Source organism: Pinus tabuliformis, chromosome 5_2 (genome assembly GCF_031772625.1).
Source record: "Pinus tabuliformis cultivar Carrire ecotype Pingquan chromosome 5_2, CPIR1, whole genome shotgun sequence".
In the NCBI taxonomy this organism is placed as follows: domain Eukaryota; kingdom Viridiplantae; phylum Streptophyta; class Pinopsida; order Pinales; family Pinaceae; genus Pinus; species Pinus tabuliformis.
Genome location: NC_142306.1, coordinates 751272511 through 751344599, shown reverse-complemented (window position 1 = coordinate 751344599; position 72089 = coordinate 751272511).

The following is a 72089-nucleotide window of genomic DNA, read 5'->3' as shown; positions in this document are numbered from 1 at the left end:
AACAACATCCTAAGAAATAGAAACTAATTCCTATCCTGAGGTTACGTGAACCAACTCTACCTATTCTAGGATATTCTCCATTATCTTCAACACTCCCCCTTAATGGAGAATGGGTTCACAAATATGCCTAACATCTCCCTAAACATTTGAAACTTAACTTTTCCAAGAGGCTTAGTGAAAATGTCTGCAACATTATCACATGTATTACAATATTCCAAATGGATTTCTTTAGATTGCACTTTCTCCCTGACAAAGTGGAATTGTGTATCAATATGTTTAGTGTTTTTGTGAAACACTGGATTATTGGTAAGTTTGATTGAACTCTGATTGTCACCTCTGATTGTTGTTGCGTCTAATAGTTCTTCCCGGACATCTTGGAGAAGTCTCCGCAACCAAACTGCCTCACACGTTGTTACACACATGGCTTGATACTCTGCTTCCGCTGAGGACAAGGACACTGTGTTATGCTTCTTGTTGCTCCATGTGATCACCCCGGATCCAATGCTGAATGCATACCCTCTTATAGATCTGCGGTCATCTACATTTCTAGCCCAATCTAAATCTGAAAATCCTGTCAATCTAACATTAGAAGAGTCAGTGTAAATAATACCGTAATCTACAGTACCTTGTAGATACCTCATAACAATTTTCGCTGCATTCCAATGGCTTTCAAGTGGCTTGGACATATATTGACTTAGCACACTGATTGCATAAGCCAAATCTGGTCTAGTGGTGGTTAGGTAGATTAGACTCCCAACCAGATGTCTGTAGAGTGTTGCATCTGCCTCCTTTGAGCCATCTTCACTCTACAATTTGATGTTTTGTTGCAATGGTACCGCTGCAGGCTTACACTCATCCATCCTAAACTTTTCTAACATGCCTTTGACATACTTTGCTTGGGACAGAAATGTTTGACCTGAATCTCTCCAGATCTCAAGACCTAAACAATATCTGAGTTCACCGAGGTGTTTCATTTCAAGCACCTGTGACATCTGTTGCTTGATTTCATCGATTAGATATGTAACATCACCTGTAATGATCAAATCATCTACATACAACGAAATCAACACTACGCGCCATTGTTCATCTTTCTTGGTGTAAAGATTAGGGTCATTTTTACTTCTATTATAGCTAGCTTGCAGAAAATATGAATCAATCTTTTCATACCAAGACCTGGGAGCTTGTTTTAGTCCAGAAAGTGCTTTCTTCAATCTACAGACTAAATGTTCTTTTCCTTTTTGGACAAACCTTTCCGGTTGCTCTAGATAAACCTCTTCTTTTAGTTCTCCATTAAAAAATGCAGACTTTACATCTAATTGGTGTATCATCCAATGTCTATTGGTAGCTAAAGCAATTAACATTCCGATAGTATTCAATTTAGCTACAGGGGCGAAGGTTTCTTCATAGTCTATTCCTTCTTTTTGTGAGTACCCCTTTGCTACCAACCTAGGTTTTAGTTTTTCTATGGTTCCATCTGCATTAATCTTCGGTTTATATAACCATTTACAACCTATGGTTTGTTTTCCTCTAGGAAGTTCAACCAATTCCCAAGTTTTATTTCTGATTATTGAATCATATTCCTGTTCCATGGTTGTTTTCCATTCACTACATTCATTTGCTTTTTTATAACTAGACAGTTCAACCACATTCATCATACTAGTTATAAAATCATTTTCCCTATATCTTGTAGGCATTTGAGCTTTCCTACCTGATATCCTGAGTGGTGGGGTGGCTTCAAATCTTATATGATCATCATTTTCTTTTTCTTCCTACTGTTGTTGCTGGTGTTGCTATTGTTGTTGTTTTTATTGTTGTTGTTGTTGTTATTGTTGTTGCTGTTGCTGTTCATCATCTGTCTTTGTCTGCTGCTGAACCTGATTGTTCTCTGCTTCTTATTCCACCAAGTATGGAATGTCCCATTCTTCATTGTGCTCATTAGATTCTTCATGATCCTGCTCATGGAATTTGACATCTCTACTAACAAAAATCTTGTGAGTAGAGGGATTAAATAATATGTAAGCTTTATACTGTGAACAATACCCTATAAAGGTACATCTAATGGCTTTTGAATATAATTTTCTTCTATCTTCCTTTGGAATGTGGGCAAATGCTTTAGATCCAAATATTCTTAAGTGTTTTACTGCAGGCTTAAATCCATATAATTCTTCATAAGGAGTTTTAGACTCAAGACTCTTTGCAAGACTCCCATTCTTCAAATAAGCTGCAGTATTCACTGCTTCAACCCAAAAAGCATTCGAAAGATTCTTACCTTTCAGCATACTTCTAGCACATTCCACCAGTGTTCTGTTCTTTCTTTCTGTTACTCCATTCTGCTGTGGAGTATGGGGTACTGTGAACTGCTGCAAAATTCCAAACCTGATACCTGATAAGCTCATCTTTCCTGTATTCTCCCCCTTGATCGGAACATAGAATTTTTATCTCTTTCCCTATTTGTCTTTCAATCATATTTTTGAACTACTTAAAGTATTCAAATGTATGACTCTTCTTACTTAAGAAATACACCGAAGAAAACTTTGTAGAATCATCAATAAATAGTAGAAAATACAGTGCACCTCCTAATTATTTTGTCTCCATGGGTCCACAAAGGTCTGTGTGCACTAATTCAAGTATATCCCTCTATTTCTTTTCTACTCGAACACAAAATTCTTCTCTAAGAATTTTTCCTAATGTACATGAATCACAATCATTATGTACTTGCTTTAGCATAGGAAGATCTCTTACCATTTCCTTCTTTTGTAGCAACAACAAATCATTGTAGTTGATGTGGCCAAATATCTGATGCCATAGCTCCTCTATAGTCAGCCTCACTGCTGTCAATGTTCTAACTGGTGCAGGCCTTACATCCAACTTGTACAGTCCTCCTGTTCGGATTCCTGTAGCAATTGTCTTCATGCCATCTAACAGATCTTTAATATAATAGTTAGATTTAAAGAATTCAACTTTCAGATCTTGATCTGTAATCATGGATACAGAAATCAGGTTCTTTATTACACCAGGCACATATATAACATTATGAATTTGTTTGATATTACCATTAGGTAGAACGACAGAAACTTTCCCACACCCTTTAATTTGATGACTTATATTATCACCTAGGTAAATCTGTGCTCCTTCATTGATTTCTTTAAAATCTTTGAACCAATGCTTGTTCCATGTCATATGTGTTGATGCTCTTGAATCTACACACTAGATGTCTGCATCAACATTCTCATCATGATCTTCCATGAACAATCTAAAATTCTACACATGATTGTCATTCGCGAGATGACCTGCATGTCTTTTCTTCTTTTGCTATTCTTCGTGATATTTCTTCTTCCTACACTCCCTGGAAATATGACCCAGCTTTCCGCAATAAAAACATTGAGTTTCAGAGTACTTTCTATTCGGATGCATACCTTGGCTCTAATTCGGTTTTTTGTGTGAGTTTTCTCCATTTTGCTGTTGTGGACTTCCTTTCCCTTTGAAGAAGTTTTTCTTCACCATTAATGCAAGATCGGCACTCTAGGGCTTCAGAGTCGATCTTCTTTCTTCTTCTTGCATAAGTATTCCTGTCAGTTCTTCAAATTTCGGGATCTTATTTCTGGCATTTATCCCAATGATGAACATTTGGTAATCATCAGTGACACCATTCATGGTAATTGTTACAAGATTTGTATCATCAACTGTATGACCAATGTCTGCTAGTTTTTTCTTCAGATCTTTGATCCTTGCTACGAATGAAGCAATTGTTTCATTCTCCTCCATCTTCAGGGATAGGATCTTACTCTTGAGGACAGAAGACGATTTTTATTCTTGATCTCATACAGATCCTTCAGAATTCCCCAGATCTCGTTAGTTGTCTTACACTCTCTGATGTGTGGTATGATGCAGTGTTTCACTGACATCTTCAACAGCGTCTTTGCTCTACCTTCTTGCTTTTCCCAATCTGGGATCGATGCTGATCTAGCCGCTGGCTTCGGCTCATCCCCATTTACAATCATCCAAGCACTCTGCACTTCTAATAGAGTCTGCATCTTGAATTTCCAATTTTCATAATTGGAACCATCGAGCTTGTTATGCTCATTCAAGCATGCTTCAAACATATTATTATTCATCTTGGCGATTTAGACAAAAAATTTCGACAGGTAAAAGAAGATGTTAGATTTACCCTAGATCTGTGACAAAGACAGATCACTGATCTTCAATGTTGTTTGATCTCGCAGCACACCCGCAGATCACCGTGGCTTCCTTCACAGCTTCCAGACAACCTTCTGTTGTCAGCTTCTGCAGCCTTCTCCAAGATGCAGCCTTCTCTCGGAGCCTTTTTGTTGTTTACACGATCGTCGCAGATGTACATCAATTTTGTGAGACTGTTGCAGATGTACACCTAATATCCGAGATGTTGTCGCAGATGTACGCCTAATATCCGAGACTGTCGCAGATATACACCTAATATCTGAGACTGTTGCAGATGTACACTTAAAACCTGCGACGGTCGAAAAATAAAAACCGCGAAGTGTAATAGTGCTATTGTCGTGCCTATCCACTCAAAACCTACGACGGTTTCAGTTTAGTCGCACCCACCAGACAGCGTACAGGTTCCTCAGCCTTGAAGCTCTAGTACCATGATAAAAATGACAATGTTTGTATTAAAGAATTAAAACTCACTGGTCAGCTCTATGAAAGAGTGTCTGAACCAGGAGAGCCTGGATCTACAGAATGCTCTACATTGTTCATGCACATTACACATTACATAGAAAACATGGTTTTAGGGAAGTTAGAACAACATCCTAAGAAATAGAAACTAATTCCTATCCTGAGGTTACGTGAACCAACTCTACCTATTCTAGGATATTCTCCATTATCTTCAACAGGAACATCCTATTTCTACTGTGATTCTGACCTTATATTTCTCGAAACAATCACTTGTGTGTGATAAAAAGTTATTGTACGGGTCTTTAACTCTACTATTTACACTATCATTAAAATGCATTGAAACGTTCCTCTCCAAATCCTATTTTTGTTGTGATTCTGATCTTATATTCCTCCAAACAATCACTTACGTGTGGTAGACAACAGTTTTTAATTCTTATTATAAGATTTTTTAACTCTATTATTTATGCCTTCATTAAAATGGGTTGGATCTTTTCAATACAATGGAAAATTAATCTTTTCAATACAAAGGAAATTTCTCGTGACCATCTAATGAGGTGAAGCCATGGAGAACCATCGATGGAGCACCCTTACCCATAAAGTAAAGCATAACAAAATATCAAGGCGTTCACTCCCGCCATCCCTTGGGATTGGGGATCCAAAGTCATAAAAGTTAAGATTATGAATATCATAACTCAAATCATATGCGATTGTACACCATAATGACATTAATCAAAAAGTAAATGATAACATGTAAAAAGTATGAAGTGGGTATATAAACCACCATGTAGTGCCACTACGTTATTACTTAATAATTAAAAAAAAATTGTAATCCTTATTTGTGTTATGGTAATTTTTGTTTCAATGAAGAGATATGACAAGTGGTATCAGAGCACTCAGGTTACCAAGCTGAGACCTTTGGAAATAGATGATTAACAATGTTTGTGATTTGCACAGAGAGAGAAAGAAAGAAAAGCAGCTAGCATGAGGAGGATTGGATTACAGCCCATAGATTCATGACAGGAGAAGGATCGACATCTTTTCAAGAAGCCAATACTGAGTTATGGTTATAGTTGGGGGAAGAACCACGTAATATAAACATTGAAATCATGGAAACTGTGCAAGAACTAAAGAACGAGATAGCCCAGTTGCAGGCAGACAATGAAAGGCTGATGCAGTAGTAGGAAAAGATTATGAAGAGTCTGTCTGATAGACAGAATCAACAACAGCCAATTCCTAGCCCATAGCATGGGAACATGACTAGTGAACAACAATTTCAAACAGAGTATTTTGGAACAGAGGGCGGTGAAGAAAATCAAGAAGAGAAATTTGATAATGCATCAGAACACAAAACATAGAAAAGACAAAGTATAAAACTGCAAGGGGAATTTCAGAAAATAAAGTCGCCCCTCTTTGATGGTGAACAAGAAGAGGAAGTTGAAGCCTGGATCATTAATATCAATAAGTACTTTTACCTATATGAGTACGACCATAACTTAAAATCTCGCTTGGCCATCTTCCAGCTACAAGGAAAAGCTGCCCTATGGTGGGAGGAATTAAAAACTTTGTGTGGAGTGAATGAGCAGAGTATAACTTGGGAAAAATTTCAAAGATATTTTAAGGAAAAATACTTAATTGAAAGATTTTATGACAAAAAGGAAAAAGAGTTTCACGATCTTTGATTGGGTCAGTTGTCTATGGATGAGTTCATAGCAAAATTTACCTCCTTGCTTTGATATGTTCCTTACATACGGGAGGAAAAGACGAAGGTGTAACGATTTATCAGTAGTCTGTCGTTGTTCATGAAAGAGCGTCTCGACTTCAATAACCTAAAGACCATGGACGAAGCTATACAGAATGCTCGGATATTCTATCAACATAATAGGCAAAAGGGTGATGTGGAAAAAAGATGGGTTGATAAAAAAGGAATTAAGTTTCCTTCAAAAAGAAAGGGAAATAAAGCTATAATCAACAAGGGACCCCATAAAGGGCAAGTGAGCAGAAGTATGAATAGAAATCAATCCATATTTATACTTCCAAATGAGTACAAAACTAATGAGCAGTCATGCAGAATTGAAGTAGAAATAGCAGCAAGACCCCCAATATAGTGTTGGGGATGTGGAGGACCACATTACATCAAAAATTGTCTCAGTCGAAAGGGAACTGATCAGATTGCAGAGATACAGGAAGAATCAATTGTAAGGGAAGTGGCCAGAAGCATTCCAAAAATCAATGCTTCCTTTGAAGACCACCATGAGAAATCCCAACCAACAATGGTGGAATTTGAAGGTAAAATCTTCGACCAAACTATACCTATTTTAATTGACCCAGAAGTTACTTTGAGTTATATTAGCCCTAAGATAGTAGAACAATGTTGTTTACAATATGTTAAGTTTAAGAGTCGTTGTTTAGTACAACTAGCCATGGGGACAAAGAGAAGGGTGTTGGCCAAGGTCAGCAGTTGCCCTTTAAAAATAACAGGTGAGTCTTTTGTGGCAGACATGAATGTATTGCCTCTAGAATCATATGATATCCTAATAGGCATGGATTGGTTGGAAAAAAATTGGTCCCTCATTAACTGTAAAACCAAAGTTATTAGTTATATGGATGAAGAGGGAAAGAGGCAGGAAATTCAAGGCATATTAAGACCTCTAAAATTAAGACTGGTAATAACCTCTCAGTTAGCAAAGTGTATCAGAAAAGGATGTCAAATTTATGTGATACAGGTAGGATATGCTAATTCAAAGGAAAAATCTCTTTCTTTAGAAAACATACTTCTAATAATAGTATTAACAAACAAGCTAATTCATTGACCTTTGTAATCAATGAGCACCAAGAACAATAGGGAAAATTGAACGAACTTCGCACGGCCTGTGTCCTAGATGAAGGTATCCTCCGGCGAAAAGATGGAGCTAGGGTTTTCACTGCGCAAGAATGCATCTCTGGGTATGGCCGCCTTGCTCTTACCCTTAGACGGCTTGAAGGGCAGTCATGGCGGCCAGGATACATGGCGGCAATGGAGGAGTCTTCACCATACGTCTTTATCGTCCATGCTTGGCCACTCTGGTTTATATTTATCTCATGGGCTCTCGGTGGTATGGCTTCACAGGCCAACTGAACGGCTATGGACGCCTTGTGGCTTGTTGAATCAGACGGATTCGGGGGACCGACGGAGGCAGCGGGCTCCCCTCCACAGTCTGTTTTGCGCACAGGAAGCGGGTCAAGCAGGGTATGCGCCCAGTGGAGACTCAGGGTCTGAGAAGGGGCTTTTGTCTGCCCAACGTATGCAGCAGGGGGTAGCGATGGGATTTCCCGGCGGTTTATCGGGTCCAGGGGTGGACACGAGGCGGACACTCTTCCTGATCTGGTCACCTGTCGTCTCGGGCAGCGACTATTTCTTCCTGCTGGTAGTTTTGGACCTCGGAAATACTGAGGAGGTGATGCTCTGCCTCTTCTTGGAACTGTTTTTATACAGGGTTACCATGAAACAACAGACCTGCTCCTTGATATTGGCAATGGTGGCGTGGTCTCAAAATCTCTTGTATGACATCAACTACTCAGGGCGGCCCTCGGTGGCATTTGCTCTTTCCATGGACACGCGCCCTGGGGGTTACATGCGAGAGGCAGGCACCAGGCTCCAAGCTGCTCATAGCACCGAAATAGAGCGGAGCTCTGCATTGACATTCTGGCTATCAATTGGACAGAGAAAATCCAGTAAAATAGTAAGGGGGCAGACCACAGAGGCTTCCTTAGAGCGAGGAGCCAAGACAGGGAATGCCACAAATGAGTTGAATAAAAATAGGGGAACATTGGATATTACACAGAACATATCCAATCCACAGAAGCTCCCCCACCAAGCGGCTGATCCACACTCCCAGGATGAAAACAGGATTCAAATCTTTATAAAATCAACTGGGGGCGGCCACCGTTGCATGAGACTCCGTATGGGATCAAACATACAAGAGCTTAAAAAAGAAATACAACATCAACTTGGAATACCATCAAAAAACCAGAACCTGATTTGTGCAGGTCGTAGTTTACAGGACCACCTTACGCTACAGGAATATGGGATCTGTCAAGATACAACCATATTTCTTAACCTAAGGCTGCGTGGTGGATGCAAAGGATCCGGTTCAAAGACGCCAGCTTCATTCCGTGACGCAGTCAAGGGCAAAGAAAAAATGCAGAACAAACCAGTGATACTAACAGAGCTACCAGGTCCATATATAGTAGATCAAAAGCTGGAATCCCCAATACTCCAAGTCACAATGCCAGAGGTAACAGATCTTCACTCTGTTCTCACCAAAACTGCTTTAATATGTAGATTCAATGGTTACTGGCCTAAATCCGATGCTTTACATCAGTGGATATACTCCAATTGGACTTCAGACTGCGATATACACCTATGTTCAAAAGGCTTCTTCATAGTTAGCTTCCATACAGAAGAAGAAAGGGATAGTATCATTACTGAGGGGCCTTGGTTTTGGGGTAATGCTGGTCTTTTTGTTACCCCTTGGTTTGCTGATTTTGATGCAAACACTATGAAAATCACAACAATGCCTGTTTGGGTGAGGCTTCATAATCTCCATTACATTTCTGGCATCATTTAGTTTTAGCGGCCATTGGGAATACCTTAGGGAAATTCATAAAAATGGATGAGGACAGAGTTTGCAGAGGAATCTTCTCCTTTGCCAGAATTTGCATTGAAGTGGACATGAGTCAGGGGTTGCCTGAACATATCTCACTAAATTTCAACAACACACAGTGGCTTCAGTCCCTTGACTATGAAAACACCGCTTTTAGATGTCGCAGCTGCAGGCAAATAGGACACCTCCAATACTCTTGCCCCCTGGTCAAAAAGAATCCTAAAGGAAACAAGAACAGGAAAAATAAGCCCAATGGATGGCAGCACACGAATCCGTTGGAAGAAGAGGACACACTGTCAGAGCAGGCAGTTAATCAAGAGGAATCCGACACAAATATGGAACAGCAGGGTACACAAAATGATATCTCCCCAGACCCTCATCTGGAAGCTCCCCAAAATCTAATACAGCAAAATCCTCAGCTGGATGTAGGTGGCATCAAAAGATCTCATGGTTCGGAAGGATCTGAATCCGACAAGGAAACACCAGTGATCACTCTGGAGTCCATGCAGGCTATCATTGTTCCCTCTCCTGACTCACAGGGTTGGCGTAGAGTGGAAAAGAAAAAGGGTCGAAAAGTTTAGGCTTGCGACTTATTTTGTAAATTATTTGTCTTTTACTTTGTTCCGTCCTTCTCATGGACAGTTATCCGCATATGCTTTCTAGCATCTACAACATGTAATTTTTTTCATTTTATGAATATAAATTACGCGCTCGTTTTCCCCGGAAAATACTTCTAATAAAAAAAAAATTGGACATGTTTCCTGAGGAAATTGCGGGACTTCCTCCAAAGAGAGATATAAACTTCACCATTGAGTTGATTTTGGGCGCTGCTCCGGTATCCTGAGCTCCTTATCACATGAGTATACTAGAGTTGATAGAATTAAAAATGCAGTTACAAGAACTGCTTGATAAAAAGTACATATTCCAAAGTGTATCACCTTGGGGAACCTTGGTGCTTTTCATTAAAAAGAAGGATGGAACCCTCTGAATCTGAATGGATTACTGCCAATTAAATAAATTTACCATCAAAAATAAATACCCTTTACCTCATATATATGAGTTGTTTGATTAGGTGAGGGGTGCAACCGTGTTTTCAAAGATTGACCTTCATTCGGGTTACCATCAGATCAGAACTAAGGAAGAAGATATAGCTAAAACAACTTTTAAAACTCATTATGGACATTACAAGTTAGTTGTGTTTCCCTTCGGGCTAACTAATGCTCCTGCAACCTTCATGTGCGCCATGAATAGTATATTCCATCAGTATTTGGATAATTTTTTGTTGATTTTTATCGATGATATATTAATTTACTCTCGGAATATAGAAGAACATAAAGAACATCTCAGGATAGTTTTAAAAACTCTCAGATAACATCAACTGTATGCTAAATACAACAAATGTTATTTCTTTAAAGAACAGATCGAATATATAGGACATATCATTACCAAGGATGGAATTGATGTGGACCTGGAGAAGATAAAAACTATAATGGAGTGGCCAGTCCCAAAGGACTTGGCAGATATAAGTTCATTCATGGGTCTAGCCAGATACTACAGGCAATTTGTTGAAGGATTTTCCAGGGTAGCATATCCCATTACCTCTCTGTAGAAGAAAGGAAAAACATTTAAGTGGACCAAGTAGTGTCAAAAGAGTTTTGATCAACTTAAGAAATTACTTACCACTGCGCCTATTTTAAGCATTCAAGACCCAAATAAAGACTGTGGTTTTTATAGATGCCAGCAAAGAATGTGTTTTTAGCATGCTAGTGTACGAGGGCAGAGTGATTTCTTATGAGTCTAGGAAACTGAAGGAGAATGAGCAAAAATATTCAGCGTATGAATTAGAGCTAACAACAGTGATTCATGCATTAAAGATGTGGGGACATTACCTAATGGGTAAGAAATTTCTCTTAATCACTGATCATGATAGTTTAACTAACTATTTTAAACAACCCACTCTAAATTCTAGGCAAGCTCGTTGGATCGACTTTTTAAGTGGATTTGATTTTGAAATCAAGGACTTGAAAGGTAAGGAGAATTGAGTCACGGATTCATTAAGTCGGAAGGTACACTGTAATTACGAGGTCTCTTTCAGTGAGATGCGAACTACATTTAATGAGATGATCAAAGAGGCAGCCAAACTTGATCCAGAATATTAATTTTTATGGGAGCAAGCTAAAATTTCATACAACAATGAACAACAGTTGGGATATGAGATAAATCATGAAGGTATGTTTATTTATAAAGGGAGAATGTATGTACCTAACTAGAAAAATATTAAAGACTTAGTTTTGGACAAATATCATAAAATTTTGTATGCAGGCGACCCTGGATACCAGAAGCTAATTACCACACTTAGAAAGGAATATTTTTGGTCTGGTATGAAGAAGGAAGTAGCTAAGTATTTGACTCGCTATCTGGAATGTCAGCAAGTGAAAACGAAACACCGACATCCAGTCTGATTGCTACATCCGTTGCCTATTCCGAAATGGAAGTGGCAAACCATTTCCATTGATTTCATTACAGGACTACCTAAGTCCAAAAAGCAGAATGATTCGATAATGGTGGTAGTGGATAAGTTGAGCAAGTCTGCTCACTTCATACCGGTACAGTCAACCTACAAGGTTGTACAAATTGCTAACATATTCATGCAAACCATTTTTAGATTACATGGATTACTGAAAGTCATAATTTCTGATCGTGATGTAAAATTTACATCAACTTTCTGGAAAGCTTTATTTGAAAGTTTAGGCACATAACTGCATTTCAGCACTGCTTACCACCCCCAAAGGGATGGACAAACCAAGCGATCGAATTAGGTAGTGGAAGATATGTTGCAAACTTATGTAATGCAGCAGCCATCCAAATGGGAGGATTAGATACATTTGGTAGAATTTGCTTATAACAACGATTACCATACATTGCTACAAATGAGCATGTTTGAAGTGTTATATGGACACAAGTGCAGGTCACCTTCAAGTTGGGGAGCGCCAGAGGATAAATTGATGTTAGGAACAGACATGTTAAAATAAAAGGAGGAGATGGTAAAAAAAGTGTGTTCCAATTTAAAGGCCGCATAAGACCAACAAAAGAACTTTTCTGATCCAAAGAGGTGTTTCTAGGAATTTGAAGTTGGAGATCATGTTTATGTGCGTGTACGAGCCAAGAAGAGTACATTACAATGGAGCAGATGTGCTAAATTGGCACCTTGATTTTGTGGTCCTTTCCAGATCCTGGCTCGAACCAGACCAGTGGCTTACCAACTCGCCTTGCTTAGCCACATACATGTGCACAATGTTTTCGATGTTTCTGTGTTAAAAAATATATATATGTGATCCTAAGCATATAATAAATTGGTAAGATATACAAGATATTTAATTTTAATAAATCTATCAAGACAAAGTCACTAAAGGAAAAGAAATGGCTAAATGTTTCTTGCATGTCGGTTAAACCGGAAGGCGAGTTCTCGGTCGACCCTCTAGTTATACTCGATTGGAGAGAAGTAATGTTGCATAAACGAGTTATCACCCACGTTAAAGTGCAATGGCAACACTTTGGGCTGGAGGAGGCCAGCTAGGAGGATGAGCAAGCTATGACGGAGATTTGTCCAGATCTTTTTGCCGTAGAAAAAACATTGCGATGATGTTTAATCTTAGGGGGAGATGTGATGTCCCCAACGATTGTAAATATTTATTTACTGTAGTAAAACAAAACTGGATATTATTATTATTATTTAAATTTATACATTTAAGATTTTAATTAAGTTATGCATGAAACAAATGTTTGAGTGATAACAAATCTTGTAACTCTCACATGTCAACGTAGTTAGGATAGGTAGTGACCTATCCCTAACTACTTCCTTGAAGATAAATTCTCCAAGAAGAGATAAAGAGTGTATTGGTACTTGAGATGAAGCAAGGAGAAAGAAAAAGGAGATGTTTTTGTGCTAATATGTCAGACGATTCAAGAGCTATGTGGTTAAGACCAGATAGCTGTAAATTTTAAGACTGATAGTCTTACAGGAAAACATCCGTCATGTGAGCAACAACTTGGGCAGAGACTTTGGCCTGAAAGGAATTCTCATGGTTGGGAGGAAACTTGTCAACTTATAGTTGATTCTGGTCCAGGAGGACAACGATGGAAATCTATAGAACTAGATAAGTATCCAGAACTCTGATTTTTTGTTGAAAGTAGTAGACGGGTTATTATAGTAGAAATCGTATCTAGAACTATGAAACATGAAATATATTGTCAAAAATTAGAGCTTTGATTTTCTGTTCAAAGTAATAGATGGGTTATTACAGTAGAAATCCCATGTCAGACTTTAGACATAATTTTTCTTAATAGCTTCCCAACAGTATGTGTGTAACCTTTTTAACGAAAAAACACAGAGGAGAAAAGTTGTAAAACAATCTGGAAATTCATTATGTATAGATCTTAAAGTACGGAAGATAGACGAGTAAGAAACCCTCTGAGAATAAGGACACCATTAGGAATCCTTCGGACAAGGAAATTTCAGTTCTAGAAAGGAAGCTGTATGAGTATCGACATTCCAGATAGGAAAGTACCATGGTAGGGTTTATAACCTTCCATTTGCTCTTGTTATAAAAAGAAAAGGCAGAGTCGACGGACTAAAACCTGTGGCTATTCTAGCTAAGAGCACCTTTAAAAAGAAAAGAAAAACTCGAAATAAATTTACTATAAGAAATAAGGTACTATTAACGAGAGTTTATTACTAAACACCATGCAAGAAAAGCACAGAGAAAACAAGACATAACTCAAGATATATATATATATATATATATAGATATATATATGGAAACTGCTGGAAAAATAAATCAAACATGTTTATGCTGCAAAATAACAGTAGAAAAACACATAAAGTAACATCCTGTTAAGGTTGGAGTGAACCCCAAAAACCCCAACAACATAACAAATTTGAATACGGAATTTAACGAGGAAGGAGTGCATAAACTTGCGCAAAATATCAAACACTAAGAAATTGATTATGGACTTAAACAACTTCGTAATATCAAAACAGACCGAGTCAACTATAAAATAATCATGATGGAATTATGCAAAAACACAAGAATTATGCCAAGAACAGATTCAATAAAGCTTCCATCATGTTTATATAAATAATAAATAAACATACAAGTCTCAGAGATTGGAGTAGTAAACTATCTGTCCATAGAATATCATAAGTCAACTAGAACTTGGTTCTAAGGAAAACCTAGCAACCCATTTCGAGTATGCAAAACTAGAACTTTAATTTAACAAAATGATGGCATAGAAACAGAGTCGAGGAAAACAACAGTGCCATGGACGTTGATACTCTACTCTAGAATTTAGAATACATGAGTAAGTATTGACAAATTCTATGAACAGTTTGATAACCAGCGAGACCCACCATTAAACCTTAAAAAAAACTTTGAACTCTGCAAACCAAGCAAAATTCCGAATGTCTTTCACATTACCTGGAGACTGGAAGAAACCCTAAGACTGCAATTTTGCAGTCTGGCACAGTGAGGAAGGGTTTTGACCTAGAAAGACCATCTGCTCGCTGCTAGAAACCTTCGGAGGTCGCAAATTCAAAACGAAGGTTACTGTTAGAAAACAGAAGCGAACAAATGACTGAATCAACGAAAGTGTGAAAGAAGTGAAATAAGCAGCACGATACCTGAGTGGGGAAATCGCATGAAAACCCTCCATTGAAGAAACTCCAGCGTCGTTCGAAGAACTAACCAACGAGCTAGTAGCCATGGAGTAAATGTGGCTGAACAAGGAAGGTAAAGTCAACAACAAGCAGAGGTAGGGGCCAACCAGAGGGGAACATGAAGCCATGAACCAAAGCTAGAGTAGAGCAGCTCTGCCAAACAGGGAAGGAAATGTTGAAAATGCATGATGGTGCACTGGAAAAAGGGGTTAAGGAAATCGCTCGTCATTGTCCGATGAAGTGAAGCCATGAAGAACCGTAGATGGAGCACCCTTACCCATAAAGTGACGAACAACTGGAAAGCATCACGAAATATCTAGAAGTTCGCTCCCACCATCCCTTGGGATTGGGGATCCAAAGTCATAAAAGTTAGGATTATGAATATCATAACTCAAATTATATGCGATTGTATACCATAATGACATTAATAAAAAAGTAATGATAACATGTAAAAATTATGAAGTGGGTATTTAAACCACCATGTAGTATCGGTAATTTATTGCTTAATAATTAAGAAAAAATTATAATACTTATTTGTGTTGTGGTAATTTTTGTTTCAATGAAGAGATATGACATTTCCATAGTTGTGAAACACATTCAAAACTAATGCACATGAAACTACATAACCCTTTTGTTAACTTACTTTTTATACCTTCAAACACAATTACTAATTTAAATTTTATAAATAACTTTGTAACACTTCAATCCTCATTCTTTTTATACCTTCAAACAAAGTTACTAATTTAAATTTTATAAATAACTTTGCAACACGTCAATCCTAAGGGGAGTCATCATTTTATGGAAAACGAAATTACACATATCATTTATTTTAAAGTACATTTAAATACCAATATGTACAACAATCATGAACCTGTGGAAAGTGCATTTAAATATCTCAAATAGTAAAAACTAAAGAGTCATCATTTTATGGAAAAACAAAATTACATATATCATTTATTTTAAAGTACATTTAAATAGAAATAAATACAATAACCATTAATGTGTGTAGAGTGCATTTAAATATATTAAATATGTAAAAAGCAAAAAGTGATACTGAAATAGGTAAAGTTCTATGTGATTTAAAACTTTGCTCTTAGGAGTTACGGTTACCTTAAATCTATGAAAATATTGAAAAGTTTAAAATTCCAAGATAACCAAAGACTAAATTTTCATATGATTTAGAACTTTTCTCTTAAGAGTTATTGTTTTCTTTAAATCTATGAGAATGTTGAGAGAATCAAAATTCCATGACAATAAAAAAACCAATTGGAGAAATAACACGAACAATACATTTCATTATTAAAAGTAGATATCGAGAGTTAAATTTGAATATATATATATATATATGTATATATATATATATCTTCTACTCTATTGTTCCATCATTATAGTACCAATAACTCTACCATTATTTGATCATAGTGGAAATATAAGTATTATTTCCAATAAATTCTCTCACACATACATTAGTACCTAGACCTACAAAGAAAATGATAAGAATGGTTCTAAAAAGTCCAAATAAATATTCCACTTATTTCTAAAGTAATCAACAACAAAATAAAATAGACCAAGTCAGACCACATGTAAGTTCTACAAAGAAACTAAGCACCCAGATTGAAGCTATAACTTAAGAAAAGAATTGATTGATAACGAAAAAAGGCTAAGTCATAAAGCATTATTTTGCCAAATATCTCTTAATAAGAATTAAAAAATACACTATACATTTTTCAAAATCTATGCATACTTTCAAGAAAGGATGAAAATCACATGTGCATATAAACCCTATAATCATCGAGATTTAATGTCTACTTTGGTGAAGCAATCTCTAGGACAAATAGACTTGGCTTAGATGGAATCTTACTTCTTTAAAACAAACTTTTAATAGACTTGGCTTCGATGGCATCTTATTTCTATAAAACAAACTTTTAATATTGGGTTAGATGGAAGCTTATTTCTATAAAAGAAACAACATTTAATATTATCTTTATTTATACTTCTTTAGGGTACTTTGAGAAAACCTTACAAGCCCAAAAGAAAAGTGATCTATTTAATGGGTAATTAGGGAATTCCTTTGACACAGGGGAAATATTTAAATACGGTTGATAGATTTAGCAAAACAAAACTTGTATGTAGCCCAGACAGAGTTCCAAGGCACATAAAAAATAGCTACAAATTTACATTAAACCATGTCAAACCATGTCAACTTTCCCAATATAAAGATGTAAATCGATGTAACCCACCATCCTTATATGAATCACATTGGTAGATCCCTTTTAGACTTACCTTCATGGTAACCTTGAACAAAATCTCAATTTCTTGTTTATCTTGACAAAATCTTAAATTATAACCATACAAAATTTCAAATATTTGGTTATCAAAAAACAACTCTCAAGCTAATTTTCTAGTAAACTAACACTATATTTGGGAGAACCCTGCTAAGGAACCTATAAGAAACCATGTTTTTAGTGTGAGCTTCCATTTATTGATAAGCACTTCACTTGTTAAGTTGGGCATCAAAAAATAAATGAAACGTACATTACTCAAGTCTGTGACGTTAGAAGTTGAGTCTAATTTTAATTGTTTAAATTTTTTTATAAAAATGTGAAAATATTATTGATATTTCAAATTTGGTGAAAAAAAATTAACAAGTTTGTGGATACAATTTTGAAGGTTAACCACATTGTAATGAAATAGTATTGTCAAACTAAAGGTCTCAGAAAAGTTATCCTTGATTACATTGTAACCCCTTGAGTAAAGGAACAAAGAGAATGGAATCCAACAATGGATGCTTCATCTTAACATAGTAAAGGTTCAAAGAAAATTGAATCCAACACCGGATGCTTCAACTTAATATGATAGAATCTATGCTTAAAAGAATGAAATCTAACATTAGACCTTGTAAATTTGAAGAAAATCTTTGCATTTAAGTGTGATTGACTATGCCAAGTTACTCCCTCATAATTTTGAGGAAGATATGAATGTTTATATATGCTTTGAGGCAAGAAAAAAACCAACCATCCAACACAATATGTACTTTATCCATCATGATTAACCACAATGACCCTACATCATTTCCAACTGGCTGTGCATCTAAATAGTCCTCAACCACCAGAACTATTTGTATACCTAATGTAAAACGCCATCCCTTAAACATCGAACTTCAAATCATTATAAATATATTTTTCAAAAATTAAAACCCCTTTTATAAATTCTTGTTAGATATAACTATCAACAAAGTCTCTTTTATGCTCTAAGAAGCCCTTAAACCTCACTAGCAGTAAACCAAGACCCAACATTACTTTTTCGTAAAATTACAAAACATAAAGAATTCCACAAATAGGCCAAGGCCCAATAATACTTTTCCCTAAAATTATAAAAACTTTAATAATAACAAAAAAAAGGTTTCCGGGCAACCCAAAATCCAGATTGCCAAAAACCACGACAGTGCTTTTGTCCGAGTCAAAAAAACACATAAATAAATAAAAATGGTCATAAAAGATTTACAAACGATCCACCCTAACTCAACCCAGCCGGCAAGTCCACGACTCCCAACCACGCCCCAAAAGTCATTTTCTCTTCTAAAAAGACAAACAAATAAATATCACAATTACCTAAAACCTTTTCTTTCTCCCAAAAATAATATTTTTCTTCCAAATAAACCAATCAAAACCCAATTTGCAAATTCATGACATGATTTCCACCCACAGTATGTACCAGAAATACTGAAATAAGAAAATTCCTTTCCTGCCATATTAAAACAATCCAAAAAAACACAGATTTCCTCAAACAAACGAACTTTCAAATTGCAAATTTACCATCATGATCTCCACAGATAATATATACTAAAAGTATTGAAATAAAAAGATTCCTTTCTGCGATATTAAAACAACAAAAAAAACGACAAAATTCCCATAACAAAGGAGAAACCCTCCTGGGTTCAATTCCAACCCCATAAACACAGAAGGCAGCAACATAATTTACCAAAAAGACGGAACAAAGAAACGTTGTAAACATTAGAAATAAAAAATTACCAGGCGTTTAGTTCGGATGGCGTCCTGTAACTTGGAGCGTTATGCAGCCGCAGTCTCGGCCCTGTTGGAATATGTATGCAGAAGGCCGTTTATGATATTATTATTAGCAGTTGAGGAGCTCTCTTTAGCAGAATCAGAGCGGCGTCAATGCATTTTGATATCTGCATGGAGTTCCCTTTCTGGGATGAATTCTTAAAGGAAAATACATTTGGCTGATCGTAATCCACAGACGACGAAGGTCGCTGGGCAGCCGTCCCCTTAAAAACGCCTTGGGCGTAATAAGAGTGAGTACTGTACTTTAAAAATGTTCAAAAACTCATCCAACCTTTGGACTCTAGAGAACAGAAAAGCGTTGCATTTCTTTAAAGATCATTAAGAAAGTATTAATCGTATTTCAGATTTGTTCTATACAATTTAATCAAATCAGTTCGATTGCAATCCAATAAAAACTGTCAAGAGACGAACTGAAAACAAAGGATGGATGATATGCAAAACTAAACCAGAACCCATTTCCAGTTCTTTTCTGACATATTTTACCGTAAAAAAGCACGATAGAACAATATATCAAAATTTAGATCATACAGTGTACCATCATTAGACTACAGAGAATCATAGTTGTTACACCACAGGGGAATATGGACTGTAGACGAACGCAAGTGAGCCGCAGGAGATTTCGAAGACGACTGCGAACCATCTGGCGAGTAAAGCAAATGGAAGACATGGGCTTCCTGGGTATATCAATGGCAAAATGACGAATTTATGCTCTTCCACTGCAGGTCCCCTCATCTATATCTGCATTCATTTGCTCCTCCACGCAACAGGGCAATATATTTGGTGGGTTCTCGATATCATATTGTTCTTCAGAGCTTGCAGTCTGCCCTTCCTCCAAATTCAGATTGGGAAGGATCCCTTCCCCAATTGGTTCTGGGATTGTAGACAAAGCCTGCGCAACTCCACAGGATTCCAAAATTTATTTTTTGGGTTGGGTGTCAGTTCTGCAGAAGGGACAAGTGGAATGCGAAAGAAACCACATGTCGATACAGTCCACATGAAAGCTATGTTTGCAATTGGGTAGAATCCGGGCAGTTTCATTCTCCTGCAACTCGCACAGACATATTGAACACTCCAACCGATCCGTGAAATTGTGTGATCGATACACAAACTTGGGCAGCGTCTCTAATACCGCAGAATCCAACGCCATCTTTTGCAGGCTTTCCGGTTCTTCTCCAGTAAAATAAATCCAACGTCGCCTAAAATCGGATCTAGTAGATTTTACCAAATCCCAAATCCGTTTCCTATAGAAGTGCAGCACAATCACGAGTGCAAGCACAACAGGGCATATTCGGGCAAACAACATGATTTTGTCGATTTGGTTCTGCCGATGATTGCCAAGCGGGTGACTAAAATAACTCCCAGAACTCATTTTCTAAAATCACTGCAAGAACTCTTTGAAATGGAGGTGCTCTTGGCCCTCAACCCACTTAGATGGCCTGCCTTCCCAGAGGGCCAGACTACCCTTCCTTCTGCTATGTTTCTGTGAATCAATTGCTGCATAGATTTTAAAACGCGTATAAGTTTAAGGTTTTGATGAAGGCAACGTATATTTCTAAATCTATTTATCCATTAATGCCCATTACAGTACCCTCCATGGATTGCTCGAATACATGCGTAGACAAATTGTGACGCGCCCAAATGCTAGAAAGTAGACAAATTGTGACGCGCGCAAATGCTAGAAAATACGCGAATATACTTGCCAAATTCATGAGAGCATTTGTCAGGCAGTACTCTAATGACGTGACTCGTGAATTGCCGGGGTTCTTAAGATCTTTTTGGGTTGATTTAGTTGGCGAATATACTTTCGCAAATTCATGAGAGCATTTGTCAGGCAGTACTCTGATGACGTAACTCGTGAATCGCCGGGGTTCTTAAGATTTTTTTGGTTGATTTAGTTGAAAATTTGATAGGAAAACTACAAAAATTAGCCTTAGTCTAATTATTATGTTTTCTTGTCTTGAAATTTATAGAAATTTAGTTCATATTTTGAAAAAACTAGTTATGGATTTTTGTAAATTCAAATAAAAATTGTTAAATTTTATAATTTTAGCTGTTTTAGAAGTTTTTGATGGCACGGAATTTATTCCCACCATAAAAAACATGATTCAAACACTACCTATACAAGATTTTTTGAAATTTTTTTGCCCGGATTCCAGCCACTTTTGATAGTCCAGGGAATTACCATAAAAAACATGATTCAAACACTACCTATACAAGATTTTTTGAAATTTTTTTGTCGGGATTCCAGCCACTTTTGATAGTCCAGGGAATTCCTCAACATCCGTAGACAACTTCGAAAAATTATAATTTGAACATATTATATTTATATAATTTAATCACTTTACAAATTTCCCAAACATTAAATTCATTTTTTTATTTCAAAGAATTATTTAATTTTTATATTTCAAAAAATTATTTAATGACAAAATTATTCGTATATAAACAATTTCAAATAAATTTGTAGAAAACAAAAAGAAGTTAATGATTTTGTTGGTTGAGATTTCAAGATAGGCACCACATTATTCAACACCCATAAGACTAAGACTTTGAGATGACACTTCAAGATAAACATAGACTCATTCATAGTGGATCTTTGAACTTATTAAAAAATTTTTTTTTTGCTCAGTCTTTAGTCACACCATGTGATCCTACATTCTACACACTTAAGCATAAAGCATGAACATTGAAGCCTAAGGCTTAAAGGTTGACACTCACATGACATGTCCACACCCATGGGCCATTGGTATTCTATATAAAACACTAATTCACTTTCCTTATTTATGTACTTGAAACATTATTTTTTTGTTTCATTTTGAGAGTTTTATGTAGTTTCTTTAGTGTTGGCACATTAGTGATAGATCTCAGTTTTTATAAAATGGGTTTATTTGTTAGTTTGATTAGAAAACAAATATATTTTGTTGTTGGATATGGAAATCTCAAATGTGTGGTTATTAAGGCTATCATGTTAATACATTCACACTTAAATCTAAACACAACTGGGTTTGTGCCTTTTAGGTGTTAGCCTCCTCAGAAGATTATGAATTTCTTCAAAATCCATGTCTACATATTATTGAGTCTAGAGGCTCATTGTAGAATCTAGTATGATGTGTAAAGATGTTCGTCTATTATCAAAGTTGAAATTTCGCTCATGTCAAAAAAAAAAAAAAAAAAAAAAAAATTAAAAATCTAAAAATTAAAAAAATAAAATAACTATACAAAACATTTAAATAATGTTGTCTCATAAAAAAATTTGCAAGTGACGAAAATGGATCCCTCTGCGCTCATGTTAGATCCATATTTAAAATGGATATTGCTTTAAATATTATAATCCTCCCAAATTCTTAGTTAAAAGTGGCTTCAATCTTATGTTATTATTTATAAGGTCATCCTTAAATCCAACTCATTAAATTGTAAGCTAAGATTGATTTCCTCTTCAAAATACATTATATTTAATGGGTTTGACCAAGCTAATTGAAATTTTTTTAGAGAATGATTTAGCATATTTTGTACAACATTTAAATAATACATAGTCATACAAAATATTTGACTAATTTACTTTTAGAAATAAACATCGTTAAATTTGTTTAATTTTTTTAAAATAATATAAAACATATACATCTATGATATTATGATATTACTTGGTTTAAGCTTAATTTATGATCAATCAAAAACTAAAAACATACTACTTATATTAACAAAAAAATTATTTTTACATTTACAAAAAAATTACACATAATATTTTAAAAATGAGTAAAACTAAAAAAACAAATTTAGAACACAATTTTAAAAAGAAAACTAAAAAACAAATTGGAACACAATTTTAAAAATAAACTCATTATAAAAATATTACTTAATGAGTTGTAGTGCGCGTCAAATTTATACCCTACATACGTGCTGAAAGAGAGAGCACTTATTATTTAGTCACTAAAACGGTTCTCAAAGAGAGAACAATTATTATTTAGTTGTTACACTTATTTTTAGTTGACTATTCATTGATAGAGAGAACACTTATTATTTAGTCACTAATACGGTTCTGAAAGAGAAAACAATTATTATTTAGTCACTAATTGTTACACTTGTTTTTAGTTGACTATTGATTGATAGATAGATTTTTGGTTTTTCAAAAGATTTATTTTCAATAATATTAATTTCAAAATAATATACAAGGTGTCAAAAGAGATATATTTTGAGTTGTTTAAATATTTATTTTGAATATTATTAATTTTAAAAGTAATATAAATGATACTAAAAGATGTAGTTATTATTCAAATTTAAATTTCCGTGATTTTTGGAAAATTATTCTGATAATAAACTACTTAGGTTGATTTCAAATATATTGAAACTACTTAGGTTGATTTGAAATATATTGATTTAAATCTTCTAATGTGATTTTTTTGGAAAATATTTCTAATATTTAAATTTAGTTGTTATTATTGAGTGAGAAATTATTATATTTACTATTAGTTGATTATTCTAATTTTATTAGTTTTTTAAAAAAATTATCATTAAAAATATTGTAAATATTATTTATATTAATATAATTGATTAATAGTAAAAAATATATTTTTTAATAATATTTATATTATTTTTTCACATTAAAATAAAATGTTTTAGTTAAAATTGTTTTTCAAGTAGAGAAACAAATTATAATTCAAGATTCAATGACATAAAATTAATTACAATTATAATCGTACATATTCCAGACAAAGACATACATTTTTAAAAGAAAGAAGCACAGTGACACTCAGAAGTTGCGGCACATAAACTTTGATCTCAAATTTCATTGCTTGTATCATTGTACTAATGAAATATATTGTTTTACAAATGAGATACATATATAATTTTATCTAAGCAAACTATTTTGAATTTTTTTTGAAAAAAATGTTTAAAAAAAATTAGTTTTTAACCATAATCTGAGAACAAGACGATTATAATGAAAGAAAAATTTTTAAATTAAAATAAATTATTTAATGATAAAATTATTTTTTTTGACTTTAACGGTTAGTTTTTTGAAGGGCGGCAAAACAGCTACCGCGTGCTTTTTACAATGGAATAAATTCCTCATTTTTCTTTTCTCTCTGAAATCTTGTTACACAGTGAGTCCATGGGCATTCTTTGTCACAGAGTCGCCTTTTGTGGAGAAGATTCGCAGAGCCTCTGCCTAAAGGATCTGAACATCATTAACGGATCTTTTGTCCACACAATCCTTGGTTGTTACCTGTTGCCTCTGGAAGAATTCTGAGTTTGACTTGCTTCAACCTGGAAAATGAAATGCCGTCCTCTATCTCTGCTGCCAGTTGGACATTCCGGATCTGAGCTGCTTCAACTTGGTGATTTGAAATGCCGTCTTCCATCTCTGATCTTCAATCTCAACCTATCCTCCACTAATGTTCCTGCAGTGGATGTAATTGCCGAGAGATATTGAACGCTGTATGAGCATTGATCACAAAGTTTGGAGCATTCATTTTTTAATTGACAGAGAGTATTACTACAAGCAACTGTCTTGCTTGTCTTCGAGGCTGATGGACTGTAAGTCTGTAAATTGATACCCTGTTTTGCGCTAATGCTAGTTTCATATTTCCCTTTGTAGGAGGCGAGTCGATGGTACCGCTAGATAGCCTGACACAAGATCATCTTTCTGAAGTTAATCTAGCGCCTAGAAAGGGTTATGCTGCTACCAGTCTCAACAAGCTTAAGAGTTAAAGGACGGAAAAAGGGTCCAGACTTAATGCTGCCATTCTTGGTTTTCTTCAGAAAAGTGATTGGGGAACCAGTGAAAACTCTTTCATTTCTACCTGGAGCACACCTGTCCAGTGCAATCATCCTATCAACCACACAACGCTCAAGTCGGAGCCTTTTTGGAACAGAGAGTATAGGGCCAACCAGAAACAGAGAATCCAATGCCTAACTTTTCTTGGTTGCCTGCCCTTGGAGCTTGGTGTAACTGAATCCTGGAACTAGAACAGCAAAAGCCTGAAGGGTATCCAAGATAGCTGGTTCAGTAGCTGATCCCCAATACATCAAAATTAACAGATTTCCTGGTTAAGCCTATTAAGGGATGGTGCAGAGAGATTCCTCAAAGTTGACTGAGAGGGTTCTTTGGCTTCTAGCTGAGCCAAGATTGGCTTCCGAATCAGCTTGAGTATTTAGCTGCCTCATTATGTGGAAGAAGGAGATTTTCCGAAACTTAGCCAGCATGGGTCTAATTTTCTTGAGAATTCGGCCTAAGTGGATCTGCAACGGATTCGAGGAAGAGTTCATTGCTTGAATGATGAGCCGAGAGTCTCCGAAGACCGACAGCGATTGAATATTCTGATTAAGAGCCAGAGTCAGCCCCTGCCACAAAGCAAGAGCCTCAGCTCTATTGTTTGATTCGATTCCCAGACCCCAATGATACCTGAGTAAAGTAGAACCATCAGGATTCAGCAGAACTCCACCTCCACCCGCAGCTCCTGGATTGCCTTTAGAGGCCCCGTCGAAGAATAGACAATGGTCATCTAGAGCCGATCTCCACTTTAGAAATTCCTGTTCTTCCAGGCGAATTTCCCACATAGCATGGCAAGTGGCTGGCGTAGTAGGGATGGATTGATTATTCGGAACAATATCTTTCAGCCACAGCTCCTCCTCATTGTCCAGCTTTGCTTCATTCCTTAAGGCTGGCTTAGCTTCCAAAGTCTCACCCAAGATAGCTTTAATTTTGGATATAACGTTGTTTGGAGTGCAGATTTCTCCTCTGAATATTCTATTATTCCTTTCCAGCCATAACTTCTAGCAGATGTATTTAGGGATCCACATCCAAGCAGTCTTAAGAAGGTTTTTTTTATTGAGGCAGAATGATGATAGCTTGGCCCACTCATGAAGCAGGGTTGGCACATTTCTTGGTAGCTCAATCTTGTCCGCCCTTGAACTCAGAACCCCCTTCCAGACTGCCTTGGCAAAGGGGCACAGCAACAACAGGTGATCAGCTATTTCTTCCTCTGATATACATAATGGGCATCTGGAAGGCCCTTCCATTCCCCGTTTTCTCAGGTTGTCTCCTGTGAGAATACTGTTATGAGCGAGCGTCCAACAGAAGAAGTCTATTTTTGGGAGAGAAGGAAAGTTCCATATGAATTTCCATTGCGTTGGGTCTGGAGGAACATTCGGGACAGCAATTAAACTTTTGTATCCTTCAGCAACCGAGAAGGAACCAGAATGGGAGCCCCACCCTCTTTTGTCCTTGGCTGTTGCTGACATAGGGGATTTTCCTTGCAGCTTGTCTAAAAGTAAAGAAGCTTCAGATTGCAAATGGTGTGGTACCTCTCCAAGATTCCAGCTGTCCCATCTTCTTTCGGCATCCTCCGTCCAGTTGGATATGTCCCAAAGTGTTTCCTTATTGTTGGAATGCAGCCATAGTTTAATATTTGCCAGGCCTTTTATATGATGTAGAGGCTGGTCTCCAAGAATTTGATCTTTCCAAATTCTTATTTTTTTCCCATTGCCTGGGATCCAGTAGAGGTTGGGGCTGAAGTTGTCCAGAGCCGCGATACAAAGCTTGGATATTGGGGAACCTTTGGAGTTTTTTGGAGGAAGGTCCAAACATCTCAAACGTTGACCTTGAAAGTATTTCTTCCACAGTACTTTCTTGCTCCAGCTTATTTTCCCTGCCACAATATTCCACAAAATTTTTGAGCCTAGAGCGAGATTTTGGGCAGCCAAGTCTCTCATTTGCATACCTCCTTCTATGAATGGTCTCTTAATGGTATCCCAATTTACTAAATGAAGCCTTCTTTCATTGTTTTTCCCCCCTTCCCACAGGAATCTCCTTAGCATACCATCCATTTTACTGAGAAAGGTTTTGGGGGCAAGGAGAATGGAGTGCTGAAAAAGAGGCATGCTTGTTAAGACAGATTTTATAAGGATAATTTTCCCAGCAGTGTTCAGCCAGGAGGCTCCCCAGGCATATATTCTGAGCTTGAGCTTGTCCAAAAGGGCCATCCAATGGGAAACTTTAGGGATGGATCTGAAAATTGGTATCCCAAGATATTTGAATGATTCCCAATCCTGACAGATTTTCATTTCAAGTAACCTAGCTATGTCAGCAAGATTTTTAGCTGAGCAATTCCAGCCATAGATTGTACTTTTTGAGTAGTTAATCTTGCTGCCGGATGCTTCCTTATAGATGTCCAGTTCCTTTTTAAAAGAACTGGCCGAATTAATGCTCGCTCCACCTAGAAGCAGTGTATCGTCGGCAAATTGGGCGTGGTTTATATCTTTGACATTTTGCACCATTCTGAGGCCTGGCAGAATTTGGATTTGCTGACAGAAGTCGAGCTGGAAACTGAGCACTGAGGCTTGTATAGCATAGAGAAGCGGGGACAGCGGACAGCCTTGTCTTAATCCCCTGGAGGCTGTAAAAAATTCAGTCGATCTTCCATTTACCAACGGTGCAATCCAAGGAGAGGCAATGCAGGCTTTCACCCAATTTGTGAAGTTTGTTGAGAAGCCCATTTTTGTCATAACAGCAAACAGGAAGTCATGCCTCACCCTATCAAAGGCATTAGCCAAATCGAGTTTTATTACCATTCCTTTCTCTTTTCTCTGGCCACTTGAATGAACTGCCTCTTGAACCAGCACAATATTATCCAGTATCTTTCTCCCTTTGATGAAGCCTCCTTGGTTCTCCGGTATGATGTCCGGCAAAATATTCTTGAGGCGAATGGATATTATTTTGGTAATCAGTTTATAGCTAGTATTGCACAACGAAATGGGACGAAATCTACTGAAATCTGAAGCTCCTTTTTCTTTCGGAAGCAATGCCAGGAAGGCTGAATTGGTGCTGCCTCCTATCTTTGCGCATAATTGGGACTTCCTTACCATTCTCAGAAGGTCTTTGTTGATAATTGACCAGCAAGACTGAAAGAACCTAGCAGTGAACCCATCAGGCCCTGGCGCTTTATCCGGTTCCATGCAATCCAAGGCTTTCTTGAGCTCGTCCATGCTGATCGGGGCAGTCAGCATATTATTGACAGGGTCATGCACACATGAGGGGATTAGATTATACGGATATGCTTGAGGATCTATAGGCTGGTCATCAGGTGCTGAATAGAGATCTTTAAAAAAGGAGAATGCTGCTCTCTTGATGCCTACAAAATCATTAACCACTGTATCTTGGAATCGGATTTCTGAAACATTTTTGAATTGCTTTCGAGCTTCGGCATGCTTGTGGAAAAAACTAGTATTTTTGTCGCCGGCCTGTAACCATAAATTTCTAGATTTTTGTCTCCAATACTCCTCTTCGTCCCTACTAGCTTTATGAAGGGCTTTTTGCAACTCAACTTCTTTTTGGAGCAGACTTTGGGTAATAACTGAATTCTCCATTGAAGATTGGAGGGCAGCAAGGTTTTCTATAGACTCTTTTCTCTTGGCAGCAGGTGTTTTCAAAGCTTTAGCCCACTCCTTGAGCCTTCTCTTAAGAGCCCGCAACTTTTCTTCCCACACGAAGAAAGGGGATCCCTGAATTTTCCGGTTCCAGACTTCAGCAACCACCTCATTGAACCCCTCTTGCTGAATCCATAATGGACTAAATCTAAATGGAATGGGTCCAAGAAAACCATCCATGGAGAGCTCGAGACTTATGGGTTTATGATCGGAGGTGCAGTTGGGCAGAATTTTGGATGATGCCATTAGCCCGCTAGTAAGGAAGGAGGTTTGGACAAGGAATCTGTCAAAGCGAGCAGCTATATGGCTGGGGCCTAATATTTTATTAGACCAAGTGAATTTCCCAGCTGAAGGTTTGATGTCCTCCAAATCCCATCTGATCATGATGTCTTCTACCCATTCTCTGGCAGGGTCCCTTACAGGTGATCCACCTTTTTTCTCTTCAACAGCTAGAGTTACGTTCAGATCCCCTGCAATAATGATATTTTCTGGATTGTGCAAAATAAGAAAGGATTGGAGCGAGTCCCAGCAAATTTTTTTCTCCGATGGTGAGACCGGTGCATAAAGGTTAAATATACTTACTTGTTGACCAGAGTCTTTGTCAAGGAGCTGAGTGAAGATCCAGTGCTGGCAACTTTCTTCTTGAATCAAGTCGTATTTGGAGTTGTACCAGAAGGAGGCGATCCCACCAGAGGCACCTCTAGCACTCACAGCTCTACCAGGGCCTTTGCGCCAGAATGTTTTACTGGTTTGGAGGAGAAGAGAGTCCTCCATCTTTGTCTCCTGGATGAGAAAGATTTCAGGCATATGCAACCTTACAATGTCTTTCAGGGCCTCTTCTTTCAGCCTGCTACCTAATCCTCTGCAATTCCAGGAGACGTATTTCATTATTTACTGGAGTGGGGGGGAGTGGCTCCTTTTGGAGCCTTGTTATTCTTGCGCCCGGATCTGGTATTCATCATTCCCTTGAGAGTTTTCTGGGAACCTTGGAGAACATCCATGTAGGTTTTCTCCTCTCTCTGTTTCTTCTTGGATTTTCGGCCCCTGGTCGATTTGATAGGGGAGATTTGTGAGCTGTCTGATTCGGATTCTCTTTCTTCTGATTCTTCTCCTGAGTCAGAGGCAAGACTAATGTGCTCGTCGTTGCCTACTTTTTCCCCTTGATCTGCCTTGGCTAGTTGGGCATTTGCTTCTTCTTCGGACTCTTTCCTTTTCTTCGGCTAACCTTCAGTTTCTTCATGTTTCTCTGAGGCCTCCCCCTTTTCAGCTGTGGATGGGCCTTCATTCGAGACTGGTTTGGTCTTGTCATTGGGCTGGGGATTCCCCTTTGGTCCTGTCTGCTTCTTCTCGTTTGGCTTTGAGACTACCTTTCCCTTTTTTATTTCCTTCCATCCTTCTTCTTCCTCTTTGTCCCCTGATGGTGCTTTGGGGCAGTTTCGTTGAAAATGGCCGTGTTCATGGCAGATTCTGCATTTAAATGGAAGTTGCTCGTAGTCCAGCTTCTGGAAGTGGTGCCAGTCTCCCACTGAAAGCTTGATGGCTTTCGGTAGTCCAGCTTCTAGATCAACTTCCACGCATATTCTGGCGCAGGTGTATTGGCCCTTGTTATCAGCTTTGTCGATGAATCTGCCCAGTCCATTTCCTATCTTTTGCAGTGCTTGATAGCTCCAGCAGTGTATTGGCAGATTGGGAAGCTGAACCCAAACAGGGACCTCCTTTGGGACATCGACTGAGGGGTCAAAGTCGGGTGTCCATTTATTCAGAAAGAGACCTTGGTTTCCCATGAAATATGGGCCATTTCTGAACACCAGATCTCGGTCTTCCTTGGTAGTGAATTCGAAGATGAAAAAGCCCCTTCCAACCGCGTAGCTGATCACATTGTTTGGAAGCAGGGGTCTCCAGTTTCGTTGCACCCATTCATCAGTCGATTTTGATGTTGGCCACCGACCCATAAACTGCCCTACTAAACCTCTGTCAGCCAATGCAAGGGCGATTTTGATTGTTTGGTCTTCTGGCAGAGCAATTTCTGGGATTTCTTCTAGTTTTTTGATAAACTTCGGGACTTCAGGCTGCATTCGTTTTTTTCCTCTCTGCGATAGTATGTTCCTGAAGGCTTCTGTTGGTGAAAGCGGAGGGGTGGGAGAGGGCTCCGCACCCCCTGGAGCAGCCATGGCGGCGGCAGCTGAACGCAGACCTAGCAGAACGCATAACAGAGCGCGCGCGCGATATTTAATGATAAAATTATTAATATATATAGTAATTTTAAAAAAATTTGTCAAAAACAAAAAAAAGTTAATGATTTTGTTGGTTGAGATTTGAAGATAGGCACTACAATATCCAACACGCATAATACTAAGACTTTAAGATGACACTTTAAGATAAGCATGGACTTATTCATAGTGGATCTTTGAACTTATTACAAAATTATTGATGTGTCTTAGTCACACCATGGGATCCTACATTGTATACACTTAAGCATAGACCATGAACATTGAAGCATAAGGCTTAAAGGTTAACACTCACATGACATGTCCACACCCATGGGCCATTGGTATTCTATATAAAACACTAACTGACTTTCCTTCTTTATGTACTTGAAACATTACTTTTTTGTTTGATTTTGACAGTTTTATGTAGTTTCTTTAGTGTTGGCACATTGGTAATAGATCTCAGTTTTTATAAAATGCGTCTATTTGTTAGTTTGATTAGAAAACAAATATATTTTGTGGTTGGTGATGGAAATCTCAATTGTGTGGTTACTAAGGCTATGATGTTAATTCATTCAAACTTATATCTAGAAACAACTCGATGTGTGCCTTTTAGGTTTTAGCATCCTCAGAAAATTATGAATTTCTTCAAAATCCATGTCTACATATTATTGAGTCGATCGGCTCATTCTATAGCCCAATATGATATGTAAGGATGTTCGTTGGTCATCAAAGTTGAAATTTTGCTCATGTCGGCCAAAATAAAATTTTAAAAAATCTAGAAATTAAAGAAATTAAATAACTATACAAAACATTTAAATAATATCCGCTCATAAAAAAATTTGCATGTGAAGAAATTGGATCCCTCTTGGCTCATGTTAGATCTGTATTTAAAATAGATCTATGTTGGTTAGTTCTTTAAATACTAGAATCCTCCCAAATTCTTAGTTAAAAGTGGCTTCAATCTTGTGTTATTATTTATAAGGTCCTCCTTAAATCCAACTCATCAAATTGTAAGCTAAGATTTATTTCCTCTTCAAAATACATTATATTTAATGGGTTTTACCAAGTTAATTGAAATTTTTTAGAGAATGGTTTAGCATATTATGTACAACATTTGAACGATACATAGTCATACCAAATATTTGACAAGTTTGGCATTAGGAATGAACATGGTTGAATTTGTTTGATCCTTTTAAAGTAATATAAAACATATACCCCCAGATGCGGGTGGTAGATAGGCATCAATGCAGATATGCCGCCGGACAAGCAGGTGGCTGAACCACATGGTAACTTGCGCCTTGCCCTGTGGGAATTTAAGGCAGGCCACTGCCCCTTGGCCGGCACCATCAATCCGTTGTGCGGATCGAGATATCACCTGCAAATATAGAAATATGGAGCCAAGCCCTCTGCAATTCTCCATTCGGCCTCTGAGTTGCTCTTGCCACCCTGCTGCTGCAGATCCAAGCCTTTGCACCGCTACGGGTAGACGTTGCAGACTCCTTTGCTGCGTCGACCTGGGCAATGGTCATCACTTCACTCAGTCCATTCATTGCGCCTTGCAAATTGAGGTTTCGGCTTGTGTCTCTGGCCCAGACTTGACTCCCCCTGTTCTTCACAATTTCCCCTTCGCTGTTCTCGCCCCGATCCCTGCCCCTATGGCTCATCTCTTGCTGCAGCTTCCAACCCAGAGAATCATGCGTCGACACCAACGCATGCGATGTAGGAGAGGTGGTAGTTGTGGCAGTGCCATCCACCCCCCGTCTTTGCCTCCATCTGTTTCGACTTCCCCTTCAGCCTCCCCGCCCCCCAACCCTTTCTCTTCTCGCTTCCATGGCAGATATCCGGATACTCGAAGCGGTCGAGGTCGAGCTAGCTCCCGTGAGGTTCGGCGTACTGGTGGTGCCACCCAGCACACCAATTTCACTGCTTCTGCCCAGCAGGCTCAATTCCGGTTTCTCTGCTCCATGGACAGACCGGTAATTATTGCTACCGTCTCGGTGGACTTCAGGGAGGTAACTGGCTCGTGCGCAGATCCAGAACAAAGCCCTGAGATGTACCAGGTCCCTCCTTCGCACATCAATATTCAGGGGGAGTCGAGCTCCAGCCACCCGCCGAAAGACATGGACCATTTTTCCAGCAACAGATAGAAGATTCCGAGAGGTCACACCACCAACAGAGACAAAGGCATACAGGTGGAAGACCATGAGCGACAGGGCACTGCAGATGGCAGGCAGGTAGCAGAAACCGATTCAGGAGAATATGGCTGGTGTCCGATCATGGAAGAGAAGCAACCATCCTAAGACACCTTGCAGCTACATGCAACAGGTAACGTGTCCAACTCGGGTTTTGAGTTTTGTTTTTTTCGTTTTACAGTGGTTAATTTTGGCCAGCATTTTTGAATTTTACAGTGGTCAATATTGGCAGCTTTTTTTGAATTTTACAGTCTTTTCACAGTGGTCAATTTTGGTAGTAAATTTTTAGTTTTGGAACTGTAGCCCCTGCGTGGGTAGAATGAACCTATTTTTATCTCGTTCTCGGACTGGTTTCCCCATCTGGGGTAGTCTCGATTTCAAGACTTGATGTTTAAAATGGTCATATGGATGACCTAGACCCGTAGAGGCCGGTGCCTCACTGTACATTATGTTTTTATTAATAGATTAGTTTTACATAGAAAAAAAAATATAAAACATATACATCTATCATATTACTTGTTTAAAACTTATTTTATGGTCAAGCGAGAACTAAAAACATATAACCTATATTAACATATTTTTTTTTTTTTTTTTTACATTCATAAAAAAAATAACGAAAAAACACATTATACATAATATTTTAAAAATGTGTAAAAATAAAAAACAAATTTGGAAAACAATTTTAAAAAGAAACTCATCTTAAAAAATGAAGTACTTTATGAGTAATAATGCCCGTCAAATTTATACCCTACATATATGGTTCCAAAGAGAGAACAATTATTATTTAGTCAATTATTATTAGACTTATTTTTAGTTAACTATTAATTTATAGATAGATTATTTTTTCAAAAGATTTATTTTGAATAATATTAATTTCAAAATAATATACCAGTTATCAAAAAAGATATATTTTGAGTTTTTTAAATATTGATCTAGAATACTATTAATTTTAAAAGTGATATAAATGATATTAAAGGATGTAGTTGTTATTATTGAGTGAGAGATTATTATATTTATTATTAGTTGACAATTCTAATTATAAATATTATTAGTTTAAAAAAAATTATCATTAACCATATTAATTTTATTGTAAATATGATTTATATTGATATATAGTAAAATAAGATTATCTTTTTTGAATAATATTTATTGTATTTTTTCACGTTAAAAAAATAGTTAAGAATTTATTTTTTTTTAAATAAAGAAACAAATTATAATTCAAAATTTAGTGACATAAAAATTAATTAAATTATAATTGTACATATTCCATACAAAGACCTACATTTTTAAAAGACAAAAACAAGTCACACTAAGAAAAAAGACATACATTTTTAAAAGAAAGAAACAAAGTCACACTAAGAAGTTGGTGCTCATAAAATTTGATCCCAAATTTCATTGCTTTTATCATTATACAAATGAAATATATTGTTTTACAAATGAGATACATATATAATTTTATTTAAGCAAACTCTTTTAATTTTTTTTTAGAAAAAATGTTTAAAAAACCATAATTTTCCAACCATAAATGTGACAACAAGAAGCTTATAATGAAAGAAAAATTTGAGAATCTGAATATATATATATATATATATAATTGCACTATTAGACTGTTTTTTTGCTATGAAAATCATAGAATTATGACAATATTTTGATAAATTCTAGCAGAGATTTTTGTAAATCTAGGTTATAGTTGTCAAACTTCAAGATTTTGGGTACCAAGAGGTTTTTGATGGTGCTCAACCCATTTCCACCATAAAAAAACATGATTTAAACATTGATTCTGCAATATTTGTTGAATTTTTTTTGTCAGGCCACTTTTGACCATCCAAGCAAATCCTCCAGCTATAAAATTCAACTAAAAAATTGTTTTAATTTTTGTTTTCTAATAATAAATCTGAGAAAAAACTATGAAACTTATAACGGAATAAAAATTGAGAATATTGAACACAAATAGAAGTATATGTTTAAATTTGGTAGAAAGCATATGGCTAAACAAGACCTATGATATCTACCAAACATGTCATTTTACCAAAATAGAATCTGGGTGGAGAAGATCACCAACAAATTTCCAATCCTTCAAACTAATCCCACGTGACAAAAAAAACCCATATATCAACTCATTCCAGTATTTAAGCCGATGGGATTTTTATGGTGAGGTTCTTCCTCATGACATTGTAGCAGATTCGTCGACCTTCAAGGAATATACCATTTCGACGGTGTGATGTTCGCGGGTTTTGATTGTCGATCTCTGATAGGATGAGCTCTTTGGTGCTTGGCCCTTGCCACATTTCTCTCCATACGACACGACGCTTGCCACTTGTCACTTCCATATGGGGTTGCTGTTATAATAATTAAACCTTCTTTTAATGGTTTTGCAGGAAGTTCACCCTATGCCATGTAGCTTATCGCTTTTAAACACTTATCCTTTATCAGAACCAACCTTTATCCACCATGTGTCCCTTTGAGGAGAGAGAAAAGACCTCATCCTTCGCTGGTTTTGTTGAGAATTTCTTTGGTAACCTGTAATTGGCCCTCCCTGCCACTTTAACACTAGTATCTTTGACAATATCACATATCGCAATGGGCGTTATTTTCCTTTGTTAAATGCTTTAAGCCCAAGGTTCTTTGAGTCTTAATAACCGCGTGCCAGCTTAATATCGTAGCCGCTTTATTGGAACTTTTGAAATGGCAGATTTTGCAAAACGTCGATATGCAATCGACGATTGCGATTTCCCTTGGTTCTCAACCTCGCATCTTTCCTTCTTTGTGACCATGGGCCAGCCCCCATATCGGATCCCCTTAATCGGAGGATTTCAATCCAAGATTTTACTTTCATGCAACAACATGCCTCAACCTCTGAACGATGATCTCCAGTCTATTACGTCATTCACTTCCACGTGGAACCTTGTAAATGGTGACACGTGTCACCCTGTTTTTCCCCCCTTTGGGGCCCTGAAAATGCCTAAACTGCCTGCCACGTGTCCACCATCCCGCCATGCCATGCTGACATGATATGCCATGTGCTTTATCAAAACCAAACTAGGTCCACCACACGTCCCTTATCAGAACCAATCATATTGCACCACACGTCCATTTCGAAGAGAGAGAAAATGCACATCCATGTTTAGTTTTCCAATGAAAATCCTTTGTTATTTTATTTCACTATTTTCCTAGCGTTTAACATTTTTGGTACGTTTATATCGCAAATTTTCAATATCTCAAAATTTGAAAGTTATCACCTCTCTTATTTGCCGATTTCCAATATGCGATATGGACCTACGACTACACGCAGGGAAATCGGAATATCGCATCCACTGTCATATCGAAAATTTTGAAATGCCACATATGTTAAATCGTCGATATGGCTTAATCCTCTTATTGCCAATTTGGTTTCAGGCTTGATATAGTAATCAGAAATAATTTAATGGAATAACGAATCTGCTAGATTTATGTCGGAGTTATAACATCGCAAGAACTCTTTTAGAAATTTTGTGATACATATAACATTGGTCCTATATAATAATAACCAAATATCTAAACTCTGAAACTCCAAACTGTGCTATGGACCTCCAACCACCAATATTCTTTGACAATATCGCATATCGCAAGAGGCACTATTTTCCTTTATTAAATGATTTAAGCCCAAGGTTCTTTGAGTCTTAAGAACCGCGTGCCAACCCAATATTGGAGCCCCTCTATTAGAACTTTTGAAATGGAACATGTCGCAAAATGTTGATATGTGATCGGTGATTGGGATTGGTTCTCATCCTCGTGTCTTTCCTTGTTTGTGACCATGGGCCAGCCCCCATATCGGTGCCCCTTAATCGGAGGATTTCACTCCAAGACTTTAATTTCATGCAAAAACATGCCTCAACCTTCGAACGCTGATATCCGGTCTATTACATCATTCACTACCACGTGGCACCTTGTAATTGGTGACACGTGTCACCCTGTTCCCCCCCTTGGGGCCTTGAAAATGCTGAAACTGCCTGCCACGTGTGCATCATCCTACCACACCATGCTGACTTCATATGCCATGTGGCTTTATCGGAACCAATCTTTGTCCACCACGCATCCCTTATCAAAACCAATCATATTGTGCCACACGTTCATTTGGAAGAGAGAGAAAAGGCACGTCCATCTCTGATTTTGCAATGAAAATCCTTCGTTATTTTGTTTCACTGTTTTCCCAGTGGTTTAACATTCTCGGTACTTTTATATTGCAACTTCACAATATCGCAAAATTTGAAAGTTGTCACCCCTCTGATTCGCTGATTTCTGATATGCGATATGGACCTCTTACTACATGCAAGGCAATCAGAATATCGCATCCACTATCATATAGAAATTTTTGAAATGCCACATATGTTAAATTGCCGATATGGCTTAATCTTCTGATTGTCGATTTGGTTTTGGACCCGATATAGTAATCGAAAATAATTTAATGGAATAGTGAATCCGCTAGAGTTACATCGGATTGATAACATCACAACAATTCTTTTAGAAATTTCTGATACATGTAACATTGGTCTTATATAATAATAACAAAATATCTAAACTTCGAAACTCTAAACTGTGCTATGGACCTCCAACCACCAATATGCATACCCGATTGTTTTATCATATCAAACTTGAATGTCAAGTCGAATCCGCTCCTTATCATAACTTTTGGAATACGAGCTCCAATAAGTTCCACTGTCTATGCACATATCTTTCTTTCACTGTATATTTTATTCATTAATTAAGCTTGATTAACCATCTATGTGCATTTAATGTCATTTTATTCTCCCTCGTATGAAGATCGTATGCTTTATGCCCTTGTGTGGAACCACATTAATAGGATGAATTGAACTTTTTCTTTAAGAGATTTCCAAAATATTTATTCTGATGTCAAGGTTTCAATACACGAAAAATACGATATATGTTTAATCAATATGCCACATTGTTTAACGATTCCAACTTAAAACCTATACACACATCTTGGTCTCGGTGGCTATTCCATTCATTAATCTAATTAATGGATCGACTATCTCCATTTATTTTCACTTTGTTCTTGCTTGCACGAAATTGATATGTATTATGCCCTAGCCACTTTATGATATGTGTTTATTGAAACGAACCACATTGATATGTTGGATTGGAATTTCTGCTTCCAAGATTTCCAAAAGGATTCTTCTCGTGTCAAAGTTTCAAATCCCAGAAACTCCTGTATATACTTAATCAATATGTCACATTTTCCTTTGGTTAAGGTTTCAAACCTATACACACATCTTGGCGTCGAGGCTTATTCTATTCAATAATATAATTAATGACCCTACTATGTGCATTTATTCTCACTTTACTTTCACTCAGACGAGCATCTCTCTCATTGTCTCTGTCATTGGTAGCCCCATGATCTCTGTGACGTGTCCTGACTCTCATTTATTTCTCCCTATTCTTAGTTGGTAGATGGGTGTGTGCTCTATTTAGCCTCTTCACCTCACACTATTCTGCTTCTTTTTCGAGTTGTAGCTTTTGTTGTTGTTGTTATGCTATTGTTGGTCTCTTGTTATTGCTCTTGCTCTTTCTACTGCACGTCGTGCTGCTTCCTTCAACAGAATAATTGTCCCATAATTTCATTCACAAGCAGGTGAGAATCGAAAACCTACTAACCGTATCGCCTTGTACACTCAAATGGAAAGTATCAATTTTTTCATACTTCATATATAGCTTAAAATAATATCTGCATTGTCACGGCGTGGAAAACATCCGCCTGTAGAGTTTATGAAATGTCATATTGATGCAGGGGTCCCCCAGCATATAACCATACTTAGAAAAATGATGCCAGGGTTACCCAACATATACCCATAGTATGCATTTAACAATGCATCCACACTTCTGTCCTAGGTATTTAACTCTTCAATGGAGTCAAATCTTCAACCATCACTGGTTACAACCCATTTATCAGTTCCTGTGCATAGGAACTTAATCACCCCGCCTGAACCTTCGTATCGGGACTTGAATCCTTCACATGCTTCAATCGGCACTTTTAATGCTCTGTGTAATCCTTACACAAAGGATTTCCACACAATACACCTTTTTCCTCCTTTATACGGTTTCTGCACAGATTTTGAGGTTAAACCTCATCGCAATCAGCCATCGCATCTTTCCTTTGGTCATGTATCAACATATATCCACCGCTTTCTGATATGTCATTTCCCTTTAGAATCGAGAAATACACTATCGGCACTTTATACATATCCTTTCCATTTACAAAGGAAAATTCCACCCGAACGTATATGTGGACTTCAAATATTATAGACCCCGCGACTATATTTGTCGTCAGTTCTGCTTCCTGTAGCAGCTCCACAGTGCCGCACTACGTTAAGGCCCGATCTCCGATTAGACGATATCTCTGATCGCCGATAATCCCAAATGCCGAACATCGATATATCACTATCAGCGATGTCACAGCTCCGTTAAACACCGTCGCTAACCATTGCACCTCCGACTTCCGATTACGATTTTAAATCGTGACCGTTGCTCTGGCCACAATCCAACGGTCCACAATTAATCATTGCTCTCTCTTTGCAAATATCGAAGGCTTATTCTGATCACTTAAATGGGCTCCCGCCGATAAGATTAAATTATGGTCATTGATCTATGAGATCTAACGGTTGCTGAGCATCACTTTACACTTCTCCGTTTGTTCCCTTTTACTTGGAATGTTATGTTGTTTTCTTCAATTTCTCCATGTTTCAGGTTTTTCCTCCGTGTTCTTCAAGGGCTTCCTTCTTCCGCTACGCTGCTCAACTTCTCTGAGCTTTACTCCTTAGTGAATCCTCACTCTGCTACCTCTCTAGAGCTTCACTTTGCTTCCTCAATTGGATTCAAAGACCCAATTTATGATTCCTTTGAATCATTTTATGCCTCTACGTATCTCTTCAGAACTCTGCCCGCAACCACAATTACAAAATCTACGGTTTCACACCAAAATCAATCATAGAACACGCATTTCATACACCCTAACATAGTCAGGAAAACTCTACATATATTAATGTAAAAGCAAATATACATTCGAGACACCTTGGTCTCACATAGGCCTGATTCTCAGCATTTGTGGCCTCCTCCCTATTGAACGCGCAGGTTCACTATTTATAAGAATGTATTGGATTGGATCACTGAAGGGTCCGATCAATCCTCTAACAAAATCGCTAAAGTTCGCTACATGCATGCATATATGGCAGATAAATAAGTCTCCTCGAGACTTTATCCATTCCACATTTTTCTCTGTTTTAAAACAAAAAAGCCCCTTTATTAGCACAATGGTCCACTTCTACTCTAATTAATTCCTAAAAGCTCTCTCTTGTTCCTTGAATCATGGAACTGTCTAAGAGTTGGATTTGACTTCTAACTCTTTGTCATTTATTCACCACTCATGTTCTCATTTATTTATTTTGAGGGCGTTTACATATTCTCCCCTTATCTAATTAAATCACTTAAAAACCCAAATATTAAATTGACTGATTTCCCTAAAACACATGACCCCCCTATGTCTACTAATTACAAATATTTTCTCTTGGGTTGAATGCTGCTACATCAGACTCCCAAATTAGGAAATATTCATGATCTCCTGATCATGTGCCTTCTGATCTTTGTCTTCCTGGATCCCATACTTTGTTCTGTAACTGTTCAAATGCCTTGTACCTTTGCTGTTGTTGTATGTCTGCTGTCTTTTTCTTCTTGTCAATCAGGTTCAGGTTCTGATTGATCTTGCTTCTTGCTGCTACCACTTTTCTCCATTTGAATTGCTTCATCATCTGCTGCCACATTTATTCAATTTCTATGTCCAGCATATCTTTGGGCTGGTCCATATTTTGCTCCTTACTTCTTCCTCTTTCCTTTTGTTTCAGGTTACTGTTGCTGTCTTCTATGCTGACTCCTATGCTGACTCTTGCTTTGCTTGCTTCAACTTTTGGTTTTCTTGTTCTTGCTTCAACGCTTGCTGCGACTCCTATGCTGACTTCTCTTTTACTTGCTTCATCCTTTAGTTTACTTGCTACCTCCCTATCATCCTTACCCTCTTTCATGATTGAATCATTATTGTTCAACACTCTTTCCAACAAATTAATTTCTCTATTCCATGGATTGAGTTCTTCCATAGAATTCTCTTCTTTCAATTTTATTTGGCTGTTCACTTGTGCCAAATCTCCTCCAGCATCTGCAACAAAACCTGCATTCATAAAACACTTGTTAAAATTAAAAACATAAGGCTGTTGTGCCTTGTCTTCCTTTCCCAACAATTAACTTTGCTGCTATGTTTTCTTCTTCTCCTCTGTCAGCACATCAGTATGCTGATTCGAATTCTTAGCAGAATTCATGAGACTGTCAGTTAGTATCTCTTCCACACCATCTGTTCTAATGAGGTCTTCCTGCTTGGGTTCACAGTAGTGAACTTCTCCTCCTTTAATTTGTTGCTAGTTATCTTCACTTTGAAATTGTTTGACTCCAATTGCCTCTTTACCAAACAATCTTTGCTCAATCTCTTTGATCACATAATCATACTCATTCATGCTTTTTAATGAACCTACAAACAAATTATTACATCTTCCTATCTCCATGGCTACTTGAGACACATCTTCTTCTTCAGAAACTGTAACTATAGCTTCTGTTCTACGGTCAGGTTCTCTCATCAGTCTCTCCAAAAATTTAATCTCCTCTTCACACTTAGCAAGCACTTCATCACAATGCTCTCTTCTTCTAGCTTCATCCTTTACATGTTGTGCTACAATATTAAAACCATGTATTCTTCTAACTCTTGTAATCTCAAGGTCTTTCTGTAGTAGCAAATCTCTAGTTCCCTCATTCAAGAGGTCTTCTCCATTATACTCTGTTCTGCTAGAGTACTCCTCCAGACTTTCGACATCTTAAAAATACTGTCCGTCCTCTTCAAAACACTCCTTTGTTAGTGTTCCTTTTCCCAAGGTTAAATCCTATTCATAGGGTTCCTCCTTCTTAACATCTTTCAGTAGATGTCCTTCTTCCCTACTGTCTGTCTCAACAGTTTCCATGGCTATCTCCACTGTGCCTATCATCATAGTGAATTGATGATCCTTTACTATGTTTTCAGCTAACATAGTCTCTTCCTCAAGTTTGCCTTCAATATCTTGTTGTTGACTTTCTCCAAGAGCTATCCTTGGCTCACCATCTACATTATCATTCTCCTGCATTTGTCCTGCATCCACACACACTATCAATCTTAAAAGCAATAGAATCTATGGTCCCACTAGATGGTTCAGCCATCATATCTTCTTGCTATTCTAAATCATTCATATGATTCAGAAATTCTTTGATAGTCTCTTCTTCAGTCTCCTCAATCCCTTCACTTAGTTGCTTGATATCTTCCCCCATCTGTATATGAGACCTATCTATCTCATCTTCTTCCAAAACAGAATTTTGATCCTCCTCGTCTTCTTCCTCCTTTATGACAATATTAGCCAATTGTCCTTCTTTACATGTTTCACGTGCATACATACACAAATTGTCAGTTTTAAAATCATGTGACCCTTTGGCCTCACTTGAAGTTTCAATATTCAAGTTTTCATCTTCAGTCTCTCCCAGAATTTCTCTTTGCTCTGGTTCACAAATGTACTCTTCCATTTCTAACTCAACTTCCTTGAGTTTTCTTTTCAGCCACTTCACTTGCATTTGCTGTAGCCTTCTCTGTATTTCTTTCCATTTTACTGGCTTCTTCCTCAAGACCCAACCTAGTCTCTGGCTTTCCTCAAGCATTCTCCTTAATGCATTGAGTTGTTCTTTTAATTCAGCAACCTCTTTGTCAATTTCTTCTTGACTCATCCCCTTGCCATTTGCTTTGGCATCCTCTTTCTTATATCCTCTACTGTGGCTTCTCTTTGAACCTTTGTTATGACTATCAGTATTCATCTTCTTCTCTTCTTTCTTCATGAGCTCCTTTGCAACAAGCCTCTACAACAGCTAGTCCTCCTGGCTGTAATCTTACCTCACTAAGCTGTCCTCACTCAGTATTTTGGTAAGCACAGGTCCTTTGTCTAGAACCTCCTCTTGAGCAACACCTTTTCTCCTTCTAGGCTTCTCCAATCTCTCATTCTCTCTTGAGAACACTTCAACTGTCCTCTCTGTCCAATCTCTTATTGGATTTTTTCAGGTTCACTGCCACTTCTTCTTTAGAGTATTTTCCTTACTCTGTCTTCAAGAACACATCTAGTTCTCCTCTTACAGCTTCTCTTGATGTCCTTTGTTGAGATGCTTCATCTGCAACCAACAATCTTCAATTTAAATTTTAGATAAAATACATTGTCTTGTCTCCAAGATCTATGCATGATCTTGCTCTCCCATTCTTTTGCACTTTGAATGGCTTGTCCTCTGGTTGGTTTCCAAGTCCTCTTTCCTTCAGAACTTTCATTAAGAAATCTTGATTTCTCTTTCCTTCAAGGAATCCTCTGTTCCTGTTTACTCCAAGCCTCTACTGGAACTCCTACAGTCTTCCAAGAACTTCAAAGTTCCCTCTTATAGATTACAAATCTACTCTCATACCACTAATGATGCAGGGTTCCCCCAGCATATAACCATACTTAGCAAAATGATGCCAAGGTTACCCAACGTATATCCACAGTATGCATTTAACAATGCATCCACACTTCTGTCCCAGGTATTTAACTCTTCAATAGAGTCAAATATTCAACCATCATTGGTTACGACCCATTTATCAGTTCTTGTGCATAAGAACTTAATCACCCTGCCTGAACCTTCCTATCGGGACTTGAATCCTTCACATGTTTCAATCGGCACTTTTAATTCTCTCCGTAATCCTTACATGAAGGATTTCCACACAATACACCTTTTTCCTCCTTTATACGGTTTCTGTACATATTTCGAGGTTAAACCTCATCGCTATCGGCCATCGCATCTTTCCTTGGTCATGTATCAACATATATCCACCACTTTCTGATATGTGATTTCCATTTAGAATCGGGAAATACACTATCGGAACTTAATACATATCCTTTCCATTTACAAAGGAAAACACCACCCGAACGTATATGCAGACTTCAAATATTATAGACCCCGCGACTATATTTGTCGTCGGTTCTGCTTCTTGTAGCCGCTCCACAGTGCCGCACTACGTTAAGGCCCGATCTCCGATTAGATGATATCTCCGATCGTCGATAATCCCAAACACCAAATGCCAATATATTGCTATTGGCGATGTCGCAGCTTCGTTAAACACCAACTCTGACCATTGCACCTCCAACTTCCGATTGGGATTTTAAATCGTGACCGTTGATCTAGCCACGATCCAATAGTCCATGATTAATCGATGCTCGCTCTTTGCAAATCTCCAAGGCTCATTCCGATCACTTAAACGGGCTCCCACCGATGCGATTAAATCACGGCCATTGATCTATGAGATCTAACGGCTGTTGAGCATCACTTTACACTTCTCTGTTTGTTCCCTTTTACTTGGAATGTTACGCTATTTTCTTCAATTTCTCCATGTTTCAGGTTTTTCCTCCGGTTTCTTCAAGGGCTTCCTTCTTCCGCTGCGCTGCTCAACTTCTCTGAGCTTTACTCCTTAGTGAATCCTCACTCTGCTACCTCTCCAGAGCTTCACTTTTCTTCCTCAATTGGATTCAAAGACCCACTTTATGATTCCTCTGAATCATTTTACGCCTCTGCGTATCTCTTCAGAACTCTGCCTACAACCACAATTACAAAATCTACGGTTTCACACCAAAATCAATGATAGAACACGTGTTTCATACCCTCTAACACAGTCAAGAAAACTCTGCATATATTAATGTAAAAGCAAAGATACATTCGAGACACCTCGGTCTCACATAGGCCTGATTCTCAACATTTGTGGCCTCCTCCCTATTGAACGCGCAGGTTCACTATTTATAAGAATGCATTGGATTGGATCACCGAAGGATCTGATCAATCCTCTAACAAAAGCCCTAAAGCTCGCTACATGCATGCATATATGTCAGATAAATAAGTCTCCTTGAGACTTTATCCATTCCATATTTTTCTCTATTTTAAAACAGAAAAGCCCCCTTATCAGCTCAATGGTCCACTTCTACTCTAATTAATTCCTAAAAGCTCTCTCTTGTTCCTTGAATCATGGAATTGTCTAAGAGTTGGATTTGACTTCTAACTCTTTTTCATTTAATCACCACTCATGTAATCATTTATTTATTTTGAGGGCATTTACATATTCTCCCCTTATTGAATTAAATCACTTAAAAGCCTAAATATTAAATTGACTAATTTCCCTAAAACACATGACCCCCTATGTCTACTAATTACAAATATTTTCTCTTGGGTTGAGTGCTCCTGCATCACATATATAGAGAACCAACTTTCTATGCTTAGAAATTTCAAACTTGCTTCTCCGTTACCCTTCACTATTGACAACAATCTAGATTGTGAATCGTTCTTCTTTCATTTGTGCTCGCTGATTTATTTCCGTTTCTTTTCCAATGTTGACAACATTTCATGGAATTTCACCTTTCTAGACACCTCCTTTTTTGCTCATCATGGAAATTACCTTGACAGCGAATGCCATCACTCTTTTTCTTGTTCGCTCTACAGGGATCCAGCCATTTCTCCAAATAATTGAACTCGCCCTTCCTGCTTACACAAAGAAAACATCCCAACACTACCGAATTTCCCTCTCTAACAATACCTCTCAGCACAGAACTTTGCTTCCATATGATTACATTGACCATGTCATCTCTAGTGCCCTTGAGTTGGGGCCGGTTGTCATTCTCAAAGAAGTCACTTGCATGTTTTTGCAAAACTATGTGTATGTTCACTCTTCACCATACCCATCATGTTTTTATGTTCCTTCCCTCTCTGTGCCATTGTCACTTCGACTAATGTCGAGTTTATTTTCTCTTTCTTTCCTTCTTTTCAGGACTCTCCAGGTTATTGAACTCGAAGTTCTTGAATGTCATGCACCTTTGATTAGGGACCTGGCCCTTCTTCAAATTGTACAACCGTCCACATACCAATCAGGCTCTTCAATATCACATGACCCCGCCTCGTATACTTCTCCTTTGACACAGGCTTCTCCTTCATCATCAACTCATTTGTCCTCTACTCTACCTATTGCAATTCCATTCATGGTGGTAAGCCCCTACCATAAACAATCTTCGATCCAGAGTAGGGTCCTTGGAAAAACTGGAGCCTCTAGAAAGGTCTTTGGATTTGACCTTGTTAATTCTGCCAATGTTGCAATCCATCTCTCTTCCTTCAGTGATCTGGCAGATTCCTTGCATGACCTTGTCCAAATTCAACAGATTTACATGGTTTCAAATGGCACAATGAAACTAGCAAACACAAATTACAACCATCTCAATAACAAATGGGAAGTCTCGCTCTCTGCAACTTCCATTGTTGAACCTTCCCTAGATGACGTTTCGACAATTCCTTTCCACCTTTTCCATTTTAAATCTATAGATGAAATCATATCTGCAAACCTAGGATAAATTTTTGATATCATTCACATTATCAGGTCCACTTCTCCAACTTCCACCATTCAACGAATAGATGGTTCTGAAACACCTAGAAAATATCATCTTAGAAGACGTGTTTGGGTATAGTATTGACGTCACCCTATGGGGGGGAGCATTGTGACAACGTAGGCAAGAAACTTGTTGAACTTTCGTCTTCTTGTGCTTTGACCGTGCTTGTAATCAAAGGCAGCCACATAGCCGAATTTAATGGAAGAATTTTCAGCACTATCTCAACCATTAGCCTCGTGCTAGATCCCGACATTCCAGAGACTAAGTAGCTCCAGTCATGGTTTGATCAAATAGGCTGCTTGGCCTCTTCACCATCATTAAGTAAAAAATTCTCGGGGTATTTCAAGCAGTGCCACCCACAACGTACAATTGTCGACCTCATTGATTCGTATCTCACTGGAAAAGCAACATGGTTCTCTATTCATGGAACCATCACTTCTATTGACATGCAATATTTCTACTTCCTTGCATGCCCTCTCTCATCTGATGGCATGCAATGCATGAAAAAAGTTTTCAACTACTCAAATGGAATGTAGCACTGCACAAAATGTGGTGGGGACTTCCCAGAATGCCAGTATCATTATGTGTTGAAATTTGAAATGCATGACCACACATGCCTACTGGAAAATGTAACTGCTTTTAATGATGTTGCAACTGAAATCATGGGTGTCCAAGAAAAAGTCTTGTTCATACTCTCCAGTGATTCTGATGCTATCCACAAGCTTCATGCAAGGGTTTCATGTCGTCCTTTCCTATTCACATTGTCTGTGAAAATAGATAGCTTCAATGGTGTCGACCATTTGAAGTTTGTGATAATTAATTCAGAGGAAATCAAATATGGCTCTGCATGTTCTGTTCTCCTCTACGATATCAAAAGAATGTCTACTACTTTATTTGTTCGCCGCCTTTGAAACTCGTTTTCTTTTCCCCACACCATGCTGAAGTGTAAACAACTACTTCTATATGATTTTTTGTTCATTGTCGTTTTGTCCCCTATCACCCTCTTATTTTCTTCACTTCATCATTGTACTTCTCTCATTTATGTATATACACCCATGTTACATGTTGCACCTTCCACCTTTGCATTATTCTCCATGTTTTACCTTTACATGGATTATATATGTTTTTTTCTTCTTCCTTCTAAAGAAAATAGAATGTTTACATCCTTTTAAAGTGTGATTTGTGCAACTAAATACAAACACTGGCTTTTTATAAACAATTTGTGTTTCCTTACCTTAAATATTTTTGGTAAATCAATGATAAATAGTTATCATCCACCCCAAAAAATACTACGCTGAAATAAGATTGATTTCAACAACAAAATTTCATTGACACGACATTAGTGTGTATTGTCAAAAAAACATAAACTCTATTATAAAAAGGTTTGTCCAACCAATTAACTGCAGCCACTTTATCAAAAGACATGTCTACTTTATAAGCTAAAAGGCGCTATTTAAAAAAGATAACTAGTAATGAAGTTCTTGGTTTTGAGCGTTATGTACTTTATCTTTGTGCTCAAGACTACTATTTCCCATCTCCTATATTCACTAATACTTGCGTCCCTATTTTTGTATCAGGATGGACATGCCAAGATCTTCTACAAACCCCTCAAGAAATGCTTTCAAGAGACTCCCTTATGCACAAAATAAATATGCCTCCAACAAACAAAGACCACTCAAATATAAGGTTGATTTAAACACCCAAACATTTCCAGGTATACCCTCGTTTAATGTTTCTCTTCCCCAACATCTCGAAGCTTCACTTGGAAACCCATGTCCTTCAACATTCCCTACTCTGACTATACCTACCCTTCAAATTTATCCATTCACTGGCACTTCTTCCCCATATACATCACACACCCCACCATCAAATCATCTTCCTTCACCTTCCCATCTGTTGAAAATAGAAACAAGAAATGATAAAAATAGAAATGCTAAAAATAGCATTGCTATAAATAGCATTTCGGGATATATTCCAATTTTGATTTGTCCTTGAATCAAAATTGAGAATTAAAATTCAAATTTAGTCTCACCAGCTATTTGAAAAATAATTAATTAATTCATCTTCAGTTAATTAGTTGGAGGAAATCAAACATGAAGTCTTTGTGAAGACATGCAATAGTTATCCCTTTGATTAGGGAGATTATCCCTTAATTAAGGAGATAAGGATGAGTTGTATTTGAGTTGTAATTAGTTAGCAGAGTTAACTAAGTTAAGTCTAGTTAAATTAGTTCCAAACAGTTTGTGGAACTAATTGTGAGTTCAGTTAGTTAATGCATGCATGCATGCAACTAGTGTTCTCCAGATAACTGAATATTCTCTCATAAATAAGTCATGCATGTCAGTTCAGACAGAGACCCAGTTGAGATTAAAGGCAAGGACAGTGTACTATTAGTTGCTAGGATTTTCCTATAAGAAAATCTCTTGCATGCAGAAGGAATTCATTCCTTCAGGATTGCGCAGTTACTACAGAGGTTAGCAGCAGTGTGTGAGGTGAGAATTACACAGGTTGCAGCTGGAGGAGCCAGGAGAAACTGTGCAAGGAAATAGGAGGCTTGGAGGACTGAAGGAAGGCATATGTGTTGTCTATTCTGTCTATGAGCAGCAGTGAGGGATTGTACTGAAAGCTGGATAGCTTGAGAGCTAAAGCTTTGTGTAATCCTGAGATATTTCCACTTGTATGATAATATAGATAGCGGGCTTTTTAGCTAAGGCTTTCCCCAGAGTATTCTTCTGTGTTTCATGTGTGATTGATTCTTCTTCTCTGTTATATGTGTTCTGTTTGATCTCGCTCAAAATCGATTAAGCTTCCGCAAAATTGATAGTAGAAGTAGATTAAGTATTTTTCTTTAGTACATTGCATAATTAGTTTGATCTACAGTGAGAATTTCTACATGGTATCAGAGCCAAGTTGATCAAAGCGGAGAACAATATACAAAGAAGGGAGAAGTTCGAATTTTGATGTTGTTGATTGTAGGTACAAAATTGATTTCTTATCACATCTCAAAGTTCACCAATGGCGTTCAATAGCTTGAGACTCGAGTATGCCCTGGATGGAAACTCGAATTACATAGCCTGGAAGGATCACATGGAAGCGGTATTAGAAGATAATGGTTTGAAGGACTTCATTAATCAAGAAGTCCCCAAGCCAGCAGCAGCTAATGCCCAAGAATTGGCAGAATGGAAGAAATGTGTGGCGAGAGTGAGGAGGATTCTTCTGGAGGGAGTTCGAGACCATATTGTCTCGAGTCTCCATGGGAAGGAGACTTCGTTTTCAATTTGGAAGAAATTGAAGGATCTATATCATAACAGCAGCGATCAGAGGAAGCTGGCGCTGAAGGACAAGCTTCGGAAAATCAAGTGTGAAAAGGGCGACACGATCTCTACATATCTGAATAAGCTCACCACTTGCAAAGATGAGCTTGGAAGTGTGGGAATCATGACAGCTGATGATGATATGGTGAGTCTTGCTCTCCTCGGTCTTCCTAAGAGCTGGCATAGCTACCAAGACTCAGTGAATGGAAGAGAGAAACTGCTAGATTGGGAACGACTGTGGTCGGATCTGATGCAGGAGGAGATCAGGAGGACCACCAAAGATGGTTCTTCATCCAAGGAGGATGAAGAAAATCTGGCCTTAGCGAGTAAGGCAAGGAAAGGGAAGGAGAAGGATTCTCATTCCAAATCAAGTTCTTCCCATGGTGGGAAGAAGATTGACAAATATAAAGTGAGATGCTTTAATTGTCATGAGGTGGGCCATTATGCAACTAATTGTCCTTTAAAGAAATCCAAGAAGGGATCCTTTGAAGGATCTGAAGGTGAGGCCCTAGCCTCTTGACAGTGGAGCCTCATTCCACATGATCGACAATAAGATTTTATTCGGTACCTTGGAGGAGAAGGACCTCCAGATGCACATAGAGATGGGCGATGATGGAAAGTACAGTGTTTCAGATGAAGGTACGGTTGTGTTTCAGAGGGAGCATGGAGCTCCTCTCACCCTGACTGATGTGAAGTATGTGCCTGGACTAAAGAAAAACTTGGTATCGATCGCGATGAAGGAGGAGAAAGGCTACAATGTTGTCTTTAGTAAGGGAAAGGTTTTCCTTAGACAGATCACCACGGGTCAGGTGAGATATATCGGTTCATGGGTACAGAACTTGTATGCTCTTGAGGTTCAAGATGCATGCAAGGCCTTGAGGAGCAAGACATCAATGAGAAGTGTGTTCTATATGGTTAACATTTTATTGTATTTTATTTTATTTAGCATGAATTCCCACTAGTATTAGAACTTGTTGAATGGGACTCCCTTGGGGTTCACTCATCAAAGTTATTCGAGGAAAATAACACTTGCTGAAATAACCCACTAGTGGGCCATAAGGGGTCAGAGATTCACTCTTGTCATATGCCTTTAAGACTTGGCCCATTGACCTATTTCCTAATGTATGAGGAATCCAAATTCTTAGCCAATCAGAAACAGTTTTAGGTCCTACTCTTGAGCCACAAGGTGGTATCAATCTATATAGTATCTACAAGAAATCCAATGTCGCTTGTGTTCATTGCTATAACTACCACCAACGAAGTTATGTTCTTTCTCATAACATCAAGCTTTAGTTCTATACATGAAACCATACACTACCTAGGATTGCAATTGAATCTCTTGCCCAACAAAACTATACCAATGATTGTTATACAAGTGGAATTCTCTCTTCAAGACATCTTATACCTTTTAGACTATGAAATTTATGTTACATTTTTAAAGGATAAAGTTATTTCATATATTTCTATTTATATTTGAAATATGTTTGTAATTATCATGTTCAGTTATTCATTTCTTTTGCAGGATACCTGGTATTTCTCTAGTGAGGCCTATAAATAACAAGCCATTTTATATTTTCCCTAGCATAAGAAACAAAGTTGTCAAACTTTTTGTTTTCAAACAATTTCTATTTCATCCACCCAATTTTCCTTTAGGTTTTGCATGCATGTTACACATTGAGATCTTAGCATTTTTCTAATCAAGAAAATAACTAATAATGAGTACCTATGCATTGAATTCATTAGCACAATATGTTCTAGATGCAAGGGGCTCAAGTTTGGAGGAATCAATGTACTCAATAACTTTTAATATGTCACTGGAATCACAAATAGAGATATTCAATAGTATTTTCGTAGTGAGTTCCTCTCCTACATTTATGTTGTCGTTGGTAACCTTTTGAAACGACATGGTTGAATTAGTTATAGTAGTTTGGTTAGGATACCTATGTTATGATCTATCTTGACTAGTGTCGACTGACTCATGCCTTACCTTTGAAAGAACTGGCATGTAATAAATCTAAAGTTGGATGCATTCATGGTGTTGATTTGATTTAGAGAGTGGATATAGTGATAGATGAGAGTTATTATGGAACCAAACCATCCAACAACACAATGCAAACATTCACTCAAAACGCTCACATTACTGAATATGATACCTTTCCAACTCCAATCCCCTTCCCATTCATAGCTACTGGGAATGTATGGAGATATAATAAGAAAATTCAGGGCTCTTGTGTGATTGGTAAGATTTCATTTCTATTTTAGAAAAAACAGTTATATTGCAGTTATGATTTCTAGTTTATGTAGTCTTGACAATGATAGCTGGACTAATTGGCATATCTTGCATGCAGATTGGTGGGATGGTGGTGTGGCACAAATTCATATAACACTTGGGTATTTCATTTAGGATTTTCATCCTCAACCAAATTACACCACAAATTTCTTGAGAAATATTGCAAAGGTTAGGTTAGATCTCAACAACATTACATTAGCAGACATAGTTGTCTCTGCAAAGAAATTGGCATAATGAATGTCTGACTGTTTCTAGGTTGGATTTGCAGGGAGAGGGGACAATTTATGCAATAATTGAAGGTTGCACACATGAAAAATCTACTCCAATTGATTCCGCCATGGTTCCTTGCAATTCCTTCAACTAGATAGATATTTGCTATTCTCCTTAGCTTTAGATTTAATGTGTTTGGGCTTTAGGACATTTGAAATCAAGCATGGAAAATATTTATGTAAATGTAATGGGAGGTGGATTTTCTTCATTCAATGGAAGAGAGTGGCCTTTTTGTAGAAAGAGTTATTCTCTTTCTTTTTCTTACATTAATGGAGTTGGTCTAGGAAGAGACCTAGGTTGGGGAAAGGGATTGGCTAGATACTTGACAAGATTATAATGTATACATTAGATAGATACAATGATTCTATCACTATGAAACACCCTATTTTGTACAAGACATCAATGAGATGTGTGTTCTATATGGTTAACATTTTATTGTATTTTATTTTATTTAGTATGAATGCCCATTAGTATTAAAACTTGGTGAATGGGACTCCCCTGGGGTTGACTCATCACATTTATTCGAGGAAAATCACACGAACTGAAATAACCCACTGGTGGTCCATAAGGGGTCAGAGATTCACTCTTGCTAGATGCCTCTGAGTCTTGGGCCATTTACCTGTTTCCTTATGTTCGAGGAAGCTAAATTCTTAGCCAATTAGAAAAAGTTTTAGGTCTTACTCTTGGGCCACAAGGTGGTCTCAATCTATATAGTATCTAAAAGAAAGCCAATGTCCCTTGTGTTCATTGTTGTAGCTACCTCTAGTGGAGTTATGTTCTTTCTCATAACATCGAGCTTTAGTTCTATACATGAAACCATACACTACCCAAGATTGCAATTGAATCTCTTGCCCAAAAAAACTATACCAATGATAGTTATACAAGTGGAACTCTCTCTTCAAGACATCTTATACCTTTTAGACTATGGAATTTAAGTTACATTTTTAAAGGATAAAGTTATTTCATATATTTCTATTTATCTTGACAAGTTGTTTGTAATGATCATGTTCAATTATTTATTTCTTTTGCAGGATATCTGGTATTTCTCTGGTGAGGCCTATAAATTATAGGTCATTTTCTATCCGTTGATTGTATTTCATTGCTTTTGAGTTTCCCTAGCACAAGAAACAAAGTCATCAAGCTTTATGTTTTCAAACAATTGCTATGTCATTCACCCAATTTTCCTTTAGGTTCTGCATGCATGTCACACCATGAGATCTTAACCTTTTGCTAATCAAGAAAATAACTAATAATGACTTCCTATGCATTGAATGCATTAGTACAGTATGTTCTAGATGTAGGGGGCTCAATTTTGGAGGAGTTGGTGTACTCAAGAACTTTTAACATGTCACTGGAATCCCAAATAGAGAGATTCCATAGTATTTTGGTTGTAAGTGAATTCCTCTCCTACATTTAAGTTGGCATTGGTAATATTCTAACATGACATGATTGAATTAGTTATAGCAGTTTGGTTAGGATACCTATGTTATGATCTATCTTGACTAGTGCCTGTTTTGGAGAATTTGGTATCTATGGATAAATACTAATTCCCTAGATAAGTAGCCATATCTAGAACAACAATTTAAAGCGCTTTAGCCTTTTCCTATAAGCAATAGATAAGACAAAGAAGATGAGAAGACCTACTTGTAGTTCCTCTTTCCTCTTGTCTCCTTTGTATCGATCCCGTCACTCCTTCCCATACTTAACACGCTTGAGAAGTACTTGTAAACACCACTAGAAGACAAAGAACCGATCAAAGAAAAAGACCTATTGAATACAAGTGAATGGAATCAGATACATTTCACACATATAAGCATCATATGACAATACAAACATATGGGAAGAAGGTTCAAATACTTTATTGAATAGAAGAAGGAATTACAACCATCGTGTCTGATTCAAAGTCATTCCGCCAGCTTGGATCCCATCCACATCACATCAAAAGCATGACAAACTTGTAGCATTACAATACTTTCTTCAAAGCCAATTCTCATAGCAACATTATATCCTTGCAATTCAACATAGTCCAGCCCCTGATCACTTAGATCAGTGGTCAATTTATAGGGAGATGAAGGAGATTATGTCATAAATGGTGGTATTGAATGGCCTTCCATACTTAGAATTAGTTCCATGGAGGAAGGAATGAGAGGATATGATGCATCTTAACTCATTCCTCATCCTTTTTCGAGATCATAGGAGTTGATAAGTGAGGGAACCTTCTAGATGACTCCAAAAGATAAGAATATTCCCCAAACCCTATGTGAATTTCGCTCAATCTTTCCCAGCGCAGATGAATGAAGGTCTAATTGACTCAACTGCTCTACAGTGCACCCTTACATGGGCCTACCTGCGCTAGTCCCTCTAGAGGTCATTTCAGGATGCCTTCAGGCCATGAAACTGTTTGGGAAGGAGGCATTCAAAAGGGTGACTTGTTTAAGGCATGTAGCGACTGAAATTAGGGTTTGATGAGCCCTAAAACACTAATCTGGATGATGGGAGTGATGTGCCCAAATGGATCTTTAATAGCTGGCCCCTAAAGCATGAAGTCGAAAATGTTAATGTCGAGTGATATTCTTTACGATGTGATGAGGAGGTTTCGAAGCGGATGGTGACCTCCATCAATTACAATACATAATATCATGATATTTTGATTTTTTCTCATGAATCACTAAGGGAAGGCATACCAATTCTCAACATATGAACTTCCATTACAAGTACATAGATAGTCGTCTACAGATATAGACACATGATAGGATGACTATCAATGTAAAGCCATTGTACGGATGATTTGGTACATTTCCTGAAATCGCAGCTCGGATGGATGAAACTAGATCTGGGGTCTTCTATCTCGTTCAATCGTTCGCTTAAGTACGAGTCTAACCATGTGAATATGTGATTTGAAGTCGAACATGGGAAGACACCATCTGATTACCATCCAATGATGTAAGTCGTTAACGAACGTGAGAGAAATCATCGATAATGATAATGATCCTCAAGGTACTGTTGTACATTCTGCATGGTGTGAATGGATGATTTGATGTTGAACACCATACAAAGTCTTTCGGTTGAAGGCCATTGATGTCAACCTATCGCCGGAAGCGAGAAACTTGCCATTGATGTATGCAAGCCTCGAGGTATTGGAAGGGTGTTTCTAAGTCAACTTCTTGGATAATGAGCTGATGTTGACAAGAAGTGACTCATCGGAGGAGGGCCTTGATGTATCCCACATCAACAACATGAAATGAGTGTAATGATTTTGGAGACGAAATTTGACTGACGACACAAGGTTCAGGAATGGTGGTCATGAAAAAGAAGGTTTATAAGTATTGCAAAGGATGAATTTTAACTGAATGACTTCTCTTGAACATATCGGTGACAACTAATGAATTGGCAGCATTGACCCAAAACCAAAGTAATGGATGGTGCGATAGACCATAGGTATGATAACCATCAAGCAGATAACCCAACCCAAATAGTCTAAATGAATTGGCAGCATTGACCCAAAACAAAATTGATGGATGGTGTGATAGACCATAAGTATGATAACCGTCAAGCAGATAACCCAACCCAAATAGTCACGGAGATGAAGTGAAAGTGCATGTTCAACAGCGACCTGCGACCATAAAGTGGCTTACCCATTTTTCCATTTTCCCCAGTCATTGCTGACCAGTTCCTCTTTATTTTTTATCAAGCTTGAGGAGGATAACATATGCTTGTTGTATAATTCCACCCTTCGAGTGAATGCATCGCTATGTGATGTTTTAACAAGTCTAGCGAAGGTGAAACTCAATCTTGTCTAGATTGACAAGTTTGTCGCTATTTTATGTTTTAACGAGTTTAACAACAAAGATAACTTGTTCCTTTTCATGTTTAGAGAGTTGGAAAAGGGACAAAAAGAAAACTCCTCAAGTTATTTTTCGTTGATTTGTCTCTCAAGCCCGAAAAAGCATAAAACAATACGAGAGAGAACCTATTGACCATGTTCGATCAACGTATTCCTATTTTGTAAATAATCTATCCCAGCCTGAAAGAGGGTTAAACTTATACTCAGTAGATGTCATTTCCAATCTGTTAATGAGCTGACAAGGACAAGCGCTCGACAATATTTTCATATTTTGAGAGTCTGAAAAGAGCTTAAAGAGGACTCCACTTTGAGGAACGAGTGGTGTCTAGGATAGCAACTGGTTGCGGTGATTTTGGAACTTCTAAAAATATTTTGATTTATGTGAAGAGGTTGGCTAATAAGACCACTGATTGCAATTATTCCCCAAAAAGGGTAAAACAACCAAGTGAAAGTGTATGATTGGCCAAGCAGATAGTGACGATGGAAGGATAAAAACCAAGGCTCATTTGACGGAAAAGGCTGAGAGAATGGAAATCACGAGGGTTAAAATGGAAATGGGTTCATTTTTAGACAAACTTGAACCATAGGGAACTATGCTTGGATTCAGTTTCATGTTTACACAAGCTTGAAACAAAAAAAAACTATGCTTGGATTCAGTTTCATTTTTACACAAGCTTGAAACGAAGAACTATGCTTGAATTCAGTTTATTTTTTACACAAGCTTGAAACGAAGAACTATGCTTGAATTTAGTTTCATTTTTACACAAGATTGAAACGAAGAACTATGCTTTAGATTGGTTTACATGCCCCCAGCATGATAAAAGGGAGAGTCTCCTATAACCAGATGGAAGTCGATGCGGTGAAGCAGGACGGTTATCCAACACCTTCCTCGCTTCGTGCAGATAGGGACAAAGGTGAATGGGGTGATTCCCTTCACATAACCTATATGGAAACTTAACTTTACCACTAGGTGCATGCCCCCCAACCTTCATTACATTCACCTAAGTATACTACTCATGGCTATCAGGTGGAAGGAATGAAGGTTCATTTACGAGATCAAGTGAAAGACTCGACTGGGATTTTACGAGATCTAATCAAAGAATCAACTTGGAACTTTGCTCTAGGGGACCTTGTTTCATTTTTTAATGAGCTTGACACAAGACAAGGAACTCTGCTCAGATTCCTTGTTTCATTTTTTAATGAGCTTGATACAAGACAAGGAACTATGCTCATATTCCGTGTTTCATTTTTTAGCATGGTTGACACAAGACCAGGAACTATCCTCATGAACCCGTTTCATTTTTTAATGAGGTTGACACACTAAAAGAACTATCCTCATATTCCTTGCTTCATTTTTTAACGAGGTTGACACAAGATAAGGAACTCTCCTCGCTATTCCTTTGTTAATGACCCATAACAGGTCATGACTTCCGAGAGGTTCTCATTAGATGGGAGAACAATGCTTTAGAAGGAGAGATCTGGTTCCAATGCCCCTAGTACATAATGTACAACATCAAAGAATTGATCGTCTGTTGATGTAGGCATGGAACGGGTTGCCACATAATTAACCCATGGCGGGGATGATACCATTGGTACAAAATGACCATTTAGGGAAGATGGTTGACTGGAAGCCATATTTGGATCGGGAAATGAAAGTTGGTCAACAGTGACAATTTTTCCTTCATGCGGGAAACAAATCACTCGAAAGAGTGTTGAAACAATAGCTCCCATGTCATAAACATAGTTGCGCCCAAGAAGTAAATTGTAATCTAAAGGGCCTGGGACTACCATCAAATTCAGATAAACGATTTTTCTACCCAAAGTAATAGGCAACTGAGGAAGGATCCCTAATGGTTGACTGGTTCCTCTATTAAAAGCCAACAGATTCTAGGTAACAGGCACAAGTGGCAGTGAACCGAGTGCTTGCCAAGCAGTGGAGGAAAGGATACTCACAGTTGCACCTTCATCTATAATAGTGCCTGATACAATCATATTACAAACTTGTACTATGATCAGGAAAGGCACATAAGAAGGAAGACAGAATCCTACCAGTCGATTCCAATCGAAGGAAGTGACCACAAAACTTGGAGGGGGTACTGTAAGAATGGGAGAATTATCCCCTTGAGTTACTAGAATGGGAGGATTTTCCTCCTGTCTTGATAGAACAGGAGGGTTGCCTCCAAGCTCATTCGAATTTGAATAAACGAAAAAAACCTTAGTGGTATCGTATTCACTCTCTTCGGGAAAGGTACGATTAATTGAAGGTGAAATTGGGTCAACTATTTCCTCGACCTGTTGATTTGGGTCGAGTATAGACTCATATTATTCACTTTCAGAGAGAGTGGGTTTGACCGATGGTTGATTTGGGTCAGTCAATTTATCAACTAGTGAAGGATTAAGGGATAGTTTCTTGTAACCAGATGGAAGTCGCTGCGGTGAAGCAGGATGGTTATCCAACATTTTTTTGGCTTCATCCAGATAGGGACAAAGGTGAATGGGGTGATTCCCTTCACATAACCTATAGGGAAACTTAACTTTACCCTTCTTTCCATGAACTTTACTACCACTAGTTGATGGTGTGTCACCAGCATGATCTCTAGAAGTGGATGACACAGGATGATGTGAACGAGAAGACCATTCTTCTAAGATCTGAGGAATACAAGAATAATTTCGAAGAAGATGGTCTCCCGCACAAAGTTTACATGGATATCGAACTTTGTGAGGCTTGACGGATGGCTTCTCATCAGATGTTGCATTCAAGCAATGGTTGCTTGGTTGCCCCTTTGTTGAATTTGCTTCTTCTTCTTCTTCTTCCCTTTCTTCTTCTTCTTAGCCACCTGGTTACTAGTACCAATAAGTTCACCAGGTGAAGAGGAAGAAGGGGAGGAAGAAACAACTCAGGAAGAAGGCAAAGGATCAACTGGAGGTTGATTTTGTCCAGTTGGAGGTGTACTCGATTGCAAAGAAATCACGACATTTTTAACCAAGGAGGTTGAAAACAACCATACTGGCAAGCCAATGGTAAATCCCGAAAGGGACAATGTAGCCATATAAGGAGCACCAATATTTCCAGAAGGAGGAAAAGGAATAGGATTCCCATCAAAAGGAATTCCTTGATCAGTGGACTCCAGATTTATCGCCATATGTCTCAACCTAAGATCAACTAAGGAGCAAGCATGGAGGATGTTATCCACAGTTAATTAATTTTATTTTAATCAAAGTAACATAACAAAACAAAAGAGGGATAATCTAGGCAAAAGGTTTACCAAGCAACTGTGAACTACAAAATACCTCCTGGCGAACCAAGAAGTACGGGCAAGCAATCTCCCCGAATGTTGTGTTCAATGTATCACAGTGTACAAGGCGGCCGACACGGTTACCTAAGGATGGATATCTACCTAGTGTTGTCCTCCCATATATATCCGAAAGTACATGGAGACCCAATCCGTATTAGCACTGTCGAATGCAAAACCACACAGTGAGAGCATTCCCATATACTTTACGTACTGTAACACTGCCCTATATACCTGAAGGTACATGGACGAGCTACAATATACTCACGTATGTGGAATGAGGTATCACACTCAGGATGTATTGCAGACAAGTTAGCGATAGCTACTATGTTTTACAACGCTGGAACACGTCTCTAGCCTAGACCTCTAAATGTTTTTCGTTAGGTGACAATGCTCCATTAGGTAAATTCAGATAAATTTTAAGTTGATCTTCTTTAGAATTTTCCTTTCAAGGTTCACCACGTGATGTATGTTTGCAATTCCTAAAATGCAACTAATATTCTAACCATTCTTCTTATTCAATTGAACAATTAAAACCTTAGCTAGTAGGGATAGAGCAATTAGATCTTTGACAAAGAGCAAAGAGCACATCTAATGCAATTTCCCTAGCTATTCCTTTCAAGCATTCACAAACTACAATATGAATGATGCAAGTTTTTCTTTTTGAATCCCTTAATGTTATGATGAACAAAAAAGGGAAACTAATGCACATACAGTCAATCAATCTTTTTATAAGAACGGAGACTTTACGACAGTTCAGTTTCGAAGGAAAAGAAGACTTTTATGCACTTTCTTTTGAACAAAGATTAATCGACTATAATCTAACTTTGATGATGAATCAATAATGACAAAGAAATCATTTAAGAAATATTAATCAATCAAGTCAAAGTAGGGCTGGGAAGAGTAAATACAAGTTGATTTCAGAGACATACTACAATCATTGATCTTTCAGCAAGCATAAACAAAAGGAAATTTGGAGAAAAAACCCAATCCAAACATAAAATTTTTCCCTAAGGTGGATCAGTGCAGGTCAAAGAGGGGCTAACTGTGCTGTAGAGCACTGTCTCTCACTCAATGGTTCTTTGCAGAGCACTGTCCCCTAACCAAGCCTGCGCTGATTCCTGAGAGGCCACTCAAGAGTCATCTAACCTCAATTTTTGACCAAATAACACTCCAACAAGGCTGAAATAAAATCAAAGAAAGGAATTAAGGTCTGCCAGAGTGTCCTAGGATGTGGATAAGCTACTTGGAATGATAATCGTTCCCCAGTATGGTCGCCAATTTGTTTTGGAGAATTTGGTATCTACGGATAAATACCAATTCCCTAGATAAGTAGCCATATCTAGAACAACAATTTAAAGCACTTTAGCCTTTTCCTATAAGCAATAGATAAGACAAAGAAGATGAGAAGACCTAATTGTAGTTCCACTTTCCTCTTGTCTCCTTTGTATCGATCATGTCGCTCCTTCCCATACTTAACATGCTTGATAATTACCTGTAAACACCAACAAAAGAAAAAGAACTGATCAAAGCAAAATACCTATTGAATACAAGTGAATGGAATCAGATACATTTCACACATATAAGCATCATATGACAATACAAACATATGGGAAAAAGGTTCAAATACTTTATTGAATAGAAGAAGGAATTACAACCATCGTGTCTGATTCAAAGTCATTCCTCCAGCTTGGATCCCATCCACATCACATCAAAAGCATGACAAACTTGTAGCATTACAATACTTGCTTCAAAGCCAATTCTCATAGCAACATTATCTCCTTACAATTCAACATAGTCCAGCCCCTGATCACTTAGATGAGTGGTCAATTTATAGGGAGATGAAGGAGGTTATGTCATAAATGGTGGTATTGAATGGCCTTCCATACTTAGAATTAGTTCCATGGAGGAAGTGATGAGAGGATAGGATGCATCTTAACTCATTCCTCATCCATTTTCAAGCTCATAGGAGCTGATAAGTGAGGGAACCTTCTAGATGACTCCAAACGATAAGAATATTCCCCAAACCCTATGTGAATTTCACTCAATCTTGCCCAGCGCAGGTGAATGAAGGCCTAAGTGCTCTGCAAAGGACCCTGGCATGGACTCAACTGCTCTGCAGCGCACCCTTACATGGGCCTACCTACGCTGGTCCCTCTAGAGGTCATTTCACGATGCCTTCAGGTCATGAAACTGTCTAGGAAGGAGGAATTCAAAAGGGTGACTTGTTTAAGGCATGTAGAAGCCGAAATTAGGGTTTGATGAGCCCTAAAACACTGATCTGGATGATGGCAGTGATGTGCCCAAATGGATCTGTAACATTGTCAACTGACTCATGCCTTACCTTTGAAAGAATTAATATGTAATAAATCTAAAGTTGGATGAGTTCATGGTGTTGATATGATTCAAAGAGTGGATATAGTGATAGATGAGATTTATTATGGAACCAAACCATCCAACAACATAGTGCAAACATTCACTCAGAATGCTCACATTACTAAATATGATACCTTGCCAGCTCCAATACCCTTCCCACTCATAGCTACTGGGAATGTATGGTGATATGATAATAAAATTCAAGGCTTTTGTGTGATTGGTAAGATTTCATTTCTATTTTAGAAAAAACATTTATATTGCAATTATAATTTCGATTTTATGTAGTCTTGAGAATGATAGCTAGACTAATTGGATTTGTCTTGCATGCAGATTGGTAGGATGCTGGTGTGGCACAAATTCAACTAGAACTTGGGGATTTAATTTAGGCTCTGCATCCTAAACCAAATTATACCACAACTTTCTTGAGAAATATTGGAAAGGATAGGTTAACTCTCAACAACATTACATTAGCAGACATAGTTATCTATGAAAATAATTTGTCATAATGAATGTCTAACTATTACTAGGATGCATTTGCAGGGAGAGGGGACAATTGATGCAATCATTGAAGGGTGCACACATGACAAATCTACTCCAATGGAACCCACCTTTGTTCCTTGAAATTCCTTCAATGAAATAGATATTTGATATTCTCTCTAGGTTTAGCTTTAGGGTGTTTGGGCTTTAGGACATTTTCAACAACATGGAAAAAATATATATAAATGTAATTGGAGGTGGATTTTATTCATTCAATGGAAGAGAATGGCCTTTTTTTAGAAAGATTTATTCTCTTTATTGTTCTTAAATTAATGAAGTTGTTCTAGGAAGAGACCTAGGTTGGGGAAAGTGATTGGAAAGGGATTGATGTTGATGTATTTAAAGTTGTAACTTCCATTCAACATGTTATAGATGATAAGAGAAGTTCAAATGAAGCAAAATCTCATGATCCCAATTTAATATTGCATGACGAGACAATCAGGGACTTTAAGATATCAGTCATAAGAGATGTTCCAGATGCAAGCCAAAAACTGCATAGAAAGAATGATGGAAGCCAAGCCTTGGGAGTGTCATCTAGAGAACTTGAAGGGAGAAAATTGTTGAAAGGAATAACTGTAGATGAGAGCACAACTGTACATGTAAGTATATATTTAAGTTTTTATCTCTTGTTCCAGTCTAAATGTGGACCTCTTTGGGATAAGGTATTGCTTCGATTATTTATGCATATATCTTTCAAGATCAATACTGTAAACTCAAATTTGAAACATGGAGTTGGGTTTCCATTTGTAGGATATTCCCACATTATGAGTTTTTGTTATTAAACATTGTGGCTACACATCAATGGTGAAAGTTTATGGTCATAAAAAAACTGAACCAGAATCTTCACCCCTAGACATTGACATTGAGGATCAACCTGAAGGTGGCGCCAATGATTTGAATGTCACTAGGTATTGTCCAAACCTATATAGAACCTTTCATTTTCATTTGATACACATTTATTCACATTTTATGACCTCAGATGATGCACTTAGGTAGTCTAGATCTATTTTCTACCATTTCATCTTAGGCTTATGCTCACAAGGGTTTGTACATAATTTTGTAGTTTAAGCACCATGTTACACAAGGGATCCCTTACACAATCAAATTTAGGAATTCATCACTCCCATGTTACTGAGTTTGAAGATTTTCAATCAACAAGGACATTTGTACAAAAAGTGCTAGAAGGTAGCTTGCTCAAACTGCAAGAAGAACACATTGTGAGAGAACGTTAATAAGATAGGAACTTGGAGCATGTTGGGTACAGAATTTACAAAAACAATTAACTGTTGAAAACCTTGAGATAAAGCCTAGTGAAGAAAGTGAGAATGAACCCACCATGAAAGGTCTTGGGAAACAGTTTAAGTTGCTAAAAGAGGTTAAATATAAAACGGATGACAAAAACAAAAAAGTTGACCCAACTAAAACATATTGTCTGGATGCTTCAACTGGTAGTGAAATTGAAAGTGACAAGAAAGAAGGGTCAGAGGAAGTTGTCCAACATGAATTTGAGAAAGAAGAATATGAAAGTGAAATAACATTGAGGAAACTCATTCCAAAAGATTCATTTATCTTGTTAAAATAATTAGAAACTGACCTTCACCATAGACTTTGTACAACAACTCCACTAAAAAAAATTCAGGGATTCAATTTGTATTTAGTTTTTTATGACCAATATTTTATATCCTTTTGTATTCCACTTCCATATTTGTTAGCATCATTGAGGTCCCTTTTTAGCATTTCGTATTCATTTACATCTTATATTCATGGTATCTTGAGTAGAATGGACCTTCATAATTTTATATATTTCAGAAACCTTCCATTGTATGCTCATCGAGAGTTAATAGCATGCAATTAGTGTTTCCTTATGTATTTTTCAATTTTCTACATTACTCTGGGGATCATGGAGTTGAAAATGTTCCAAAATATACTACAAACACCATTTTTTGGAGCGATCAGAGGGAATGGATTGAGTAATTATAGTTCTCCATCTTCATGCAAGTTTCCTATAGCTTTGTGAAGTATATGAATGAAATTATTGATATGGATAAGAAATACTATGATGATGTAGCACTACCAAAACTGGTGAGACGAATACACTTGTTGATTTTATTTTTAAATAAAAAAAGTTCTAGACAAATTTTTCATGTAAAATTAAAAAAATTGGAGCATAATTTGATATTTTTTCATGTCTTTAGGTATCATACTTTGGTTCATTAGAATTATCACATGTGGATGGGAGAAAACTGGTTGACTTTATTCATACACAAGGCTTACAAAAGTGTTCCTTAGGTCGTGTGGTGAGAAATAATCATATATCGATTATGATCATTACAACAGATACATATTTGAGAATCGAGTTATATTGTTTTGCAATAATCATATGCTTATTGTATCTTTAATTTTTCTGACATTTGGGGTAGCTCTCTAGATTGAGTTCCTCTTGATCCAGGTATTTAAAAATCTTCAGACTTTTTGTGAATTTAAATTGTGTCTGTTTGTGACATTTGAATAATTTTGACTTGCAAACAAACTTCCTCATTTGCAATCACTTTGGATTCATGAAATGGTGGTATGGGCCTTCAAGCACATATTACAAGCAATTATTTCTTGCATTGAAATAACATTATACTTCGCTAAATTAATTGTTGCAACCTTGAATATTATGCTTGGAACACCATCAAACAAAAAAGGTGACCATAATTGCATCTCAAATTCCCTTAAATGGAAATGGGTAGAGGTGTTTATGTCAAAATGATTTGGATGGAAAATCAATAATTTCAATTGCCAAGTTTTAAGAAAGTTTACAATTTTATGGGGGCTTTTCCATAAGGTTGCTAAAATGTTTGCTAGAATATTATTAGAAAATCCAGTGATTAAGGGATGATTTATCATAACATGGATTATGGTCTTCCATTAGATTAAGCATATCTAATCTTTCTTTATTTGGGTGGGACTTGAGTTGGCTCCTAGAGATTATGACATTGAGATACCAAACCCATTCAAGAAAGTAGACATTATCAGCATGGTTCCAGTGTATAAGGTAAGGGAATACATTTACTATTTGATTTTTAGTTGTCTATAGTCATGTCCAACATATATTGTGTATTATTAATTTATTTCTTACACTTGTTGGCAATCTAACTTTATATTTCTTTTACAGTAAGTTGCATTCTCATCTGCAGATGGACGAGCCTTGTTATAATCATCAAAAACTACTCTCGATAAGAGGAAACTTGATGATTTTATTAACTATGGTACCAAGGTACTAAATTCATCTCAGAAACTACTACTTAATGGTTCATCAAAATCATTTTAACAAACGTATGGACTTGGAGTTAAGTCAGTATCTTGTATTTCTTTCATAGGCTCTAGCAAAGTTGGTGGCAGTGTGTGGTCCTTACCATCGAATGACAACTAGAGCATATAGCTTGTTATATGTTGTATTGTATCATACAGGAGATTTAAATCGGCTATTCACATCATAAGGCCAGTGTACTCTTCTTGTTTGAGTAAATTTTATAACAATATCATGAATTTTGAACATACATGTGGTCTTTCCTGGTTATGAAAATTCCTTTACTTCCCAAATCATTGTGCTCCCAATCCCTAGTATTATAGAAAGTACTCATCAAACCATGAAAGGAAGTGTATTATATATTTTCATGTGTTTTGTGAAGGGGGGAGTGGGACACCAAATTTTAACATGTCACCATATTGTATAATGCTAGGACCCATTTGTAGGGAACCATGTGAGGAGTGAATTGAAACAATCTCCAAGCAATAATTAGGGAGGAAAACCATGATTTCCATTTACATCCACACCAAATCTCTCCCTTAAGCAATTCCAAACACATAAATTACCATATAATTATGAATTTTGTGCTCCAGTAGTGAATGGGACCAATTGATGACCATATCAACAAGACATTTGAATCACAACATCAAACATGATAGATTGGCACAGAACAATAGCATAAATTCATTGGAATCCCTTTGTCCAGAGGTGATCAATCTTCAAAACAATGCTAAGAGAATACCAAGAGAAAATGATCCCAATATGATGTTGCACTTCCATGTATGCCAAAATTGGAAGACCAAGATTTTTATACAGGATTTTATAAGGATCCTTTGGCCTCGACCAATCACATGTGCACTTATAGTACTACTCTAATCAATGCACTTACCACATAGGAATAATTCATACCATTTGGCATAATCCTACTTGTTATATCACTATCTAACATGTAATGGGATCACAATCTCTAAAGTTAGTTGTCGTGCTCATGGTTATATTGTGGGCTGTAAATTCATGTTGAGATACTAACCTATATAATGGGGCAGTGATCAAGGCATGGTGATAATGTTTTGAATATTGGGAGTTCCATGTGTTGGTCATATAATTTTCCCTTATTTTTCATGAGCATCGCCTATGCAAACAATTCATTGGCCTAATAACCACATATCTGAAGTCACTCAAGTTATCATGCATTATATACTAACTATATAATAATTAATCCTTATGATCTTGTGTAACTGTTAAAGATGAGAGGAAATCAGGCCCTAATAGTGGTATCAAAGCTTGGTTAGCAGTTATCCCCCACCAAAGTGAAATATATGGAGAATATGATGCTTTGGTTTAAGAGTTTCAACAAAATACCTATGAACATAGAAATTGAAGGTGATAATGCCCTCTTCTTTAAGTTTATCAACAAAGACAAAGGGAAGAAATTGCCATCAAGGAAAGACCTCAAATGGGTAAACATATTAAGATTTTTCTCCCTACAAAGTATGATCATGAATGTAATGGAAAATAACAATATTCCACCAAGCTTTCAAGATGTGGAAGAAATAAAACGCATTTGAGTGACATGTGGAAGCATCCCCCAAATTCTAGTGAATGTCACAAGGGATGTCTAGGTCTTCGACATAGGGAACCCCATATGAAATACTAAAAAAATAAAATATATGAAAATTGAAATATAAATCATTGAAATCTTATACATAACAATGCACCAATAGCATACATGATTACATGTAACATAATAATTCATAAATGATACATGATTTAACACAACATAATAATCACGATTGACAAATGAATTATCAAAATTGTATTTCTCATTATACTTAAAACTTAGAAGATATAGATCTAAGTCTTAAGATAACTTATCTAAGAACAATTCAAATAACGAATGAGCATCATTGCTGAAGGGAATGGCTCACTAGTCTCTACATCCAGCTATTGCATGAAAGAATAAGTACCAACCATAGGAATGTCACTATCTGAATCAAAATAATTTTCTTTCTCAAACATACTCAATGAAAACCAACTTGAGTTTTTCCTAATCAAGCCCCTCACAGAATAAATTTTTCCTTCTATGATGCAATTTGTCAGCCAATTGTCATACATTATTTATTATAAGTTGTATTTTTCTTTCTATTTGTTTTCACAAGTTATCTACAACCTGAGCTTTTTAGCATGTAACTTACTTGATATGATTGTGCCTAATATTTTTTTGAAGGTTGAATACTAAGTTCCTAAGGTGTTATTTTTTATGCTGATGTTTTATTTTCTCTATTTATACAGGTCATTTGGACATATAGTGGCCACTATCGCCCAACTGAAGAAAACTTGTTTGATTTTATTTCTTTTTAGGGGGAAAATGACATTGACATTGCTGATGTTGAGGTATATGTTGTATAAATATTTTGCAGTCTACTTTAGTTTATATTCCAGTGTTCATCGTCTCTCATGTATTATACTCTACGTTGTATCTTCTTTCATTTTCAGAAGAGGAACTCAATATTGATGGTAAGAAGAAAAAATTGGAGAAGGAGGAGTACAATAACATTGTAGTGACAAATGCAGAAAGAGAAAGAGAAGAGAAATGATCTAGTGATACCCTTGAAGCCAATATCCCATGAGGCACACACAAACAGATTGATGGTCAAGTCTTTAGATTTGGTGAATTCACCTACAATTCCTTAGCAACACAATGATAATGTTTTGAAGTGATGAAATGATATTTCATATGTAAAGTGTAGTCCAACCACTGTTAAGTTGGACACTCATATTGTAATACTTGACATTTCATATAATATAATTTATGAGGTTGAAAATATTTATAGTTGTATTTGATATTATTTAGTATTGTAATTAACATTTGCAACTTTTCATTTTCATATTAGATGAACATGCACATTGTATGTCATTTTTTAAAGTTTACTCACAAAATCATACTAATTAGTTTATGTTGATTAATAATGAACACACAAAATCAATATAAAACTACTAAATTAGTAATTTATATTGATTAATGATGAACATAAATAAAACGAATATACAACGACTAAATTAGTCATTTATAATGATTATTAATGAAAGAAAATGAAATGAATATAAAATACTAAATCAGTCATTTATATAATGCATATGAAACTAACAAAAAAAAGATAAATGACCATTGTAAATGGTAAATTTGTGATTACAAATGACGATTAAATTTTTCATATATAAGACTATTAGTAACTAATTTATAACATCTTATAACACGACTGTAATTTAGTCATACCTCTTTTGTCATTAATTGGTTTCAAACGATGACTAAAATTTTCATATGTATGACTATTAGTAGCTAATTTATAGTATCTTATAATGTGACCAACATTTTGGTCATATTTCTTTGGTCATTAATTGTTTTTCTCATGTGATCATGTAGTAGTATATTTTGTTGTGTATTTGGTCATTAATTGTGGCAATTAATGACTAAATCAATGAATAAATTAATGACCAAAATTATGGCTAAATATAATACTAGACAATAAAATTATGACAACCAATTAATGACTAAGCTAAATATTAATAAACTTTGGTCGCGTTATAAGATATTGTAAATTAGCCACTATTGGTCACCGACTAAAAAATGGTCGTTTATATGCAAATTTTAGTCTTTTTTTTAGTAATTCATTAGTCATTTTGTACTAGTGATTATGTGCAAAAACCTCCAATTTTTTTTTGGAGTACAAGAGGAGGAATATTTGGGTCATATTGTATCTCATGAGGGTGTTAAGGTAGACCCTAACAAAATTAAATCCATTAAGGAATGGAAAATCTACACAACCCTAAAGCATCTTCGAGGAGTTCTCGGGTTGATAGGGTATTATTGCAAGTTTGTTAAGATTTTTGGGAGAATAGTAGCACCTCTAACAACATTACTAAAGAAAGATGCATTTTATTGGACTCTAGAATCAACTAAGGCATTTGAACATCTTAAAGAGGCAATGTGCCCAGCACCAGTCTTAGCTACACCAGACTTCACAAAAACCTTTATTGTGGAATGTGATGCCTCGAGAAATGGAATTGGTATTGTTTTAATCCAAAAAGGAAGACCCATTGATTTTAAAAGCCATCTCACTAAGGGAAAGTATTTACAAAAACCTATTTATGAGAAGGAAATGTTGGCAATACTACATGCACTAAAGAAATGTCGACCTTACCTAATGGGAAAACACTTCAAGGTAAAAAAATATCATGATAGTCCTAAATACTTTTTGGAACAAAGATTATATTCATAATAGAAACATAAATGGGTCACAAATATTTTGGGTTATGACTTTGAAATCATTTACAAAAAAGGGAAGCAAAATGTTATTGTAGATATACTCTCAAGAAAGCATGAGGATGTGGACACATTTCCTTGTGTCATTTCTATTATCCAAACTGATTGGATAACTGAAGAAAGGGATGAATGGAAGTGACGAAGATAGGTTGGGTTGCCCCGACTATCTCCCAATACCCAGGACAAAACTCCCACAAGAATAACTCTGTTTTTTTCTTTCCCAATTCTAAAAATTCAGAAATTAATTAAAAATATGAAGTCAAAATAAGAACGGTGATTTATTTTGCCTAGTGCTATGATAGATCTCTCTCAAGCCTTCTAATCATTTTCCTTCACCTCATTCAACTCAATGGGGTTCACTTGTCAAATGATACACCGAGAAAGCTAAACAGGCTTCAAAAACCCAAACTCATAGTCCTGGAAAATGCTTATTGTAGGCATTGTAAAATATTTTTGCAGTGTAGTCAAAATATTATAGGGGCAATGAAATATTTTCATAGCGCCCCAAAACTCTATCTTTTCGTATTCCAATAATTAGAAACAACTCACTCTTTGCAATTTTGGTTCTCCATAGTCGTGATATTGCTCCTTAACCCAATAAATGATTTACATATGACTTTCTCCATGGGGATTGCAAAGTTAACACATATGTCAATTAAAACCAGTCACAAAAAAGGTTTGACAATGTTCCCAAAATAGGTTATTCAGGTTTTCTATAAGAACGCTTTATTTTTTATAAATACTACACCTTCATACTCCAAACCACATAGAGAATTCCTCCATGGGTGTGGAAACAAGTACGACATAGGGCCATGAAAATACACATAATGGTTAGGTCACAATATTCAAACTACTAATTTAAATAAGCTCAACAGTGTACAACATAAACCATAGGCTACAAAATTGCTTGCTCAACTCTCAAATGCATTGTTTGTAACCTTAGGGGAACCCACAAACAAATAGAACACATCACATTCTAGTATCAATTCTCAAGACCCATCTATTGCGTTATCTATGAATTACAATCTCAATGCTCAAGACCCATCTATTTCGTTATCTATTAAACTAGCATGTGTTCATTGAGTTATTATCGGCCCTCAATCGCATCACACTTTCCTCTATAGAATTTTCTACATGAATCAAACACAAATGACAAACACAACGATGGAAGCTCCCATGCCCGGATTCTTAATTAAAATGAACTTCATAGGCACAAACTTCTAAATATAACAATGCACAGGAATAAATATGATTGCAACAGTGTACAAACAGAAATCTATTTGCTCAAAAGACCAGCGCTTCGTTAACCACATACAGACAGAGAAGTAAATGAACATAAAGGAATCTAAACAAATTGTTCATTAATCAAATTCAACATAGATTAGGCTGGCTTGATATACAAGCTGCATGTACAGCCCAGGCCTCTCAACCTCTCCCACTTCTCCTAGCATTAGAGCTTCTCCTCTGCTCTTCCACTACACTTCTCCTATGCTACACACACTACTCTTCTCAAACACTATTCCTCTTTAAAAATAAAGCTACATGTGATAACCAAGAGTCACAAGTGATTATTCGTTTACCCTTCTCACAAAATAGGGGGAAACTAAAATTACATTTACATTAGGAAATAATTCCTATAAATAACAAAACTCATTTCCAAATGTAAATATTTACAAAAAAATTAAAATCTCTCCCTCATCATCAAGTGACCATCCCATCGCATTGGCAAGCTCTGGTCCAATCTTCGTCAAACTTTGTGCCCCATCTATGCACTTCCATCAGACTCCAAAGGTATAACATATATGACCTCCTAGTCATATGCATATGCTCTTCTTGTAACAACTTCAACTCGTGAGCTACAACACACCTCTACAGTAACAAGTCTCCACCTTACTACACAATACCTCACCAAACTTTCTCTTGAGTTTGGGATTTTGGAATCTTCCTGGTTCTCTTCTATGAAACCCTTTGAGCATGCTTTGTTCCAGGCTACTACTGCAAGTCTCCTCATCTTCCTATACTGTCACTTTCACAGTGAAAATTAAAATTTTACAAAAAAATTTAATCAACTTTTACC